At 44.9% G+C, this 72,089-nt stretch overlaps 1 protein-coding gene across 1 annotated transcript; it reads right to left on the reverse strand.

Moving 5' to 3' along the window:
• Positions 1–20,820: 20,820 nt before the first annotated feature.
• On the reverse strand, positions 20,821–25,971 carry RTL9 (retrotransposon Gag like 9). Its single transcript, XM_069464219.1, has 3 exons — positions 25,741–25,971; positions 21,448–25,452; positions 20,821–20,937 (listed from the first exon to the last, which is right to left on the reverse strand). The coding sequence occupies exons 1-3, from the start codon at positions 25,969–25,971 to the stop codon at positions 20,821–20,823; spliced, it is 4,353 nt and encodes a 1,450-aa protein (XP_069320320.1).
• Positions 25,972–72,089: the final 46,118 nt, after the last annotated feature.

Here is a 72,089-nt window from a genome sequence, read left to right on the forward strand (position 1 = left end):
TTTGAATTCCTAGGAATAGGTCAGAACTTTTCAATGCTCTCTATAGACATCTCATTCCCCAGTTTTTACTTCTGAGTTTTTTTGGTCAGCCTCTTGTTTACCTAAACTGTCATCCCTGCCTAATGTATCTGTAATGTTAAACTATCTCCACTGATTGTTTTTTAAAACTCCTCCTGGGAAAAGACTTCACAATGAATGAACTCTGAATCAGGTCAAATAAAGACCAGCCATATAAGTGGGAATTTCCAAGAAGCTGTCAGGCTGATAAAATTATGACAATAACAATTCTTTGGAAATAGGGCTTTATGTGAGAGCTCCAAACCCATTTTCCCTCTTCAGGTGGCTGCCAGGCTGCTGGTTCTCACAACTACCATAATTGTGAAGCAGTTGGTTTTCAAGGCCACCACTGAGCTATGAAGAAAGAGATGGAAATAGACCAAGTTTAAATGCCACAAAGCTCACTGTTCTTATCAAGATTCAGTCATTTTTCCTAAATAAACAGTTCTCAGATTGTTGCAAAATTTTGGTTTACTTCCAAAAATGTTTTTAAAAAGTTAATTTTGACAATTTTTCTTGTGTTCTTTTTTTTTTTTTTTTTTTTTTTTTTGTTGAGACAGAGTCTCACTTTGTTGTCCAGGCTAGAGTGAGTGCCGTGGCATCAGCTTAGCTCACAGCAACCTCAGACTCCTCGGCTTAAGCGATCCTACTGCCTCAGCCTCCCGAGTAGCTGGGACTACAGGCATGCGCCACCATGCCCGGCTAATTTTTTCTATATAGATTTTTAGTTGTCCATATAATGTCTTTCTATTTTTAGTAGAGACGGGGTCTCGCTCAGGCTGGTCTCGAACTCCTGACCTTGAGCAATCCACCCGCCTCGGCCTCCCAGAGTGCTAGGATTACAGGCGTGAGCCACCGGCGCCCGGCCTTTTCTTGTGTTCTTGTTGCTGTTATGGAGGAGTGGATTTTTGGAAGTTCTTACTTTGCAAATCCAAAAGTGCTCTCCTTCGGGCATCAGGCAGATGGGATGGGGGAGGAGGGGATGGGTATATACAAACATAATGGGTGCAATGCGCACCGTCTGGGGGATGGACATGCTTGAAGCTCTGACTCAGGGGGGCAGGGCAAGGGCAATATATGTAATCTAAACATTTGTACCCCCATAATATGCTGAAATAAAAAAAGTGCTCTCTTATAGCTGTGTTTTAATCCTAAAATGTTTATTCTTTCAAACAAGTTCCAAGTATCACCAAACCTATTACACATATGTATCACTCATACTCACACATATCAGATTAAGAACTAAATACACATACACACAGAGTTTTCACTCCATTCCATCAATAGCCAAGTAGATCGGTATAAAGGAGGGAGGTGCTTGAAAAGACAGTTTGTCTCCTGCCTTCACCCTGTGAATGCATGAAACATCCCATGCAGGTAGATAACTATCCAAACCATGGAAAACAGTACTGGCCCATGTGCCATATGACTTAAATAAATTATGATTGGCCTAATGAAAATAGTAAGTGGACTAAAGACAATTATGAGGAGCTGCTAGAAAAATACTTTTAATAGACTGAACTTCCTCTCTGTTTCTTTCATGTTTATTTTTCATGGCTTCTATGTTTGACATAACTTTATAGATCATAGCTTCAAGCAATGTAAATATGTAACTACTCTTCTCACTATAGTATAATTGCTTCCAATGCCTGCTTAATTTAATGTGAATTTTTTTTCTCCTGGCTTGAATACAATGCTTATTTTAATTCATTTTGGGAAACTCCTTGGGATAGCATTTGAGGCTTCAGAGCACTTGGCAAAAAAAAAATGTATAATTTAGCCTTTCTTCTAAGAGATGTAGAGTCAACTGGTCAGAGGAAAGACCCTCTTTAACAATTATAATCTGTAGTGGAGAAATAAGGATAGGGGGGCATTAGGACATTTGTACTCTGCCTATGTTCCCATCAGTTACTGCCATGGGAAGGAATGAAGCTAGGCAACTGGGAGGGAGATGGTATGAAGGGGGTAAGAAGCCTTGTTTGAGCTCTTACAAAATATTTCCCCTCACCCTGGTTTTGAAGCCTTAAGAATGCTAAGATCTCTTTAAATTCTTCTAAACCCATCAATTATTTTTTCAAAAAATCAGAAGTAACTTGGGTTTGGAAGACACCCTAGAGGTCATATAATCCAATCTAGTCTACTATCTAATACTTGAAATTCTTCTGCAATACACCTGCCTAGTGATTTTTCAACCTGTTTGCTCACTTCCAGTAATAGGGGAGCTCACTACCTTCTGAGACATTTTCCCCCTTTGAATGGCAATGAACATTAATAAATTATTTGTATATTGAATTGAATCCAGTTGCCATGGATTCCCCCCTGCTACACATATGCACAATGGTTCTGATTTACTCTTTAGAGAAATAAAAATGCTAACTGAGCCTTCTTCCCATAGACATCAGCTATGTTCACCCATCTTATCTTCTCCAATCAAAACATTCATTGTATAGGCCGGGCGCGGTGGCTCATGCCTGTAATGCTAGCACTCTGGGAGGCCGAGGTGGGTGGATCGCTCAAGGTCAGGAGTTCGAGACCAGCCCGAGCAAGAGTGAGACCCGTCTCTACTAAAAATAGAAAGAAATTATCTGGCCAACTAAAATATATATAGAAAAAATTAGCCGGGCATAGTGGTGCATGCCTGTAGTCCCAGCTACCCGGGAGGCTGAGGCGGTAGGATCGCTTGAGCCCAGGAGTTTGAGGTTGCTGTGAGCTAGACTGATGCCATGGCACTCACTCTAGCCTGGGCAACAAAGCAAGACTCTGTCTCAAAAAAAAAAAAATTCATTGTTATACCACACCTCTCAGATCCAGCCTATTTCACTGTATTTTAAGCTCCAGTGTAGTCTGTTAGTAAATGTTTAACAATCAGCTTTCTAGGGGAGGGAGGATGGGGATGCTGATTTGTAGTATTTGTCAATTTCTATAGTGTAAATATTTCCATCATGGCTAATTTTAAGCTACTAACATGATGTCACTAAATGCAAAGTTTGGAAGAGATACACATAATCAGTGCTAATGAACTGGTGCAAGTCAGCTCCAGCACTCCACAGGTCTTGGCCCCTTCTTCACTGCTCAGGCCTTTGGACTCAACTCTACAGAAAGCATTTTATCTGCCTTGGATCAAACTTTAACCCAGGGAACATGGGATACATGTTCCACCTCCATGGACAAAAAGCAGGCTTTCTATATTCTCCAACCTCTGCTCTCTATGAATGTATGAAAATCCATCAACCCCTTGCCATATCAGAAAACAGAGTCAATTTGGGATCTATGATGTCTTTCTCATTAGATTATCAACTCAATGTCATGTTCTTTAGCAACCAGAAAGAGTTAATGTGACTTTCTGCATCCATATTGCCTATATGTCATGACCAATCTGCCACAATAAACTTTGCTTGAATCAATAGAAGAAATTAGGTTCAGAATACAGTCAGCCCTCTGTATCCACAGGTTCCGCATCTGCAGATTCAACCAACCAAAGATCAAAAATATTTGAAAAAAATAAAAATAACATCACAACAATAAAAAATAATACAACACAACTATTTACATAGCATTTACATTGTATTAGGTATTATATGTAACTAGAGATGATTTAATGTATATGGGAAGATTGCATAGGTTATATGCAAATACTATGGCATTTTATATCAGGGCCTTGAACATCCTGGGATTTTTTAACTTCAGGGTCCTAGAATTAATGCTTTGAGGGGATGACTGTATAATTCATTCCTGTTAAAAGCACAGTTAATCTCAAATACAGCCTATTCTTTAGTCCACATTCTTCAGAAAACAACTCTTGGCTTTACTTTGTCTATATTCAGAACTCCAAACTCCTGCTGGCTGGTGCCAGTGACACAGACATGGCTCACACTGCTTCCTGGTGAGTAATGGGTTTATTTGGTTGGATGTTCAATTGACTTTACTCTCTTACATGGAGGTCTTGATAGATCACCTTTTAAGATTCACTTGGCAGCATCTGTCCATCTTCCAATGACTTTTACGTGCCTTACTGAAAATAAATCAAATGGCATTATTTATAGAAATACACACCCAGGCATTCAGAAGAGGCTGGAGCTGCCAAAACATAGGCTAGAGACACCAGCCTCTGCCCATGCTTTACCTTTCATTCCAGTTGTTTGTGAGGTTGTGTTAAGTTCTTCTCTACTAGCCTCATGGCACAGAGATTCTTGAGATTGCATCTCTTTTGACTTTTCCTTGTCCTGCTGAAAGACAAACTGGTAAAAATAGGTAAGAAAAAATTGTTCTCAGCCAAATAAGATTTTCACAGTTAAAATATAGTGCTACACAAAATTTATTTAAGCCAATGGTTCTCAATCTTGTTCTACATTGGAATTATCTGTGGAGCTTTAGAAAACCAGATGCCTGAGTCTCACTCCTCAGGTTTCTGATTGGTCTGGGAAGTAATCTTAGCATCAGGATTTTTAACAACTCTGCAGGTATTGTGCCATCAAGGTTGAGAACCACTGATTTAGAAAATTCTTTCATGTCTTTGTGTTACTATCGCTGCTATAACAAATTACCACCAACTTGGTGATTTAAAACAGCATAAATGTATTACCTAGAGTATTGTTCTGGAGGTCAGAAGTCTAAAATGGCTCTCAGTGGGCTAAAATCAAGGCACAAGCAGGACTGTATTCCTTCTGGAGCCCCGATGCAGTAATCTGCTTTGTCACCTTTTCCAGCTTCTATAGGTCACCTGTATTGCTTGGCTCATGGTCCCCATCCTCCATCTTCAAGGCCAGTAATATCAAGCCAAGTCCTCCTCATGCTAGATCACTCTGGTTCTCCCTCTTCTGCCTCCCTCTTCAGGACACTTGTGACTACATTGAGCCTACCCATATAATCCAAAATAACCTCCACATCTCAAAGTCAGCTGATCGGCAAGCTTAATTCCATCTATAACCTTAATTCCCTTCTGCCATATAACCTAGCATATTCACACTTTCCAGGGAGTAGGATATGGACATCTTTGGGGAGTCATTGATGTGCTTACCAACTACCATACTTGGCTCTCTCCCAATCATCCATAAAATAATTCTGCATAGAATGTGGAGGGATTAGATTGAGGAAGAATATATACCAAAGAGAAAATAGCCAAATCAATTTTGTTTACCTTCAGAGCACCGGAAGAGAGAGACAGTCACACACTCATGTTTAGATGCTCACTTAGCCATATATACAGTCAATAAACACAAGAGAGCCTAATATACATTAGTCACTCAATAAATGTCCAAGTAATGAATGAAAGAATGGCTAATTATATGTTTCTGAATGCAAATTTCCTCAAGTTTTCCACAGATCTTTGTCTTGAATCATCTGTGCCTCAGTTAAAAAAAAATCAGTGTCCTATCAAGGTCAAACGTTTGCTATAACACAGTTTGGGTAAAGAGAGAAATTTAGAAGCCAAGGTGCTCAGAAGAGGGCTACCCCTCAGTAGCAAGGCCAAGTGAAAGCAACAGCAGCAGCAGGAATAGTGGCTAATGCCTTCTGGGCCTCATCTGATGAGAACTGTATTTAGGAATGTGTGATCTCCTCCTCCTGGCGTCAGAAGTGAAGACAGTACTTGTGCCATCTTGAAGGTTTAGTAGATCAATAAGCCAAATGCTATACAACAAAATCCATGAAAATTAATAATATGAAGTGGTTATTTTTGTAGATTAAGCTATCCCCATTTGGCTCCATATACTCAAGAACTACAGGTCCAAATCCTTGCAATCCCATTTCTGTCTGGGCCATTTTTCATCCCATATGTGTCTTTCAAGTTCAAAGAATTCGGCTTTCCCACATGGTTCATATGTTCATGTGCTTTGAATCATGAAAATGTGGCCATTTTCATTGGAGTCTAGAAACCCTGATGCTAATTCAAAGGCCAGTGAACAACCTCTGCTCCTGTCAGGGTTCCTAATTGTGTGCTCATTTCAGGAGTCAGTGTTGGGAGAATGTCTGCAAAAGCCTCATAGAGGACTAAAGGGAAACATGGCAGACACCAGATGGTTTCTTTTTTTTTTTCTTTTTCTTTTCTTTTTTTTTTTTGAGTCAAGGTCTCACTATGTTGCCTGGGCTGGTCTCGAACTCCTTGGGCTGAAGTGATCCTCCCACTTCAGCCTTTTGAGTAGCTAGGATTAGAGGTGCATGCCACCGCCTCTGACATCAAATGGTTTCTGACTGTATTCCTTGGGTATATCTCTGAGGAATCCTCCAGAACACTCTGAAAAGTCTTTATAGCTGTAGAGACCAGAGTCAGCAAAATATGGGTTATTCTTTTGTGACACTGACAACTCACTTTGCCATTCTGAGATTCAACTCCTTTGCTTCCATGACAGGCTTTTCCTGGGTATCACTATATCTGCTGGCCACTGTCACCTCTGCCAGACACTGCTTCTGTTTCCATGGACTGCCACTTGGAGTCCTCAAGGCACCAAAGCTGCATGCAGTTCTATGGTGAAGTGGAAGGAATGAGTCTCTCATTTTATTTACACTCTGTCAAAGGGGTGCCGAGTTAGGGACACAGCCAAGTGACATACCACAGCGTCCTCCAAGTTGATCCTCCTCTCTCACTAAGGCTGTGTAATTGGAGCCTGCCAGCCTGGCTCCCTCTCCAGTCAGGATGAACTCCCTCCCAGAATGTTTCTTAGTCACTCATACAAGTAGATTTGCATGCAAGGATACATCTGAATCCCAGTCATGGGCACAGTTTAAACTCAGAATGGACTTCTTACTATATAAGGTTGAATTTTAGGTCCTTCCCAAGTATTGGCTAAGAGGTGAATAGTATTCTCTCCAGAGTGAAAATCAAAGCTTGAGACAAGGCTATGAGGGGAGCTGATATTTTGGCTTTGCTAATGCTCAGATTCCCACCCTAAATAAAGCCTAAACCTTTTTCTTCAACCATCACCAGGAGCTCCTGGATATGTGCACATGCACACGTGCAGTTGCACATACCACTGGATTTATTAATCTAAGACGTCATCAGGGAGAGCTGTGCCAGTAGAACGGCAGAAGCAGGAGGAGGACATAAAGGACTTCTGTTTCATAGCTAGGGCTAGTAGACAGGCAGGTGTTAGAACGATTTGATAGTGAAAGAAATGGGATGAGCTGCTTAGGGAAATGACTGGGTCAGCAGGCAGACTAGCAGTGGTTTCTACATCCAAATCTAAGCTCTAACACTTTACCAGCTGTGACCTTGAACAAATCACTTCACTTCTCTGTGTCTCTATTTTATCATTATTAGTATTATGATTATTAAATAGAAATAAAGACGTCCAGAAGACAGCACGTTCAACAGAAAGATCAAGCTCAGAGCCAAATGGTCTAAACACATCCAGCCTTTGAAACCCCAGTTAGCTTTGTCATCAGAACTAGGTCATCTGGCATCTCTGGGTCTCAGTTTCCACATCTCTAAATTGGGACTAGGGCACACTCTATCTACAGGGCTGTTGGCAATACTCAAGAGAAACAATTTTTGAAAGAGTTCTTTAAACCATAAAATGTTATTGTAGAGGTTGGACCACCCAGTAGTCAAACTGTTTTTAATGTACATACAAAAATGATACTTCAATGTCTCCACATGCAAATGAGTATGGAGCATGGGACATCCAAACAGTGCTGGAGAAAAATGTGATATCCACTTAGTCTATCAATGGGTGCTACTGCAGGAAACACTTCTGGAACCTCTCTTGGGAACAATAAAACCAGTATCGTTGCTTTACATTTGCACCTCTTTTTTTCTTTTTATTTCAGAATATTATGGGGGTACACACGTTTTGATTACATAATTTGCTTTTGTACAGTTTGAGCCAAAGTTATAAGTGTGCCCTTCACCCAGATAGTGTGCATTGTACCTGTTAGGTATGAATTTACCGATCCCCTCCTGCCCCCTCCCACCTCCTTGATTTCCTTTGAGTTTTACTTCTTTATGTGCATGTGAGTGTTGATTAATTAGCTCCAATTTACTATTGAGTACATGTGGTGTTTGTTTTTCCATTCTTGTGATACTTCACTTAGAAGAATGGTCTCCAGTTCCATCCAGGTTGTTATAAAAGATACTAGATCACCATTTATTTTTTTTTTTATGGCTGGCTTTTTTTTTTTTTTTTTTTGAGACAGAGTCTCACTCTGTCACCCCGGCTAGAGTGCAGTTGCATCATCATAGCTCACTGAAACCTCAAACTCCTGGGTTCAAGTGATCCTCCTGCCTCAGCCTACGGAGTAGCTGGGACTACAGGCATGCACCACCACACCTACCTAATTTTTCTTATCTTTTGTAGAGAAGAGTTCTCACTCTTTCTCAAACTGTCCTCAAACTCCTTGCCTCACGCAATCCTCCCACCTCAGCCTCCCAAGAGTGCTAGGATTACAGGTGTAAGCCACCACACCCAGCCTACACCTCTTTAAAAAAAAAACTTATTAGTAGTATTACCCAGCTTGAGCATACATCTCATTCACTAGACTTGACTCTCAATGATTTCTACCATTTCCAAAATCAAATCTACTTCAAAGAAAAAAGAGTCATTGCTGCTGAAGATATTTGATGAATGTGTCCCTGCAACTAAGGCAGTTCTACAAAAGATATTGCACAGCTGTTTTTTGTATCATAATCCAATCTCTAAAATAATACTTGGCATGTTAAAGGATTTTCACAATACTTTTCCCCTGAGTTTCATCAACAACCCTAGTAAGTAGGGTTCATACTATTCCTAAATTATAGAGATGTGCCCACTGAGTCCCAGAGAAGCTACATGACTTAGCCCTGGTCACACGCATAAGTGGTAGCACCTGGATATAATTCAGACCATTTTGCTTGGAAATAGGTGAATACCTTCCCAAGTGCCCATCTTGAAGGAAGAAACAGTCATTTTGTTGTATTATATATTATGCTTATTTAAAAGTCATTTGCCAGTGATTGCCTCAGCCTTAGCTAAGATGACAGTTACTGAACTAACAGAGTGATAGATGCATTAAGGATGGAGAAAAGTGGGTGGGGGTAAAAATCAATGAAATTTGCTATATTATTGACTGTGGGAGGTTGAGGGTTAGAAAAAGGCATTTAGGGGCCAGGAGCACTGGATCACACATGTAATCCCAACATTTTGGGCGCTCAAGGTGGGAGGATCACTTGAGCACAGGATTTTGAAACCAGTCTCTAGGCAATATAGCAAGACCCCATTTTTACAAAAAAAAAAAAATTAGCTGGGCATGGTGGTGAGCACCTGTAGTCTCAGTTACTCAGGAGGCTGAGGCAGGAGGATCACTTGAGCCCAGGGCTTTGAGGCTTCAGTGACCTATGATCATGCCACTGCCCTCCAGCCTGGGTGACACAGAGAGACCTCATCTCTGAAAATAGAAAAATTAAAAAGAATTGCTGGGCAGGGTGGCATACCTGTTGTTTCAGCTCCTCGGGAGGCTGTCAGGATGATCGCTTGAGCCCAGGAGTTCAAGGCTGCAGTGAACTATTATGACCACACCACTGCACTCCAGCCTGGGTGACAGAGTGAGACCCTGTCTCTGGAAAAAAAAAAAAGGATGATTTCAGATTGGAGGATACTTCCTGCTGTATCCACTCAGCAGCCTCCTCCATTCCTCTGGGAGTTGCCTCTCTGCCCACCCCAATTTTATGTCCCATAGGGAGCTGCCATGATCTCACATGACCCTCCCCCTTGGGCCACATAGGAATGATCTAGGAGGGTGGGCATTGGCTCAACTTCACCAATAAGGCCCCTTTCTCTCACTTTTTGTGCTTTGGTCCAAAAGAACTCAATCAATCACTCCCCAAGTAGCTATAAGTTGTAATGCCGAAGAGCAGTGCAGTCCAATAGAAATATAATATGAGCCAAGTGTGTAATTTTAAATTTTCTAATTGCCACATTCAAAAAGAAACATGTGAAATTATTTTTAATAATTTATTTTACTTAGCGCAATACATCCAATATGTTATCGTTTTAACATCCAATGAATGCTTTCTTAATTAATGAGACTTTTTTTTTTGTACTAAGTCTTCAAAATTCAGTGCATGTTTTCCACTTATAGCCAGCACATCTCAATTTGGACCAGTCACATTTCAAGTGCTCAATAGCCACATGTGACTGGTGGCTAACCATATTGGACAGCGCAGGTCTAGAGGGCCAGATTGCCCACCAGGTAGAGAAAGTCAGCATATAGAGAGAAAAGAAGTAAGTCAATGTGCAGAGAGATGCAGAGATGAGAAGCAGAAAGAAAAAACAAGAATACTGGTCCATTCAAGAACTTCTCTGAGTTCTTGAGGACCAGCTGCACCCCCCATCCCTAGGACCAGCCATTGCCTGGTTGTTCTATGAGGTATCCCAGTTTCCTTTCAATAATATCCTACTTTGCTTTTTAAAAAATATATTATTTCCTTTATTATAATTATCATTAATAATAAATTAAAACCACTGGCATAAATTTACCTTAAGGATGGAGATTTTTCTCAATTTGTGTACCCACACCCCTGTTCTTAGCAGACATCAGTAATTAATTGCTTACTTGCCCTCTTTCTTATGGATCCTAAATGTGACCTAAGGATCTTTTCAGCAATGCTGTACCACTACCCAGTAATTGGCGTACACATGTAAGTGAAAATGTATCTGCCACCCCTGCTTTCTAGTTACAATGTATACATTTTATTCTTTCCCTTGATGAATAATGAAAGATCTGTCTTTATGAGCTCATCACACCCTACTTCTCGTCAGAATGGTGTGTGTGCCTATTGAGGTTGGCAGGGAGCATGACTACACAGGTGACTAAAGAACCTGCAAAAGCCAAAGGAGACAGAGTTAGAAATAGACGGTTTGAACAGTCATCGTGGCCATACACTGTATATTTTTTGTCCCCAGGCTGGGGTGGCTTGGGATGCCACCTTGACATGAAGAAACTTAGCCACTGCGAAATGTGGCAGGTAATCGAAAGATTTAATGGGGAACTTCTGAATGATTCTTTATAATAAATCCATTTCCTAATGATTCCATTTTTTAGTTGTAATAAATATAAGCCAAGAAAAGAAGAGCCTGAAAATAATAAATGCCACCATAAGAAATTCTGTCACTGAATCTGTGCATCAAACTCTGGAATAGGTTTCATATGAATCTGAACGTTTCCCTGGTGGTGCTGGTGGAATTTCCAAAGAGGAAAAGATATTTGTGCAACTGTATCCAAAGGAGACCAAAAGCAAAGAGGTTTGATTAGAAATGAAAATGCAAAATCTTTCTTTTTCCAATTTAACCAAATCTTAAATTGGTTAATGGACAATGAAATTTGCAGGAAGACGAAGCACACTTCTCCCTCTGGTTTCTCTACAGTTTTTCAGAAACTGCCTGCCCTTTGTAAGAATGTCATTTATGGAAGAGGAAGAAACTACATTTCCAAGTCAAAGAAATCTGAGTGGGACCGCACCCCAGCCAGCATTATTAGAATAATTACTGATACAATGCTGCCCTCTAGCAATGGTTCAGACTGGGATTCTGCCCCAGCAGTCCTCCCCCTGGCCAGACATCTTCCTACACCCGGAGCACATCCAAAGGGGGAGAGAGTTATCACCTAGACTGGCTCCCGAGTGAGAATCTAACAATGGTAAAGATGAAGTAATTGAAGCCCAGAATGGTCAAGTGACTTCCCCAAAGTCACACAGGTTGTCACTAGCACAGCTGGAATTGGAACCCAGATTTTCGACTTGTTTTATTCTCCTCCCTCCCACCCTCTTCCTCTCTCCTTCCTCTTCCTCTTCCTCTTCCTCTTACTCTTTCTCCCCCTCTCTCAGGGTGGAGGTGGTTAACTTTTGATGATCGGGTTATGGAGGAACTCTGAGTAATGTCAGAATAAGAATTAAATTGGTACTAATTGATCAATACTTATGTGTACATATGGAGGTAACATTCATCAGGTGTCAGGCAGGTGGGAGCGGTGCCCACTGTCTGGGGGATGGGCACGCGTGTAGCTCTGACTCAGGCGTTGCAAAGGCAATATATGTAACCAAAGTGTTTGTACCCCCAAATATTCTGAAATTAAAATAAATGAATAAATAAATAAGAATAAGAAAGGGCCCTAGCCCAATGAATGATCACAGCAATTAATTCTTTGTTTAGGTTATTTTAGGTTTTAGTGGAAGGAGGAAGAATTTGTAAGAGAGAGGCCACGTTTCCCTGGGAATTCTTATTTGGGTAAGGTTTCTGGGCCTCTGGCAAACCCGACAATACAAGCCCACACTCACCTTTGTACAGAAGCAATCATCGTTGCAGAAGGCAGCAACTGGGTCTGAGCAGGGCCAGGAGAATTTGCCTTTATAAACCGCCCCCGCTCATCCTGAAAAGGTTTGGGGCAATAGCACAGTTGGAGATGGGCTGGAGAGCAAGGGGAACGGTGGCTTCTCTCAGCATATTCTCCAAAAGTGGGGTCTCCCAAAAATATGTTGCAGGATGGTTGAGTTTGTAATAAAAACATATTGGAGGGAAGCTCGACATTATTATCCACCAGGAAAATGCAATTCAAAACCACAATGAGATACCACTTCACACCCACTGGGATGGCTATAATTAAAAAGTCAGATAATAAGGCCGGTGAGGTGGCTCATGCCTGTAATCCTAGCACTCTGGGAGGTCGAGGCAGGATGATCGCTTGAAGTCAAGAGTTCGAGACCATCCTGAGCAAGAGCAAGACACCCGTCTCTGCTAAAAATAGAAAAAAAAATATTAGCCTCGCGTGTAGTGGCACATGCCTATAGTCCGAGCTACTCAGGAGGCTGAGGCAGGAGGATTGCTCAAGCCCAGGACTTTGAGGTTGCTGTGAACTAAGTTGAAGCCACTGCACTCTAGCCTGGGTGACAGAGCAAGACTCTGTCTCAAAAAAAAAAAAAAGTCAAATAATAACAAATGTTGACAAGGATGTGGAGAACTTAGAATATCACATACTGTTCATGGGAATGTAAAATGATGCAGCCACTTTGGAAAACAGTCTGGCGGTTCCTCAAAAGGTGAAATAGAGAGTTACCATATGCTCCAGAAATTCTACTCCTAGGTATCTACCCAACAGAAATGAAAACTTATGTTCACACAAAAGTCAATAGCAACATTCATAATAACCAGAATATAGAAACAGCCTAAATGTCCATCAACTAATGAATGTATGAACAACATATAGTATACACATATAAAAGCAAATTATTCAGCTAGAAAAAGGAATGAAGTACTGATGTGTGCTACAACATGGATGAACCTTGAAAGCATTATGCTAAGTGAAAGAAGCCAGCCACAAAAGGTCACATGACATATGATTCCATTTATATGAAATGTCCACAATAGGTAAATCTATAGAGACAGAAAGTAAATTAGGGATTTCCAGGGACTGGGGGAAGGGATGAATGGGGAGTCATTACTAAAAGGTACACAGTTTCTTTTTGGGGTGATGAGAATGTTTTAAAATTAGATTATGGTGGTCATTGCACAAATACGTGAATACATTAAAAACATTGAACTATACACTTTAAATGGGTGAATTACATGGTATGTGAATTATGGCTTACTAAAGCTGTTATCAAAAAAATAAAGTTTTTAAAAAGATATTAGAGGAAATTGTGGGAAAGCAACGGTCAGTCTGTTCAATACCCATTTACACATCAGTGCTTAGACCAGTGAAATTCTCAGCAAAGTTCATCAAAGGGTGGGGGGCTTCTTTTTCTTAAATCTCACCAGCTTCCCCAGGTCCAGCCTAACTCAAAGTATAACACCTTTTATAAGAGTGGTGAATTGTCTCAGTCTTTGTAAGAAAATGTTTTGGTTTCATACTAACTCTTGAGTGGTAGTTGAGCAGTGTATATACAATTAGAGGTTCACAATTTTGCTCCTCAAGTGCTGTGTAAATATTCCCTTGTCAGCTACCCTAGGGCTCTTGTCACTCCACCATGCCAGCCCTAGAGGCCTCGAGAGCTTCTTGGTCTGCCATTAAGGTCCCTCTTCATTTTTTCCCCCTGGGGATTTCTCTTTCTTTATATCAGGCTCAGCTCTGAGTTTATATAGCATTTCTTTGCGTTTATAATGGGAAAAGCCACTTTAGATTATTTATACCAAGTTGCTGAAACCAGTGTCTGGTACCTTCCCTCCCACCCCCAAAGTTAGAACTAGGATAATCTTCCCTAAGAGTGGGGTGGTGTTAGTCATTAAATATGGAGTATCTAATGACTAATCGTCCTTCCTTCCACAAGTCTCTTTCCTGAAGGAGAAGTGAAAAAGAGGGGAAAATGAGTGCTGAGAAAGATGTGCCAGCTCTGGTGTTACAGAAAACTATAACTGGTCTTCTATAACACTTTCAGAATCCTGCACCATTCCACAGGTGCCTGGGCCCAAGATGCATTTCTGCTCAAAAGGAAGATGCTCAAGGGAGAATCTTAGCCCCCTTCTTGGGCCAGAGCTCAGAACAGAGGCTGTGTCCACTGTGAGGCTGCAGCGAGATCCTCAATAGCATTCCACAATTATTGATTCTTTTCCTTGAATATCGAAGATTTTCCTCAAATACCCCCAGGAGGATTCACATCTGGATCTAAGACAGGGAAGGGGAAAGCAGGGCCATTATTGCTCAGGCCTCCAACTTTATGAGCTTCAAATGTTGGCTGCTGTTCGGTGGCAAATCTGTTCGGGGGAACAGGGTGAGTTCTCATAGGGGCCATCTGGCTCTGACTAATAAAGCTGTACATATAGTGGAGCAGCTGCGTGTGTGGGCTTTGAGGTCAGACTGAAATGTGTTCAAATCCCAGCTCTGGGGCTTCGTAGCCCTTGTGGCAGTTACTTAACCTCTCTGTGACTCAGATTCCTGGTCAGTAAGATAGGATTAATGAGACCACCCACTTCTCAGGGTTGTTGTGAAGATTACATGAGATAATCTAGATAATGCAATTAGTCCAGAGTTTAGGCCCAAATTAAGCACTCAATAGTTAAGTGCTTCATAGATGCTAATATTAAACTGGCTTTTGCCCATCTTTGGCCACTGGTTTACTTTTAAACTTGTCCCCACAGTTTAAATAGAACCCCTGAAAAGTTAACACCAATTGGGTATCAGACAGAGGTGGGGGGTGGGGGGAGGGGATGGGTGTATGCCTATATGATGAGTGTGATGCGCACTGTCTGGGGAATGGACACGCTTGAAGTTCTGACTCTGGGGGATGGGGAGTGGGGGGAGGGGATGGGTGTATACTTACATGATGAGTGCAATGCGCACTGTCCGGGGAATGGACATGCTTGAAGCTCAGACTCAGGGGGATGGGGTGGGGGGCATGGGCAATATATATAACCTGAACTTTTGTACCCCCATAATAAGCTGAAATAAAAAATAAAAAGAAAAGTTTGAATTCTGAATATGTCCCAACTAGTCCTATATCCCCCACCCACTTCCCAACTCTCTCATGGCCAAGCTTAGGTTTACAGTGTATGAAAGGAAAATTTTTTTTCCTCTATCCTTTTATGTTCTATAAGTGGGGCCTACAAATTAAACTGACAAAAGACAGATTAAAAGGAGGAAAAAGATACAAATTTTATTTGATGTTAATATTTTAATTTTTATATGCACAGAGACCTTCATAGAAAAGAAGTGAAGACACAAAGAAGTGGTTAGACCCAGGAGCTTATATACTGTTTTAACAATGAGTGATAATTTTTAGAGAAGTGATAAAGGAAAAGAGGTTTGGGCTTCTAGGGGCAGTAAATTGTGGGAAGGTAAATATATGGGGGAAACTAATGGAAGATAAGGATGTTTTAGCAAGGTCTAAATGGTTGTCTTTAGAAAGGGTTTGTGCAGAGCCATCTTGGTGCTGACTTTCTGTCCCCAGTGATAATAGTTGTTTTCCTCATGTATGGGAAAGGAGAGGAGGAACACTTTCACAAAGGGAAATTTATGTCCTGCTTTTAGGCAGATGCAGGGAGGGCAAAGAGCTCTTTCTGCATTCGTTATTTCTTAATTGCCTTCAGCTCAAAATACCAATTTGGCATATTTTGGGGTAGCATATTCTAGTCCCCTTCAATAGCTAATAATGAGATCTTACATTTGTATGTCTTGCATTTGATTTTTCCAAATACTTTCACAACCTTTATCCCACATTGCCATGAGGTTAGCAGGACAATAATTATTCCTATTTTAGAGAAGAGGAAACTGAGGCCCTGAGAAGTAAAATGGCCTGTTTAAAACTATCCAGCTTGTTAGAGGGAAAGACAGGATACTCAAAGTCAATTCTCCACATCCAGTGGTCGTTTCAACCTCGTACAATATCTAATCTCTTATGAATCTTCCATTCAGTCGTAAGGGATCTAGCAGTCTGCTTTCCCTGCCCCACAGCTTTACAAGCTGTACAGTCCTTTCAGGTCATGTGAGAAGGAAGGAAACACAATCCATGGGGGTGGGGAATCTCTCTATATCTCTGAGGAAGGACAAGTTATTTTATCTGTAATATTCTGGTTGGAGAATGAGGTTGAGAGTGCCTCAAGGTCTCAAGCAATGGTCCAGTGGAATAAATGGGGGGTGAGGGTCCTTCATTTCATCTGATCAAACTAGTCCAGTGTAGTGTGGGATCCTGGCTGAGCCCAAAGTGAGACTCAGAAATGTCTGAAAACTGCCTGAGGTATTCATCATTCAGCAGCAGCCTGAGCCTGTACTTGCATGGTAATGGTGGTCTTTAAGAGAAGGTTCTCAATACTGTTGGTCCCTGAGGAGCAGAGACAGAGACCAGGTGGTGGGTGGGAGGATGGCAGAAAGACGGAGGAATGGAACAGAGAGACATTTACTCTCTGGCTGTGCCCCAAGGACGGGGTGTGTAGAGAGGGTTCCTGGCATCTCTTCACATGGAGTAAAATTGTTTTGAAGAGATCTGTGGATTTATAGGACCTTGGGATTAGAGGGGTCAGATATAGAGACCAGGTAGAAGAATATGGAAATGAGTGCTAAAGGGTGGGTCTGGAGAGGGGACCTGTGGGCCTTTGTTCTCCTAGCACAGGAACCAAGTCTAAAAGTCTGAGCTGGGATGGGGAGATGTTGCTGCAGGGAGAAGCTGAAGCCATTTTTCTCAAGGGCCCTCATTGAAAGGCAGGGTAGAAGCAATGTTGTTTAAGTGTCTAGGTGACAAAATGTGGCACAGAATTGAAAGGGGCATTTGCACCTTTCTGGGTGGACCCATCAGTGCCTTCAGCGAAAGCTGCTGGGAAAGTCTGGGCATGGTGGCTCACGCCTGTAATCCTAGCACTCTGGGAGGCCAAGGCGGGAGGATTGCTTGAGCTCAGGAGTTCGAGACAAGCCTGAGCAAGAGTGAGACCCTGTCTCTATTAAAAAAATAAAAAATTTAAAAAAAGAAAAGATAAAAAAAAAAAAAAAGCTGCTGGGAGAGAGGCAGCACCATTTAGGCCCTTCTCAGATGTGCAGCTGTGAGCGCCCCAGAATGCATGCCACCCCCCAGCAGGGGCCTCTGTGTTCCCAAAGTCAGCGGCACCCACCAGCAGCTGGGGTCAGGAGAAGGAGCTGCCCTCAAGTGGCAATATGGGCAGCTGACTGCCATGGGGCAGGGTAGGAGTCAAGAACAACAGGAGAGGATTATCTCAGAGCAGGTGAAACTGCTGGGGTCTTCCATAGGTAACTGGAAGAAACTTTCAAGGGATTGAGGTCCTGTAACATAGATGGAGACAGAGGTCGGTGACATCTGAGTCTTTCTTACTTATGGGACCTTATTTTCCCCCATGGGCTAGCGAGGCCTGGAGAAACTTGAAAGACTATTTTATAGCAGATGAAATTATCTCAAGTACTTGGGCATGACAGCCCAGCTCCATGTAGATGCTGAGTGGCTCTTGAAACCCTTCTAAATATAACTTTAGGATGGGTAGAACAGAGACTGAGCTCTGGTTGGGTATGATTAGGCTCCATTTGTTCCATTTATCTCTAGTGATGTTAGCTTGAAAGAGAGGAGAGGCAAAAGCAAAAGGAAGAAGAATGGCTAGGGAGAAAAATAAAAGGATTGTGATTTTTCTCTATTATCATGGCTATAAGAAAATCAGCTTCATTTTTAAGACATTTTCCTTCCTATGTACATTTTCCAGGCATGAGTTGTGAATTCTATATTATCTTTGTGTTTTTTTTTTTTTTCAGTATAGAAAAAACTCGACAGTGCTTTTCCTAGCTAAGAGCAATCCTGGCTGAACACGGGCATCCGAACTCCTTGGGCCTGGACTAGGCCAGGTGTGAACAAACAGGCCCAAAGAAGGGTAAAACTGGGTCCCCAGGAGCCTGAGGTCTCCCTGCCTGGAATCTGTATTTCCCAACTTATTGCACCCTCTTTTTCCCAAGGCACCAGCACTGGTGATTTCTATGTACAGTATCATGGCGCTGCCAATTTGTCTGACAATCTTTGTTTTTCTGAGAATCATTTTCTACTTCCTGGAATCAGACCCAATGTTTAGGGTAATGGACCAGTGGACTTGAGTCCTCAGAGAGGATTTGGTCTCTGTCCCATCTTTCCATCTCTGCTGCCACCAATCTAGATTGAGTCATAGGGCCAGTCACCTGGACTATTGCAGTAGGAGGCTCAATTTCTCTCTGACCCCTTCCTCCATCCTGCCTCCAAACTATTGCCAAGTTAGCTTCTAAAATATATGTTTCTACATTCTATAATAAAGACATCTGCACTCAAATGTTTGTGGCAGCACAATTCACTATTGCAAGGATGTGGAAACAACCCAAGTGCCCGTCAATCCATGAGTGGATTAATAAAATATGGTACATGTATACAATGGAATACTACTCAATTATAAAAAAACAACTGTGATCTAGCACCTCTTATATTTTCCTGGATAGAGCTTGAGCCCATCCTCTGAAGTGAGGTATCACAAGAATGGAGGAATAAGCACCACACATACTCACCATCAAATTGGCACTGACTGATCAACACTAAGGTGCTCACACAGTAGTAATATTCTTTGGGGGTTGGGGAGTGGAGGTGGGTAAACTCACAACTAATGGATGCAGTGAGCATTGTATGAGGGAGGGACATGCCTCAAATCCTGGCTTGGGTGAGGCAAAGGCGTAACATGTAACCAAAATGTACCCCCATAATATCCTGAAATAAAATAAAATATGTTTCTAATCACATCACTCCTACTGTTTTTGAAGGACCTTTGAGTAATTCATTTATATGGACTATTATTGAATAAATAAATTGACCCTATTTGTATCAAATCCCCCATTATCCAGATTTCTTGTCTTTATAGCCTTCAGCACACTCCAATCTAACTTAAGTGTGTTCTTGCTTATTGTCTGTCTCCCCCATCCATTGGAGTGGAATTTTCATATGAGTAGGTCCTTATCTGTCTGTCCCCAAAACAGTGGCTGACACATTAGATAATAAATATTGGTTTGCTGGAGCCCATTCTCCAAAGTGAACTATCACAAGAATGGAAAAACAAGCACCACATGTACTCACCATCAAATTGGTATTAATTGATTAACACTGATGTGCGCATGTGGAGGTAACATTCATCAGGTGTAGGGCAGATGGGAGAGTGGAGGAGGGGATGGGTATATACACACCTTATGAGTGCAGTGCGCACCGTCTGGAGGATGGGCATATGTGTAGCTCTGACTCAGGTGGGGCAAAGGCAATATATGTAACCTAAATGTACCCCCATAATATTCTGAAATTTTAAAAAATTGGTTGATTTAAGGACTCAATAAATCAAATTCTAGTAGCCACAATGAATTCTTTTTTTCGTAAATGAATTTTATTTGCTTTTACGATTACAAATGTAATACATGCTTGCTGTAGAGAATCTGGAAAGAGCAGAGAAGTAGAAAGAAGAAAATAAGAAACACCCATAACCCCACCACCTGAAGGCCAACACTGCTCACATTATGTTCTAACTATCTGTGCCTGTTTAGAGACCAAGCCCCTCATCAAGAGTGCTGGCCATGAAGCACAAAAGCCAAGGGGAGTGAGGGAAATTAATAACTGAGGGGTTCACCCAGAGATCAGAGCTAGAGATTCCACACTGAGGGACCAGATAAGAGCCACGGATCAAGAGGTCAGAAGCTGACAACACAAGAGCAAGTTGGGTTACTGTAAGAATGTAGTGAGATGGTGCTTGTCAAGAGTGTAGCCCAGCGCCCGTCACATGGTACATTATCAATAACTGTTAGCCATTATTATCACTATTATTATTATTATGGGTCAAAATGAATGGCTCAGGATGGAGACTATAAACAGGGCAAGGGCCCTGGAGACCCATTTTAGGTGCTATGAGTTGGGGCATATAGGGGGAAGTCTACTGTATTAAAAGGGTGGTATAGGAGTGGGCATCACTCTCCTTATAGGCTCCCCTGCCAGGCGAAATGGAACCAGGGCTTCCTCCAGTTTGCCTGCTGACACATGGCAAAATACTCTAAGGTGTTTCTGAGGTAGGATATGATTTCTCCTGCCTAGACTTCTCCCTGGACCAAGAACTAGGACTGGCCTCAATGATGCTGGGAGTTCAGAACCTCATACACCATATGCTCTTCTAGTCCACACTCAGATTGTCAGGGCAGGTCACAGGCATGTGGGTGAAAGAGAAGGTCAAGTCAGCCAAGTGAGAGATAGGGTGGGATGTCCCTGGAGGGGGAGGCTGAAGGGTGAAGGCAACAAGGTTTATGATGTAGTTGAATGGAATGGGTCCAGGATCCAGTCCTCAAGTTAGCAGCTGAGTCAGATACCACAGGAGAAGAGTCCAAGGAGCATTACTTATTGGTAGGGGCCTTCTGATGGCCTGTGCTCTGTCCAAGGTGGTCGTGAAGACCCTCTTGGGGATCTCCATGCTCTTTCAGGTAGTAACAGCGTTTGGGAACATGCTGGTGCTAGAAGTGAGAAAAATAACAGAGGTGAGAGCCACATTTACTATGATAAGGGGTGTTCTGCCTGGTTAAGTTCAGTGACCTAGTAGATCAAGGAACCCGGCTAATTTATCTCACTTGTATAAAATGTGACCAAGGTCTAGATTAGCCAAATTCCCTAGTTGTCTGAGTCCACAACACATGTGGCTGTATATGGGTCCCAGCCCCCAAAAGAAGACCCCCTCCCTTAGAATTAGACTTGGAACAAGTAGAGAGTTAGGACTGAGCCCAACCAGTTCCCTCATACTCAGAAGACTTAGGACTTTAACCACCCCAGGCCCTCAGTAACTTGGGCAGGACACTGCTTCCCAAAGTGATTAATACTCCCAAAGTAACTGCAGAGCCACACTCGCCTTAGCTCAGTGCTTGCCCCTTGCCCCTTCCTGATTCTACTCAAAGGAGTAAGGTGTATTCCCTATCATTGCCTCCTCATTTTTCTTCTCAAAAACCTTGCGTGTATTTCCCCCTCATTACCTCCTCTGTCTGCTGCTGGGAGCTCAGTTCATTCTCCATGGCCTCCTCATTATTCCGCTTGCAGGCTGTCGGCAGAACCTGGCTTGAGTTGCCCGGGGAATCCTTCTCTTCAGCCAGCTGGCACTCGGTATAAAGAGACCTGTCTATTAGCTCCTTTAGGCTGCTGGCCACCTTCAGGAAGATCCGACCCATTTTGGTGGTAACAGCTTCCGAGAGTCCTTCCAGAAACCTGGTCCGTAGAATGGCATCGGACCAAGACAAATGTCGGGCCAGCAGTAGGAAGTCAGTGGCATATTGCCTGACTGACTTCTGGCCCTGCTTAGGATGGCAGAGAACAGCACTGAGGATGTCTATCTCAGATAGGGAGTCATATAAGCCCTGGGATCTGCTCAGGAAAGATTTATTTTCATCTGAGAGGGGGTTTCCTACCTCCATCTGCAAGATGGACCACCTCTCTTCTGCCCCCAGATGAAGAGACACCAGAAATGCCATTTTCTCTGAATCATCCAAAAAAACCTTCATTTGCTTCTCCTCATCAATCTCCATCTCTTCCTCCACAGAGCACGAGCCCCGGGCTGCTTCCTGCTCTTCTAAGAGGTAATAGAGTGCTGGGGTCAACATTCCAAAAGATGGCCCTTCCTTTGGTGGCGGGTTCCTAGTTTCAGGCGTTCTGGCAGTCCCGTGCGGTGTGGGCTTTGATCCAGAGGCTGTGATGTTGATATGAGAGGCAGATGCCTCTCCAGAGTCTGTGGTTTTGATTTCCAGAGTGGACATCATCCCAAAGGTTGTTTGCGGTGTGGATATTGCTCCGGTGTCTGGGGCCCTCTTTAGTGGCATGGACATTGCTCCAGAGGCTGTGGCTCTCATTTGTGGCGTGGACATCGCTCCAGAGGCTGAGGATCTCATAAGCGGTGTGGACAATGCTCCAGAAGCAGAGGCTCTCATTGGTGGTGTGGTCATCCTTCCAGAAGCTGTGTGTGTCGTCTGTGGCAAGGACATAGATCTAGAACTCATGACTCTGGTTTGCAAGGAAGACATGGCTCCAGAGGCTGTGGTTTTCGTTAGCGGCATAGACAACTCTCCAGAAGCCATTGCTGACTTGAAAGGCATGGGCATTGTTCCAGAGGCCGAGGATCTCCTTAATGGCTTGGACATCCCTCCAGAGGCCATGGCTGTCGTTTGTGCAATGGACATCTTTCCAGAGGCTGGAGCTCTCATTAATTCTGTGGGCACAGCTGCAGAGGCTGAGGGTTTCCTTAGTGGTGTAGACATAGTTCCAGAGGCTGGAGCTCTTACTAGTGGTGGAGACACCCCTCCAGAGGCTGGAGCTCGCATTGGTAGTGTGCACATGTCTCCAGAAGCTGTGAGCATCATTTGTGGTGTAGATGTCGCTCTGGAGGCCGAGGTTCTCATCAGCGGCATGGACATCCCTCCAGAGGCTGTGGACATCACCTGAGGCATGGTCAGAGCTCCAGAAGCTGTGGATCTCATTAGTGGTGTGGACATTGCTCCAGAGACTGGAGCCTTCCTTCGTGGCATGGACATCATTCCAGAGGCTGTGGCTGTCATTTGTGGAGTAGACATTGCTCCATAAGCTGGGGCTCTCAGAGGTGTAGCTATCTCTTGTGAAGCCAGGGGGGACATTAGTGGCAGGGACATCTCTCCAGAGTCTGAGGCTCTCATTAGTGGTGTGGTCATTGCTCCAGAAGCCTGGGCTCTCATTATTGGTGTGGACATCATGTCAGAGGCCGAGGCTCTCATCTGCATCCCTCCAGAGGTCATGGATCTCATGAGCGATGTGGACATCCCTCCAGAGTCTCGGGTGCTCATCTGACTGGGCATCTTTCCAGGCCCTGTGGCCCTCATTAGTGGCATGGGCATTGCTCCAGAGGCTGTGGCTCTCCTTCGCAGTGTAGACATCCCTCCAGAGGCTGTGTCTGTCATTTCTGGCATGGACAGAGCTCCGGAGGCTGTGTCTCTCATTAGCGGTGTGGACATCGCTCCAGAAGCTGTGGTTGTCATTTGCTCCATAAACATTGTTCCAGAGGCTTTGGATGTCATTAGTGGCTTGGACAATGCCCCAGTGGCTGGAGAGCTCATTGGTGGCATGGACATCCCTCCTGAGGCTGTGTCTCTCATTAACAGTGTGGATGTTGATCCAGAGAATTTTGCTGTCATTAGTGGGGTGGATATTGCTCCAGAGGCTGTGGCTCTTATTTGTGGTATAGATGTCAATCCTGAGGCTGTGGTTCTCATTTGTGACACGGACATTGCTCCTGAGACAGGGGTTCTCATTTGCAGCATGGACATTGACCCAGAGGCTGGAGCTGTCAATTGGGGCATGTACATTGACCCAGAGGCTGTGGCTGTAATTGGTTGTGTGGACATTGCTCCAGAGGCTGGGGCTCTCCTCAGTGGCGTGGACATCTTTGCACAGGCTGGGGCTCTTGTGCTCTGTGTAGACATTGATCTGTTGGCTGTAGCTTTGACAAAGCCTGTGGGCACTGCTCCAGAAGTTTTGGTCATTGTTAACTGTGTGGACATCACTTTAGAGGTTGTGGCTGGCATTTGCTCTGTGGGCATTGCTGCAGAGCTTGTGACTGTCATCAGTGGGGTGGCCATTGCTCCAGAGGCTGGGACTGTCTTTTGCAATGTAGACATATTTCCAGAGTCTGGGGCTCTCGTTAGTGGTGTAGGCATTGCTCCAGAGTCTGAAGCTCTCACTGATGGTGTGGACATCACCCTGGAGGCTGTTGCTGTCATTGGTGGAGTGGACATGATTTCAGAGTCTAGATTTTGTGTTACCCATGGAGACATCACACCAGAGCCTGGGGCTGACATTAGTTGGGTAGGCATCACTCCAGAGGCTAGGGCTGTCATTAGCAGTGGGGACACTGCTTCAGTGTCTGGGGCTGGCTTTGGTAATGTAGACATTTCTCCAGCATTTGGGACTGACAGTAGCAGTGTGGGCATTGCTTCAGAGTCCGGATCTGACATTAGCAGCGAAGACATTACTCCAGAGTCTGGTTCTGACATGAGTGGGGTGGACATTCCGCCAGAGTCTTGGGTGCTTGTTGGCTGGGTTGATGTATCTCCAGAAGCTAGGGCTGACATTATCAGTGAGGATAGCGCTTCAGAGTCTGTGCCTGACATTAGCAGCGAAGATATCTCTCCAGAGGCTAGGGCAGTCATTAGCACTTTGGACATCGCTTCAGTGTCTTCATCTGTAATTTGCAACGGGGACATTGCTTCAGAGCCTGGATCTGACATTGGCTGTGTGGACATCCCTCCACAGTTTATATCTGGCATGAGGAGTGGGGATATCTCTCCAGGATCTGGAGCTAGCATTAATGGTGTGGACATTGCCTCAGGGGACGAGGTGCTCATTATAGATGTAGACATTGCTCCAGAGGAAGGAGCTGGCATTTCCAATGGTGATAGCTCTGCAGAATCTGGAGCTGCCATTAATGCTGTGGACATGGCTCCAAAGTCAGCAATTGTCATCATCCCTGGAGACATTAACCCATAATCTGAAGTGGACAGCAATGGCGATAATGTTTCTGAATCTGAGGCTGGCGTTAGCAATGGGGACAGTGCCCCGGAATCTGAGGCTGGCATTAGCAATGGGGACAGTTCCCCAGGGTCTGAGGCTGGCGTTAGCAATGGGGACAGTGCCCCAGAGTCTGAATCTTGCATTAGCAGTGGGGACACTGCTCCAGAGTTTGGTGCTTCCATTAGAGATGTAGACATAGTGTCAAAGCCTGAGGGTGTCATCAACTGTGTGGAAGTCCCTCCAGGGTTTGAGGCTGAAGTTGAGACTATAGGCAACTGTGCATGAGGATGCAGGATTTGGACATCAGCTCTGGTCTCTGGCATTGGTCTAGAGAAGGTCATTCCCCTGTTTTGAGGGTCAATATTTTCCTCCCTCATCGTATCGTTGAATCGCAGTGAATGTAAGCGTATTGATATATCTGCCACGGCCACAGGACAGTGTGGAGAGAGCCCCTAAAGTGATGACATCAGGGGTCCTGCTGAAGCTCAAGTAGCAAGAAAATCTGCAAACAGGAAACAAGTTTAGAGTCAAAAGTCAATATCAAGGAGGTTGGGAGACAAATGGTTCATGGTGGAGACCTGTTTTTATATGTTGCCAGGTACATGGTATTGAAGATGGGCCTATCAGATTAAAGAAGCTGTGCAGCAATGAGCAACTTTGGAGCTAGAGAAAATATCCCTTCTGCCTCTATCCTTTTCAAATCAACTCACCTAGTTACACAGCACAGCCTCTCAGTTTACGAGTGCTGTAGATGCCAGCAACCTTAGCAGCGAACCCAGGCAATCCTGGATCAAATGAAGCGGCAGCACCACCTTCTGGCCATGTGTGAGAAGTGCCGGTTCCTGGGCTACGTTCTGTCCCACAGCCGCGCTTACAAGACCGCCAAGGTACTGGATGGGAAAGCCCTTTGGCCCAGGATAATCATTAGTTCCTCGACCTCGCTGAATTCTGGCCAGCGTTTTAGTCCCCATTTTACTACTCTGATGGCCTGAATGTCCTCCTCAGGAAAAGGAAAGCATTTATCTGATCAATGACTAGGAGCAACAGTCTATGAACTGAAAATCCTCCTTATTATTATTATTATTAATAATAATAACAACCACCACCACTACTACTACCATTTATTGCTCACTTATGTGCTAGGCACTGTACTTTATGCAACTGTACACAACTGCTTATAACGTGCATGGCTTTATAAGCATTATTCCATGTGGGTCTTACAACATCCTGTGCAATAGATAGTTATTATTCCCACTTCACCAGCTTTTTCAGATTAGCCAGAATTGGGGCTAAAATAAGATCACTGCGACAACAACAAAATGTATATCTTTGACTCTCACCCCCTCCCGGAGGTTGCCTAGTCTTTGGCATCCCTAAATTGTATTCAATTATTTCTCTGACATCCTAGACCATGGCTCACTTGAAGCCCAGTCTATAGTATGCACAGATTTCAAGTTCCTCTGATGACATAGGGGTGGACAATCCCAAAGTCCTACTTCTCCAGCCCTGCTGCCATAAGAAGCCCCAAAAGGGGCTCTTTAACACACAGCTTGGAAACTAATGCAAACATTACACAATGTTGACATGTCCCCATAGCCTACCCATGCTAAAACTGGAAGACTTGCTACTTTGGGGACAATGTAACAAAAGTCATCAGCCTAGTGGCCTTGTGCCTTCATAATAATAACAACAAGAAAACTAGCAACAGAAATACCAACAGCGAACATTTCTTGAGCATGCACTGACTGGCAAGCACTCTGCTAGGCACTTCACATGCATCATCTCATTTTATCCCCACAGCAACACTAAGAGATTTTGGTAGAATTCTTCCTTCATCTTATAGATGAGAACATTCAGGCCCAGAGAAGCTTAATAACTTGCCTGCAGTCACACAGATTCCCAGGTCTGTCCACCTCCAGAGCCCCCTACTCTTCACTATTGTACTCCAACGATCCATCTTTCCCCCTTACTCAGTCACATTACCAAGACCCCTTCCTCTATCTCCAACCCTGAGATGGGGTGTCATAAAGGAAATACTGGCCTCCTGCTGACACCTTGGTTATTGTAATAATTGGTGCAGTTGGAAAGATGAGTCAAAACAGTGGTCATAGACCTCCACCTCTCAGCTTCAGAAAAATCCCTGAACATGCCACAGTCCCCCACCAGGCAAAACCCAGAAAGATCTTACCTTGCCAGTGACAGAGGAAAGGAAGAGAGTATCCTTTGTGCCCCCAGCTCCTTTAGTCTGGACAATTGACTTATACCCCGTGCCCAACCAGTTCATTAAAGTAAGACCCAATACCAGCAGCTGTTCTCTGCAATCTCCCTTAGCTATCCCCTGCCACGCCCCCCTGCCCGCCAGCCAGCCTGCCCGCCCACCCGCTCTACTGCTCCTGACTTGCTACTGCTTGCTCTGTCTCTCTGGTCCCAGATTCCTGCCTCTATATAGGCTCTGACATTTGCCTCTGGCCGCCTTGCACTTCACAGCCCTCCAGAAACTCCGCTTTAACACTTGGCCTATGCAACTCCACCCCACTCCCTCTCACCCCCAAGAGTCCCACCAGCCTACACCACACCCCACTGTGCCTTCCTCTGGAGGGTCCTAAAGAGAAGAGGAGATTGACACAATTAAGGAGATGGCACTGAAAGGGTCCTGACTCAGGAAATAAGACATATGCCCTCTGCAGCTGGGCAGACACAGAAGTCCTGGAGGCCGGGCACTGCAATTGGTATGCCATGGAAGCACAGACAGGGGCTTCGAGGGAGGGGAACGAGGGCTGGAGATCAAGTGCAGCAGTGTCAGAAACATTCAAAGAGATTCGAGTACAGGGAAAGCAGAGCTTGTGAGGATGGGCAGTGAGGGCTGGGGAGCAAACACCATAACAGAGCCCTGCAATTGTGATAATAACCAAGCCAATTTGCTCCAGGGTCAGAGACACAGAGGGAAATCCGGCAATCGGTGTCCTTGCCACAGGGCTAGGATTCAACAGCAAGGCTCCATGGATTTCAGACAGCTGGCAAGAAAACCATGCCAGTTTTGAACATACCAGGTGAGGGCTTGTTCATAGAAACAGAGCCACAGCCTGCTTTCTAGAACTGGGGCACAAGGTCAGAATAGAACTAGCAGAAAGGTTTACTGGGGTCCTCCAGTCTTCTTGAATCAATACCATTTAAACCCTCAGTCTAAGGGCAGAACTGGTCCCTGAGCCCTGGATAGGGCAAAGCCTCCCGGTGAAGTTCAAGTAGCCCAGGCACAGGGAAGCAGAGTTTGGCGAGGGAGGCATTCAGGTTGTTATAAACCTTATAATTAGCAACTAACAGTAACTGAGCAATCGAGCTAAGCACCACACATGTATTATATCTTTCTGGCCTCCCCGCAACACCTGTAAGGTAGGCACTGGCATCACTGCCATTTTATACATGGGGAAATGGGCTTAGAGAAGTCTGCGTGACCAAGGTCACAGAGCTAGTAAATGTCAAAGCCCAGATTTGGGCCCCGGTCGGGCTGGTTCCAAAATCATTGTCTCTCTTTGTAATCAGACAAGTGATTAAAAACTCAAGGTACTCTACTCACTGCCATTTCTCCCCATCCCCTATCAGCAAGCAAGGAAATTTTCTTACAACAAATGGCTGAATCATTGCAGTAGTAACAATAATAATAATACCAACTAACCTTGCTTGAACTCTTCTCATATGCTAAGAACGGTGCTAAGGGCTTTCACCAGAATTATCTCATTTGGTCTTTACAAGTACCCTGTGAACTAGGTCCTTTTAATTCCCAGTTTATAGGTAAGGAAACTGAGCTTCAGTGAAGTGAACTGACATGATGAAAAGCACACAGCCCTATCTTACTCCAGAGCTCACTATAGTATACTACTCAAAAGGAAAAATTCCAGCCCCTCTCCCTTCTCCTCTAAACCAAAAAACAGTCACAGAAAACACACTCTATTAACAACAGCATCCTAACAATTATTATTATTAATATACCTAACAATGAAAAGCTACCATTTACTGTGCCAGGCACTGGACTAAGTGCTTACCTACATGATCTCACTTGATACTCCCAACATCCCTGTGAGGTAGGGACTACTATCACCTTCGTTTTCCAGATGGGAAACCAGAGGCACAGAGAGGTTAACTAGCTTTCCCAATGTCACACAGCTACAGAGCACTTTATGTTGTTTGTGTCCTAACATAACAATTTTGGAAATAACCTAAATGCCTAATGTTAGAACATAATTCATTTAATGATTAAATGAATCATGGTGCAGCTGTAGCAGCCACTAATGTAGCCATTGAAAATTATATTCTAGCATGCACATAATGATCTGATTTTTATAAAATAGATGTGTAGATTTTTGCATAGAAAAAGTAAAGCTTGGAAAGATATATACCAAAATGTTAACAGTGACTATACTTGAATGGTGGGATTAGAGGGGATTTTTATTTTCATTTTCCTTATCTGTATTTTCTCATTTGTCTATAATGGACCCATAATGCTTGTATGAAAAAAAAATACAAGTTAATTTTCTTTGATCTAGGGTTCTATCTCTAGCCCTTCCCACTCCCCTCCCTGCACTCTTACTCTAGGGATACCCAACATCCCCTACCCACAAAACCTTTCTCCCCTAAAACACTTAGTGGTTGCACCAGTAAGATCTTTGGTCAGCAATGACCTCTGAAAAGTGTCTCCAAAGACTGGCTTTTATTTTATATTTTTTGGTTTGTTTTTACAAAAAGATTTCTTGTTTCTCTAACTTTTATTTATGTTTAACAATTACATAAGTAATCTAGGAATATATTCTCAGGATAAAAACTTGAAATCCTCCATACAGATAAAGCTAAAGTCCTCAGACTACCCCACCCCCCAACCCTGCAAGTCCCATTCCTCTGCCTGTTCACAGTTGGGTGTGTCTCCTTCCAAACTTTTTCTAGCTGCAATGGCATTCAGAGTTCATATCATGCAATTGCTTGCAAAACCCAGTGTGTGCAAAGAGCTACAGTTAGAAAACCATTCTGGCACTGGTCACTCCAGGGTTCCAAGTTCTGGCCCATTGAGACTGTTTTCATTAGCCTGCTTCTAAGGAGGCTACTAAGAGAGGGCTCTTGCATGCTCAGCTCATTTGAGGCATAGACTTCCGTTCTATTAAAGCCAGAGTCTCTAGGAACGCAGAGAAGGGAGGCCTTCTAAGGAAAGAAAAGCCCAGAAATTGCTGCTTAGCATCTCTCAGGTCCCTCACATCCCACCTAGTCTGCACTGATCAGTACAGCTAGGAGGTGGCATGCTCCTGCCGCCTCACAAAAGGTAATCAAGTTTGGGGGATTGCATGGCTAGCTGCACAGGGAAATGAGAATAAACAAGAGACAGTTCAATATGTCAACAAATAGCTTTCCAGCTGTTGAAAATAAGCCTTTCCCTAGGTCCTCTCCCCCAGCCCTAGCAAACAGGCACCCAGATAACTGAAAACAGACAACCTAAGGATAAAGAAATACCTGGTCTACTTTAGGTTTCTCTGCCTTCCCTGATCATTCGGGAAGGAAAAATGCTCCCTACTTCCTTGCTCACCAACAGCCCTGACACTTAAAATGCCCACCCGGCTGTTTATAAATAAAGGAGGGGGGGGGAATAGCTAGCATTTACTGAGTGCTTACTATCCCAGGCACCATGTTAAACACTTTACATACATTATAGTATTCATTGCACAGTAAACCAATGAAGTGGGTTTTGTATCCTCATTTGATAAATCAGCTAAAGAACTGAAGTAGAGAGAAATTAAAATGAAGTGACTTACCTTGGCTCTCACAGCTGAGAGGGAGTGAAGCTGGGCTTGTCACTCGGGTCTGTCTGACTCAGCTAGTGCTCTTAACTCACGGGAGAGTCACACACTGTCTTCAAGTCTCTGAAGGGCTGTCATATGGAAGAGAGGGTAGGTGTGTTCTGGGTAGCTCCAAAGAAAAGGATTTGACTGTTAGTTGGGAATTACGCTTTCATTGGATGTGCTGCAAACTCCCCAAACAACATGTATATGCATGTCCAACTCTATAGGGAAAAGAACATTATAAGAAGAGCAAACGGAACTGCCTTGCATTAGGTGCCGTCCTGAAGGATCTGTGGAGTCAGAGAGAACAGGAGGGATACCGGAGGACTGCAAATGGGCAGTGTCCCAATTTTCTTAAATAAGGAAACTACAGACCGGTATACTGTAAACTCCAGAGCTGTAAGCTTGATGTCAATCCTCAGAGAGATTCTGCTGCAGATTATGAAACAGGTAATTTATAAGCACTTAGAACATGAGTGGCAATAGGAGGTACCTAGAGGAACTAGCAGAACTCTCAAAATTAGATCAGGTTCCTCGACTCGCAGCTATTGCAAACCAAAAAAAACTGGGGGACTGAAATCAGGTTGACAGATTTTTATTTTTCCAAGTAAAGGCATTAATAAATAAAACAAAACAACCCCATATTATCATTTCCTAAAAAGAAAGGGCTTTCTTTAAACACCAAAAGAGAAAGAAAAAAATCTCAGAATAAAGGACAGTAAATGAAATAGATTTCTCTTCTCTTTAAAAAACATATACTACCTAGTCCTCGGGCTTTCTCATTACACCCTGGACTGCTGCAGTTTTCTTGGAGGATGGGCACTTGTCCAAGGACCTGCTTTGGGGAATCACTCAGAATTAAAATACCAACACAGATAAGATCAGAGACCTGTAAGACAGGAAGTCTTTCTGGCTAGAAGAGAGAAGAACAGAGTTTGACCTTAGCCTAAGTGAGGGCATTAACATAGATAAAGAAAGTATCCACAGGAATGGACTGAGAGAAGTAAAAGTTGCCAAGTGTGGATTCAAGCCCTGCTGAGGCGGGACTTGGCCAACACATTTGACCCGTGCCACCCCTTGGATCACACACCTCTCTTGTAGGAATAGTGTCTGATGCCATTAAGTATTTGGAACACAAAACAGTTTCTGACTTGAGGCTCTCCAAGCACCCTTCAGACTATTACTTGTCTTCCCAGTGAGAGTTTCTAAAGGCAGAATTCAAAACCACTGCCAGAGCGGGAGTTCTACAGCAACCTAGAAGGAGGACTCTAGCCTTGATGCTCTCCTGTTCAGCATTTTTATCAATGGTGTAAATAAGGGCATGGATGGGATTCTTACACAGATTGTCTAGGGCTGAGAAGAACCTCCATGATCAGCCTAGCAAGTTGGTTTACATTTTAACTTTCATAGTTTACAATATGTCTGTCTGCATTTGGTAATTTTCTCTATGTTCTTTGTTGCCAGTGCCCTGAGTTCCTGCAGTTTGTGCTCTTCGTAGAAGAGGCTTAGTGAAAATATATGCTAGCTAGGAGCTCTTCACCCACCCTGAAGAGGCAATAGAATTGTCTGTACTGCTGAGCACTCACCTCAATCCCATCATCTTCCCTCAAATAACTGTTGTCAGTGTAGACTTCCTTGATGAGAAAAGAGAACGGACGTCCTCTTCTTTGTAGAATTGGCCCCATTTCCAAAACACTTTAAATTGGAGTTTGACCACATCTGTTGACACTGACCCTGTTTCTGAAGGTGAAGGCAACACAGTACACAGTATTTGCCGTACTCTCTACAACTGCATTTCTCAAAATAAAAGCATAGTGGGGCAACGCTTGCATCAGCTACACCCTGGGAGGACTGAGAAAATGCAGATTTGGAGGTGGCACTTTCAAAGAGTCAGACTCTGATAGGTCTGGGGTGAGGTCAAAGAACCTGCATTTTAACCCAAGTGATTCTGAAACATTCTAGAGTTTAAGAACCACTGGCATTGGGGTTCATACACCCTGATTTTAACTTCCAACAGGCCTGGGCTTGAACCGAAGAACTTCAGGTTACTTCACTTCAGTTTCCTCATCTGTAAAACAGGGATAATAATAGTGCCCACGTCACACACTCTTTGACTGCTTTAAACAAAACATGTGTAAAGAATCTGGCATATAGTTGAAGCTCAGTAATCTCTCCTGGTTCTGCTTATTCATGGGCCCTGCTGCCTGCCTCCTCTGTGTTCAGCTTCTGCCCCTGTTGCCAACTGCTCACTCTTTCTAGGTCTGGTATCCAAACCCCCCAAGAGAGAGACTCTCATTGGTCCAAATTTAGTCACCACTGTACTTCTTGGGCAGGTTCCTTTATAGGCTGCTTGCCAGCCTATAGAGTGACTGCTTGTGGATCAGATGCCCTCTCCTGGCTCAATCAGCTATTGCCAGGGGAAAGTAGGATCACGTGGTCCCAAACATAGCCACCTATTCATAAGAAACTGCTACTTCCCTCAGCTAGGGTCTGTGGATGGAAACTCCTTAGAAGGGGCCCGTGGGTGTGGCAGGAATTCTGAGGCTTAGCCCATCCAGTACACCTAGGCTTCTCATTTATCCAGCCTGCCAAAGGAATGAAGCCTTCAAGTTCACTGAAGTCTCTATTTAATTCTGACTTTTCATCTTCACCAGGCTAAGAACACCAGTTTTCAAAAAACTAGACCACAGTCAAGGGGAAAAAAAAAACACTTAACCCTAAAATGAGACTTTCTGTTTCTACAACAAGTTTGTAAGTTTCCAAAGCACTTTCACATCTATTTCCTCATTGCAGAGCTTACAAACTGGCCACTGCAGGCTAGTTCCAGACTGCAGACAGATTTTATTTGACCCATACAGTGTTTTTAACATTTTTAAATTAGTTGCCAACATTTAAAAATCAGGAGATTTCATATAAAAAGCTAGATTTCTGCCTTCTCTGGGAAAAAAAAACCCAAAAAGACTTGGATCCTCACTCCAACATGGCAACAGTCAGCTGGAGCTGAGTAATCTGCTCCTTGCAGAATGGGCACGTGCTCACCAGTGTGCCTTGGTACCCACCCGGCCACCTTTACTTTCACAGTGACCTGCTTGGCCCCTGTAAGCATTTGAAGCCTCATTTTAACCCCGTGGATTAGGTAGAGAAAGTGGTTAAATAGCACAAATTTTCAAGCTGAACTGTCTGGATGGAATCCCAGCTCTGCTCCTAACTGGCTTTGCAACCCTGGGCAAGTGATTTAACCTCTCTCAGGAGTCTATTTCCTTATCTGTAAAATGTGGATGATAATAATAATACTGCCTACCTCATAGGCTTATTGGGCCAACTAAATGAGTTAATGTATACTCAGAACAATGCCTGGCACATTGCAAGCACTAAATAAGTATTAACTTCTTTCATTGTCCATAATTTCCTATATGCCTCTTTGATATACCAAAGTTTCTAAAAACTAAAATTTTGTGGCAAGGTCACTTGGTGGCAAAATTGGGCATGAACTGATGTAAAGCTATTCATTTATTTCATTTAGAAATAGTAATATGTTTGATCACAGGGTACTGCCCAAGATCCCATTAAGGAGTGCTATATAATATATACGTACCATATTGCTTTTCTAAAATCCAAAAATTCTGAACTCTAAAATATGCCTAGCTTCAACGGTTTCAGATAAGAGAGTGTGAACCTGTATTATTTGTAGTAGTATACCCACTTGACAGATTGGAAGACTGAGCTACTGAGCATTAGGCAACTTGCCAAAAGTCTCACAACTTGAAAGCAGAAACAATTTCAACCCTGAGACATGAAACGCATACTGCCTAGCCTTATGGGATACATTGGGCTCGCTATAGGCATGTGGATGCAGGTAATGACTACCAGTAAAGGTCCCCTGAAAAACTGAAGGACATCACCATTTACTCACAGTGACAAGCCATTCCGTAAGTGGCATTCTTTCAACTCTCTGCATTACTCTTTGCACTATACACCATTGGGCTAGAATTAGGACAGGGATTACTGTCTTCAGTTTACAGAAGAGGAAACTGAGGCCCAGAGAAGAGAAGCAACTTGCCCAAATTCACACAGCAAAAGACAGGCAGAGCTGAAACTAGAAACCGAATTCTGCGCTTTTTCTTCTTAAACCCCAGGGCCAGTCTAAAAACGACATATGCTGACCTTTCCCCATATTGATCCTCACTCTCTGCAGACAGTCCTAACGTTTTCAACATACCTGATGGAAGGAGAGTGTCCCAAGATCTCAGCAAATATAAAAATGAGACAGCATGTCTGGGTGGACCTCATCCTTCCCAGTACCATAGGCAGCAATGTACAGACACCATCCAGTCAGAAGTCAGGGAGGGGAGATTTCTCAAATCCCAAGAAAAATCACAGAGACCCTACTGTTTGCTCTTCTCTGTTGATTTTTTAAAAGCTGACATTTACTTGTGCCAAAGGCCAAAAGAAATGAAAAATCTACTGGAAAGGGAATTTCATCAGTCATGAAGCAATAGCTTAAAGAAACCTTTGCATAGTATCAGTTCCCTTGTTTGAAATGCAGAAAATAAAGCAATGCTATCGCATATTGTTAGCACATCAGAAACCTGGAGGGGAAAACAGCATCCCTAGGACCTTTTTCCAGCCCCCTGCCTCAGCATAGGGGAGCTTTCTGACACTGCCACCAACTTAAACAAGTTGGAAACAAGAAGGTGAGCCATGACCCAAGTGACCTCATGTCGCTCCTAAGCTCATGGCTTTGAGTTCCTCCTACCAACAAATCTGCACTTTGATCACACACCCACAGCGACCCAGATCTTTGAATTCAGCAATTCTTTCTCAGGTTTCAGCGAGGCATTGGCAGACTGAGCTATTTTGGGACACTTTCTCTGCTGTGGATGCCACTTTCGGAATACGCCAGGAACATGCTAAGGACCTGGAGCTCGCTATCCTGGACCCATTTTTGGGTTTGTGTGCTCTCTATCTTTCTCTGGGCTGATCATTTGGAGGACAGTCGCTCTTGCCAACCTAATCCCAGGAGCCTGACTACCTTGCCAGGCCACAAGCTCAAAGAGGCAGTGTGGCTGCCAGCACCCTCACGGTAAGGGGCACGGAGGCACCAGGCAACCTGGCAGGATGGGAGATGTCCTAGGGGATGGTCTGAGTTTGGATGCGGGCTGAGAAGACAAAGTGGGGGCGGGGGAACAAGATTTTCCAAACATCTTATTTTTACGATCATCACTTCCTAATCTGATGCAACTGACTCGGCTGGCATTCAGGAGCCTGTGAGCTCCATTTTCCTCTTCTAAATTCTTCTGCACCTGTAAGTACCAGGCTCACTGATGCTCGCACTATCTTTTGGGGAGGGGGAGAGGAAGGAAGGACCTGGGGAAGGTCATCATTATCTGACTCAGGTGTGGTCAGGTCCATGGCGTGAGAGGAATTTCTGACATTCCCACCCACTGCAACTGCTTCTTAGTTTGGAAAATCAAAATGCTTTTTTGTTCTTTCCCCAAAACTACAGCATACCAGAAGCTCCACCTGTCTTTTGGGGTCTTCTGTTCATCAATGCCGTGCACACCTGATTTCTTACGTTGCACTTACTGGGAGAAGTGCACCCTTGGCATTTGAATGTCTTAAATGCAACCACAGCTACTATTGTGGGCACAGCCCCTGCTGGCTTCTCCATCTTTTATGCAGCAATTTGCTGAAACAGTGAAAGATGTTGCAAGTGGGAGTGTATAAATGAGAATCTAGAAAGTCTTCCATGGTAAAAAGGAAAAGCAATGTGGCTGATTCTCAACGCAGTCAGAAATGCTGCCACAATGGGGAGGCTCCATGCTATGCGGTGAGATGGTCCCTTTCAGTGCCTTCCTATTTTAATGGAAAGAGTGGCCAAAATAGCTACAGGCTTCCCAGAAAAGGAGCATTTCTAATGCTTTTACTGCTTTACTGAGAGACTGGACATTGTCTATGGCTGGCTCGTCAGTCCCTGAAGCAGCTCCAATGGCTTCTCTGAAAGGGAGAATCAGCCTTTCTTTTCCTTCTTTTGGGGACTACTGAAGTCCCCTCAAAATAGCCTAGGATGCCAGAGGTAGGCCTTTCTACCTATCCTCTTCCCCCAACACTGAGAAAAATATCATTCTTAGGGTACAGAATTTGTTTGGGGGTGAGGGGGAGGGATATCTTGGCTAGGAAGCCATTTGGAAAAACTGCCATGACCCATACTAAAAACAGTGTCCTTCTGAGCTTTCGTAATGACTTCCTTAGCCATGAATAAGAACAGAACAACGCAAGCATATCTTGCCTTTTTATTTCTGCACAGCACCGTGGAAGGAACATTGTCCTTACCAAAGAAAAAAGTGTAAGATATTCATTAGACCAAGGCTGGCTACCTTCAGTTTCCCTAGCAAAATAAGCAGCTTTTTATTTGTATTCTACCAAGAGTGTTGGGTCTGAAGAGGAGTTGAGGAGAACAATGTTATTATCAGTGCTAGAGAAATCAAGAAAGGAAATTCACCTTGTGTCTGGTGGAGACTAAATTAGTTCTCAGGCTATAGAACAAAACTAGTCTTGGGAGGAACTTATTTTGGCCTTGACTACTGCCTGTTTGTGTGGTCTTTGGTAACTCATGAAGTTTCTTAGCCCTCCTCCTTCTGAGGAGCTCTGAGAAAACCATGCTTGGATCATAAAGGTTCATTGTCTGGAAAGCTTTTGGTCAAAGCCTTGAGTGTTGGGTAGGGGGAGGGAGATTAGACATTCTGATTGTAACCAAAATAATCCAGGTCCTGGCTTGGCAGTAGCCTGAATTTTATGTCTACCTTGTGGCATTCCAGGAGCATTAAGAATGTTCCCTTGGCCTTCCAAATCTCCCCTATCTACTCCCAAGGGCTTGAAAATTTTTAAGTACATAATTCCTTTGACTCAGGGCTTTGGCGTCAGTTAAAATGCCAGCCTCTTGGGAGGGTCAACCTGTTAAGTCTCATCTGGAGGCATCCCATACTGAAAGCAGACTCTGATAGAGGGAAGAAGAGAAAGGGAAGAACATGAGATCATTGTACAAACAAGAGCCTCAGAGCAGGAGTCTGGAAGCAGGACCCGGGTCAGGGCCAAAAGTACTAAGAAGCTCTGTTGGCAGAAAGGGAAGGTTCCATTCTTGCTAAAATGGGGTAGAAGGCAACTTATTGAGGCAGAAACTCAGGATTTGGGGAATGAGAAAAAGACTCACTTAATAAAACTGGGGTACAGGAAAGAGGAAGACTCTCACATATTGGAGTGGGATAGGAGATGAGATAATTCCCTGCAAGGGTACCCTCGGGCTGAGTTACCTGAGTCACTAAACTAGGGCTCCAAAAATGTTAACAGGCCTCAGTATAAGGAATCAAACAAATCTAATCCTCCGCTGCCCCTCAACCCTGGCATTTTCTTCAGCTCAGTGGGGGTGGGGTGTGGATCAAAGGAAGGGAACACACAGGGACTTAGACTTTAAGACCCTCCTCCCACCCTTCCTTCCTCTGGGACTAACATTGAACTCATTCCCAAGGCGATTCACGGCAGATACAGTTATCCACCTTGTTTACCAAGAGCTGTAAGGTGTGAACAGGGGTTGGCCATGTAGAGCCACAGGCCAAGAGTGAGGCACCCTCACATCTCTTTGTGGGCTCCTTCCTAAGGCCTACTGGACAAGGTTTTGGAGTAAGACCACCTTGGTTCAAATCCTGGCTCTGACACTTACTAACTGTGTGGCCTTGGGCAAGTCACATAACCTGTCTGAACCTCATCTGTAAAATGGGCACAGTAATAACAGAATCTATCATACAGCATTGTGAAGATTGAATGAGATGATGCATGTAAAGCCTGCACCATGCCTGGTACAAAGGCAACACTTAACAAAAACCAGCAATGATGGAGATTCCCGGCTCTGCTGTATGCTTCATCGACTGAGAATGGGTTATAGCAGCAGAGGTCCTGCTCAGTGCAGGCCTCACAACATCAGGGTTGGGGGCTCACTATCTCCTTCATTTAAAGTGGCCCTCTTCACCTTTTCCTCCCAGTCCCAAGCCTTTCCTCTCACTAGTTCTGCATCCACTCCACCCCCCAGCTAACTAAATAGATGGATTCACTGCTGAAGCTTCATGAAATCTTTTCCCTGGCTTTCCTCAACCACAGCCTGGGCTTTGCTACCCATTCCCTAGGGGTGAAATGAAATCACTTCTGGGAGGGCGGGTTCCAGAATGGTGCAGCTCCCGAAGCACTCACAAAAGAAAAGGAGTCCCACGTAAAACTTTGGGTCTCTAGTTCCTGTACAGCTCACTGCAGCTATGGCATCACTCCACAGCCACGGCCACTCCCACTGTGGCTCCCTGCCCCTGAGGCTGCTGGCCTACGGCGCCTCTCCTTCTCCAATAGTCCCGCTCTCTCCCTCCCTCAGGGGACTCCCTTTTCTGGGCCCCAGGGTGCTAGGGCTTCCAGAGGCTTTCCGTAGCTTCCTCTCTCTGCCCCTCCCCGCCCTCTCCTGGGGATACAGAGTTCACTCTTTCGTGGGGTGTGGTGGCAGAAGGGAGCTCCTCTTTCTGTGCAGGCATGCCTTCAGTGTGCTAAGTTCTAGCCCTCCCCGATTCTCTGCTCAGCAGGTGGGGTGCAGGGAGGTGGAAGCACCCCTAGACAGGCCTACATCCTCTCAAAGACTGAGAGAGTGGTTCTCGAACTAATTCAGTCTGGGAGTTTGCTAAAATGCATATTCCAGCATCTTTCTCCATAGAGATATAGAGTTTCTGGGTTTGGGCCTCAGCCCTGGAATCTGCGTGGTTTACAAAGCTCTCCTTGAGCCACGCCCTAAGAAACACTGCACTCCATCTTGTAGAATGGGGTTCACGGGTGGGGTGGGAAATGACACGCTTCTGATTCCTATAACGAGCCCAGCCTACATCCTGACTCCCTGTGGAAATGGCTTCTGAGTCCTGACCCTGTCTTGTCCAAGCAGCAGCTCTGAGGCTGCTTCACAAAGACCTGAGCAGTTTCAAATATCTGGACTGCAGACTGAAATCGGTGATGCTACCAATCGGAGGTGCAAAATGGACAGAGGGTCCTCATCTAGAGCCATTTTGAGCTAGTTGGGACTATAGAAGACCTTTGTGGTTAATAGCACTCTGGAGCCATACTGGGAGGGTTTGACACTCAGCCTAGGCCTCTTACAGGCTGTGTGACTTTGAACAAGTTACTTAATCTCTCTGTAATTTGTTCTTCACCTGTAAAATGGGAATAGTAATAGTACTTCATAGTGTTGTTCATGTGGAATTATGAGTTATTCCATGTAATGTGTTTAGTACTGTGCCTGGCCTATAGTAAGCACTTAGCAAAATTTATCAGTTTTTCTTGTTACTGTAGATACTATTTTTATATCATATTATCCAAATAAGGTCTATAATATTTATAAGGAATAAATGAGCTGATGTGTGTAAAGTGTTCAGAACTATTATTGGTGTGGTCCCAGGGATTTCACAGAGAAATCAGTAGAAGTCCTTAGGGTCTCAGGGGAGGCCAATGCCACCCTGGATAAATATTTCTGGTGGAGGAATTGGTCAAGGGTCCTTCAGAGGCTCAGAAAGATGGCAGTTAGGGGTCTCTTACATTTAGAGTGTGACTAAAACTCTCATTCCTGACTTGTTGCATTAGATTTATGGGATTATGGGCTTTAGTCCTGGGACCTGCTAGGTCTAATTAAAGTTTTAGGGCTCCTAGGAGACCGGCTGTGGCTCACACGGACTGGATCTTGGACAATGCCGTCGTGAATGTGCTCCCAGCTCCGTAGCACTGAAGACGCAGTTGTTTGCACTAAATGCTCCAGTGGTCGTTGCAGAGTTCTGGCATTTGTCCTTTCTCTCCCAAATGCCTAGTCATTAATTTACTGTCAGAAGACACTCCCCTGCTAAAGAACTCGAGCTGAAGCTACTGTCCTGCCCTTGCCTTGTGCCCTGTGTGGACGTGAGTTCTGCACACGGAGCTCCTCCCTCCCTTCCCGCCCTCCTTCCTTCCTTCCTTCCTCCCTCCCTTCCCGCCCTCCTTCCTTCCTTCCTTCCTCCCTCCCTTCCCGCCCTCCTTCCTTCCTTCCTCCCTCCCTTCCCGCCCTCCTTCTTTCTTCCTTCACTGGCCGGAGGGCAGCCCTGGAAAGAGGACTCTGATCCTGAGGGGAAGGGAGGGGATGACGTTTTGGGGAAGGACCAGAAGAAATGTGTCTTCTTATTCCGGGCCAGTGTCCCCCAGCACCTCACCCCTTAAATGCTGGGGCTCAACAGGCCCTGTCCCCCAGCCCTTGCCCTGGAGGAATAAAACAGGAGAAGAGAAACCCCGTCCAGTCCCAGGGGGTCAACCAATACCACTTGGACCCTGGTGGCCTCCCAGTCCCCATGTCCCACCTGGGCTCTAAGCCAAGGTCCCCAGTTTCCTGCCGGACACGTCCACTTGGAAGTCCCTCTGTCACCCCAAATCTAAGCACAAACTGACCTTGTCACCTGTCTCCCCTCACTCTCTCTCCCTACTAAGTCTAGAATTCCCTGCCTCAGTTAAGAGTATCACCACCACCATGGACCCAAGCTGGAACCTCAGGGTCATTGTCACCTTTCCCCTCTGCTCGACCCGCATGATGGCCAGCCCTGAGTTTTCTAGCCATTGCCATGTGCCAGGAGCCAGGAGCCATCCCCTCCTCTCTGGCCTCACTGCCACTGTCCTGGTTCAGAGCACTTTCCACTTCTCTCCTGGCCCCTGGAGACGGCCTCCCAATTGGTCCACCTGCATCTAGCCTCCCTGCCCTCCAGTCCTTCCCCACCCTGGTGCTGTAAGCATTGCCCTCCTGGTCTGTCACTCCTCTGCCTTAATAACCTCCAGTGGCTCCCTATTGCTCACAGAACCAAACTCTCAGCTTGGCCTGCAGAGCCCTGAATAGCTGACGCCAACCACTGCCCCACTCCCCTCCTGCTGTTGCCAGTTCAGCAGCCCAGCCACGATTGTCCCACCCCCTGGGACGTGCCCCAGGCACTTTCTCCTGCCTGGACCATCCTTCCCCGCCCTCCACTGCTCCTCCTGGAGAAACCCTCCATCCCTGGAGATCCTGCTCAAATCTCCTTCATCCAAGAAACCTTCACCAACTTCCCCAGGCGAGTTCCTCTACTACAGCACCCACTGGACCATGAGGGCTTAGGTGTGCTCGGTCCCTCCCGCTAGATGGGGAGGTCTCCAAAGGCTGCCTGGGGCCACATTTGGGTTCTCCTTTGCATTCTTAGTACCTCCAGGCTTGAATACAATAAGGTATTAGTTTCCTTATTTGTAAACTGGGGATGAAAACAATAGTTACTACCTCCTGGAGCTAGAAGGAATAAATAAGATACTGTATGTAATATTCATAATGATAATGAAGATGATGATGATAAGAAGGAAGAATAGTTACATCCATCCAGTGCTTACTAAGTGCCAGACACTGTCCTAAGCACTTTACCTGAATGAGAGTGAGCTAAATAGATGAGTTAGTCCATGATGGAAAGTGATTATGCATGTGTTTATGTGTATAATATACATACATATTATAAACATAATACAAATGGCATGTGTATAACATAAATTCCACACTGTACCTGGTGTTCAGTAGAAACTCTAGTTTTTCCTTTCTTCCCCCCATCTTCCTGTCCTTCATCCTTACCTCTCTCTGGCCATCCTCCCATCCCCTCCCTCCAGGGCTGAGTAAGAGAGAGACAAACGCAGAAGGGGTCTCTGCGTCACTGTTGCTAATAAGCGACTGCATTGTGGAAGAGAGAAGCCCTCAGAGTTGCATTTGGACTTGGTGTCTGAGGATTGTGTCCCCATTCTAGTTATCATTCTTCAAGAACAGGGGCTACACAGTACCCCATTTGTGTCCCCCTTAAGCACCAGCACGGTGGCGGGCACATGGCAGGCACTAAATAAACTCTTTTTGGCTGGGCTTGGCTTCGGGTCCTGGTTATGAGTTCAGCTTCGGGGTCCTGGTTATCGGCACCATCAGCCTTTTCAGCGACTGCTGAGGCAGGTCTTGGAGCCACAGCTGACAAGTTCTCATGAGCACACAGACAGTAGCAGCTGGAGCCACCCGGGAGCGGCCCTTTTGGCAGCACTGTCCTGGGGACCGGCCACCAGGCTGCGAGGCCAAGGACTCGCCTTTCAGGGGCAGCTCTGCCACCAACCGTCTGGGTGACCCTGTGCAAATCTCTCCACTTCCCTGCGCCTCAGGCTCCTCACCTATAAAATGCTGCCCTGCAGGGCTGTCTGAGGATGCATGGCATGGCAGCTGTGAAAGCTCTTTGCAAAAGGCTGTGTAGAAATGAGGTGTTCCTAATTTCAAGTGCTGGAGCTTCGCTCACTAGGAAACATTCAGGAAGTGGGGGTGGGAGAGAGAGCAGGGGCTTGTGTATCCAGGACATATGGGGGCCTATATTTGTTGTCCTCCTGCTTAGCAGCATTAGTGATTCAAGCTGGTCCTGCCTGTGGAACACTCTGTCTTTCGGGATCCTCAGGGACAGGAGGGGTTGCAGAGCAGCGAGGCTGCAGCCAGCATACAATACAGTGAAAAATAGAGTGATAGCAATGAGGCGCCACGCACACAGGTTCATACACATGCATTCACACTCCTGACGGCCCCCAATGCTGCCTCACAACAGCAGCTGGAGTTAATTACAAACAGACAGACAGCGCCTCCTCCAGCTCTTCTCTCCAAGCTGTCAACCCTCCCCACCACCACCACCACCCGCCCTTGGGGATTGCCTGAGATCTCAGAAGGGGTGTTGCTGGCGCCACAGCTAAGTGCCTAGAAAGAACACTGGAGGGGGGGCACAGGGGAGTAGGAAGCCACCATGTGGCTCCCCGTCTTGTGGGGATGGGCAGAGAGGAGAGGACGAAAGGGGAGAGAGCTGGCTGGGATACAGATGCAGCTTTGTGTTAACAGATGTGCTCTCCTGGCAAGAGGGAGCCTAGGCACTTAGCCCCTCCCTTCTCCTTCATCTGGATCCACCCAGGGATCCCCTCTTAACTTTTCTCCCTTTTAAATCCCCAACTTCCTCTTCAACTCAGTATCTGGCAGAAGGTTCAAGACATGTTGAATAAATGGATGGGTGAATGAACACATGAACCTTCCTCAAACGTTAACTACTCCCAAGTCCTGTTCCCACCTTGCAGCCATATTAACTCCATAAGCCCTTTCCTCTGCTTTTCTTTCTATAGACCAACTCCCTTTGGGCAGTTTCAACTCTCACCTATATGCTCTGAACTCCCAAATCTCTCTTTGCAGCCCAGACCTCGCCAGCTGCCTGAATGTTCTCCATGCTCCTCAAACCCAACATGCCTCACATTAGAGTCCTCAGCAATGACTTCCCCAGGGGTTTTCTAGCAGTGAGTCTTGGTCTGTCGAGGGGGTGCAGGAGAGAAAGGCCTGCTGTATGCCCCCTAGCAGTACAAGGGCAATGAACACACTGGCGCAGTCATCAGGGAGAATTCCTGATCCTAGGGCCTGTGTTCACACCAGGATACCAAAGTTCTTCCCTTCCCCCTCCCTTAACCATCACCCCTCCCTCCCACCCATACTGGACTAACTGCCAAGTTGAGGCTGACTGCCCAATCTGGGCTTCTAAGAGTAGAACTGGGGAAGTTGTATTGCTTCTGTCACCACTGCTGCTCTCTTCTCCAATATAGGGTAGTAATTAGATGTGTCTCTAGAATGCCTGGTTCATATCTGACTTCTGCCATTTACTAGCTGTGTAACCTTGGCCAAGTTACTCAGCTTATCTGAGTCTGGTGCCTCCTCTATAAACTGAAGACAATAATAGTACCTATCTCACAGAGTTATAGTGAGAATTAATGAGTTAATATACACAATGCACTGAGAATGTTACCTGGCACATATAAGTGCTCAATGAACATTAGTAATTATTATTTTCCTGATGCACCTACCATCCTTTGTTAACACTAGAGGTTACAATTCTTATTGGTCCTCCAAGAGAAGCTGGTAGAGTGCCTTATTCATTCAGCCATTCAATCAACAAATACATGTTGAGCCATATGCAAGTCCCTGAGCTAAGCCGTGGGGTGATAGACAAAGACATGGTTCTTGCCTTTGGGACTACACAATTCACTGAAAGCAATCCTGGATTAATAGTGCCCTGAAGCACCTGGAAGAAGCAAACACAAATCCTCACTGGAGGAACACACCCTCAACCCAGTTTTCATAGGATTACCAAGGATAAAGTCTGGCTGAACATGAACTCAGAATCCAAAATTACAAAGCACACAATGAAGCCAGAAACAATGAAAACAGAATTAGGTCCTCAAAGACCTCAGGTATTGCAATTATGTGATGTAAAATAATCATATAAAATAAGTTTTATGTGTATTAAAAACCAAAAGAAGATTTTGAAAACATTAGCAAGAACAAGATACTAGCAGAAAATAACTTTTTTTAAGTATCATCTCTTTATAGATGGCAAAGCTAGGGCTCAGAGAAGTGAAGTGACTCCTTCAATGTTACACAGCTAATAACGAGGGACTCAAATCAAGTTTTCAGTGACAAGTGTTCTTTTGGCAGACTCAGTGACTAGGGCTGTGGCATTCCTTCTCTGAGTCATTCAACAAGTGAGATGAGTACAAAGCACTGTGCTAGGTCTGTAAGAAACACAAAGATGAACTAAACAGAGTCCTGGCCCAAAAGTAGTTTAAAATTTAGTAGAGAGACAAGACTACACACATATAAAAATAATTACTAATATTAGGCTGTGTGGTAGAAACTGCCATAGTCTGGAATGGTAGAAGGTGAGACTTGAGCAGATCCCTGAAGAACAGGGTGGATCTACAGGGAAGAGAAGCTCTGGATTGGTAGGGTAGAAGAGACTGGGAACAGCCTGACCAAAGCCATGGAGAAAGTGAACGTACAGAGCAGTTGAGGGAAAAGAGAGTACATTTGGCAGTGCACCATATGCATGGAGGGTCAGGCCTGTGCCATTGCATAGGACCCTGCACTCAGAAGGGCCCCATGCTTGGTTTAATGCTCTACTCTTTTGCTGTCTTGAAATCCTTAATCATTTTTTCAGCATGGGGCTTCACATTTACATTTTGCACCAAGGCCCACAAATGATGTGGCTGGTCCTCCATTGGGAGGATGCAGGGAGGTATGGTTGGAAAGGCAGAGCATTCTTGGGAAGGAAGGATCTTGAATGCCATTTTGATATTTGCTCTGCAGACAAGGAGGAATCACTGAAAGTGTTTGAGCAGGGGAAGCATATGGTGCCTGTGGTTTTAGAAAGCCACATCTTGGCTGGGGATGGGGCGGTGTTCAGACAGATTGGAGAAAGCAGAGATGAAAATTAGTGAGGAGGCTATTGCAATGAAGCAATGGGGGCCTGGACAGACATAGTGGCAGAAGATATGGAGAAGAGGACAAAGGTCTTCATTTATTTAGTTTTTCATTCTACAGGTGGTTACTGAGCACCTGTAATGTACCAGACACTGTGCTAGGAGCTGGGACAGAAGAATGCAGAAGACTCTACCCCTTACCTCAAGTTTCTCACAGTTCAGTGAGGGAGGCAGATAAGTAAACAGACTATGGTAGCCCCATGTGCTCACAGTTAGGATCAGATTACATTTAGGATGTTGTGGGAGTCTAGAGAAAGGGTACTTAACCCAGACAAGGGACTCAGACATTTCCAAGAAGTGATACTGAGCTGCATCTTGAAAGCCATGGACAAGGCACAGAAGAGCACTCCAGAGAGAAGAAATGGGGTGAGCAGAATCATAGAACATATACTGTGTGCCAGGCTGAGAATCCTGCTCTCACGATGGTATGGGAAGCAGACAACTAACCAAAGAATAACAAGCTCATGTGTCAAGTGCTATGATATGGACACCATGGGAGTATGGAGGAGAGGCATCTGACCCAGACTGGGGGGGGGGGGGTCAGAGGAGTCTCTTCCTCAGAGGTGTCTTCTGAGCTATGTGTTGTAGATGACAAGGTGTTAGCTGGGCGAACGGAGGGAGAAAGGGAAGGGCACAGCAGTAGCAGTGATGTGTGCAAACGCACAGAGGTAAGAGACTGTGTGTGGCTCTAAGAGAATTGTAAGTGACTCCCTATGATTCAATTCTAGAATGAACGAGTGGGAGCATGGGGAGAGATGACCAAGGAGATAGACTTTAAATGCCAAGATAAGGAGTTTGGACTTCATCCTATGGAGCAGTAGTTCCCTGCCTTGACTCTATATTAGAATCACCTGGACCAGCCTGAGCAAGAGCGAGACCCCGTCTCTACTAAAAATAGAAAGAAATTATCTGGCCAACTAAAAATATATATAGAAAAAATTAGCCGGGCGTGGTGGCGCATGCCTGTAGTCCCAGCTACTCGGGGGGCTGAGGCAGGAGGATTGCTTGAGCCCAGGCGTTTGAGGTTGCTGTGAGCTAGGCTGACGCCACCACACTCACTCTAGCCCGGGCAACAGAGCGAGACTCTGTCTCAAAAAAAAAAAAAAAAAAAAAGAGAATCACCTGGGGAACCTGAACAGCTACTGATGACTGGATCTCATCCCCAGGGACTCTGATTTAGTTAGTCTGAAGGGGAGGCATTGGAATTTTTAAAAGTTCCCCTGTTTATTCTAATGTGCATCCAGGATTGAGAACCATGGCTCCAGGAGGCAAGTTTGCAAATTTGAGTGCTCATCAGAATCACCTGGAGGGCTTGTTAAACACAGGGTAGAGGTGGGTACTCCCAGAGTTTCTGATCCAGGAGGTACTCTAATGAGTACCTATTCTAGGTCTAACAAGTTGGCAGAGAGGCTGGTACTTCTGGCCCCAGGACCACACTTTGAGGCCTCTAGCCTCAGGTGTTGTGAGGCATTTACAAGTGTGAAGTGGAGGGGGGTAGGAGTGTGAAATGATCTGATTTGCAGGTTGGAAAGATCACTCGGGCCACTTTGGAGAGAATGGTCACAGAGGGGGAAGAGAGAGAAGGTGAGAAAACAAGAAGCTATTGTAGGAATCAAGGGAAGAGATGACTGGAGGTGGGAGGAGTCCTGAACTAAAGCAGTGGCAGAAGGAATGGATAAAATGGGTCACATTCAAGGAATGCTTAGGAAGTAGACTTGGCAGGGCTTAGGGACTGGCTGAATGTAGAGGTGAGAAACAAAGATGAGTGAACTACAGCTCTTGGGTTTTTGCCCTGGGCAACTGGTGACTTCAATTGTACTGGGCATGTTGGTTACTGTAATCAAAAGTTAAATGTGGGGCCAGGCGAGGTGGCTTATGCCTGTAATCCTAGCACTCTGTGAGGCCGAGGTGGCAAGATTGCTTGAGCTCAGGAGTTCGAGACCAGCCTGAGCAAGAGTGAGAACCCCCCCACCATCTCTAAAAAAAATTTTTTTTAAATTATATTAAAAATAAAATTAAATGTGTTACCAGCCATGGGGTGGTGGACGGGAGGAGGAGGGCACTTCTGCCCCCAAATCTCATAGTAATAGTCCCAGGGAATTCAACAAGCATCTCTCACTCTCCACTCAACTCCTATTTCTAGCACCATGAGTCCTCACCTCGACCCTAATCAACTTGGGATTCTCTTCAAAATACTCAGAAAGGAAAAGGAAGATGGTGATCACTGAAGGAATGACCTAGGTATGAGGCCTGCTCCTCTGGAATTACCCTAGGTATGTTTATTTCATTCATTCATCATTTTAACAAATATGTATAGGGCTTCTGCCTCAAGTGATTTTGGAATATTCACAGAGGCCACGTTTCACATGCAGGTAAAGAATTCATAACCTGCTCTTATATAACCAACAAAGCAAATGGAGCTTAAAGGGCAGCCTGCAAAGAAATTTATTCTGCGTGAATCTAAAATGTATAAAAATGAGCAGTTTTCCAGTGCATCATCATCGTGACTATTTGTAAGTCTCCTCCGTGGGCAAGTAGACTGCCAGGAATGAGCAAGACCAGCAAGAATGATGGATGGGATAATTGTCCATTAGAGCACAGATAACTTTTGTACCGTGGGAGGGTTCGACAGGATAGGGACATGATAGATGGAAGAAGAGTTAGCTAATGTGTTAGGAGTTGCAGCTCCATTTCTGGTAGTAACTATTCTCTGGCTAAATCAATGAGTAATCAAAGACACATTCTCATTTGAAACTCTTTGCTCACCGGTGCACAGCCCCCGCTTTGGGTTAAATTTAATAGCATCATTAGCAACTGCTGTTCAAGAAACTCAAATTACTTCTCTCCAGAAGAAATCATGCCACAGTAGAGAGTGCTTTTGTGAGCTCCTGGAGGGCAAGGGCCATGTAAGGGGTGTGTGTGCACGTGTGTGTGTGTGTGTGTGTGTGTGTGTGTCTTAAATCCCCAATGCATAGCACAAGGGCTGACACATCCAGAGCACTCAGTAAATGTTTGTTAAAGTAAAGTGAAATGAAGTAATTCATTTGTCCATTCATTCATTTGTTCCTTCAACAGATATTCATTAAATACAGGAATTAAGAGCTCTGGCCCTGGAACTAGATGCTTCAGGCTTTGAATTCCAGCTTCAGCCAGCTATATGAACTTGGGCAAATGACTTGGCTTCTCTGAGCCTGATGCCTGCTCTGTAAAATGGGGGAAATTATAGTATTAATACTTGCTGTTGTAGGGCTGTGTGAGGATTCAATGAGTTAGTAAGTGTTTAGCATGGGCCCTGGCCCATAGTAAGTACTCACTAAAGGGCAATTGTTGTTATTGTTGTTGTTGTCTATGCTAGGCTGGGCCTTTTTCAAGTAACTAGGTCATTATAAGAGTCACAGAACCTCTTAAGAAATGACAAGGCTTTGGGCCAAAGCTGGTTTTCATTAAAGTGGTTATTTATGGTTCCCAACCCAGAGCCCCACTGCCCTAGGCCTGCCATTCCTGGCCTGGTGCCCTCCTGTGGCAGCATGGATTGCCTCTATGTGGTTTGTGCTCTCTAGAGAAGCCTGAGAAATTGCGGAGCAGGAAGGTGAACGAGGAAGGTAAGAGCTGGCTAGGATTCAAGTAACCATCAACATGCAACCCCCACCGCACCCCCATCATTAACTCCCTTGGGTGCCTTTCTATGCTTTTGTATAGCTCTTCCTGGCAACATTTCTACCTACTAATTGCTATTTCTAATGTTTATCCTCTTGGCTCAGTTGAACAAGATTGTCCTTGATTTTAATTTTAATTTTAAGGCAACAGTAGAGAATACTTGGGAGTTAAGTCAAGAGATAAGGGAGGCGATACAACTTAATGGTTATAAGAGGATTCTGGAGATAGAGACAACTGGCCACTGAAGATCTGTGTGACCAAGGGTACTACCTAATGTCTCTGAGCCTCAGCTATAAAAAAGGGAAAGTGAAAATATTAGTTTTCAAGACTAAATGGAAACCACTCATCACAGTACCTTGTGCACAGTAAAGCGTTCAATAAATGATGACTATGACCATTATTCCAAGGTCCCCAATGTGGAAACAAAAGCCCAGAAAGATTAAGGAGACAATACTTATATAGCTATTTTGTGGCAGAGTTTTCTTGCTCCTTGTTTTTGCTACTAAACCAGGCATGCCTCTTTCAAGCCCTTTACAAATTCCCATTCACCCATACTCTGATACACTAATTACAGGTCATGCTTGCTTTTTTATATCAGGTAAATTTAATAAATTTAAATTGATGCTTCCCGTATCTGTCTGCCTGGGAGGTCTTATAAAGCAACTTAAGGGCAGGAGCCATAGCGTGCTCATCTAATATGTGCTCAATAAATGTTTGGTGAATGTTGATCTTGCAGTCAATAACCTACCCAAGTTGTGCATGTCCCACATCTCCGGTGTTTCATTATAAGCAGTACAGAAAAGTGGAATGAGTGCACTGGACTCATGCAGGCCTGGGTGTGAAGTCTACAATTGCTAGTTAGTATAAAGCATCTACCAGAGCTGGAAAAAATGCAGTGCTGAATATTAATAAATAGTAAGAGGAGGAGGAGCAGTAGTAGTAATGGCAGCAGCAGCAGCAGCAGCAGGAACAGCAGCAGTAGTAACTATTAGCAAAAAGTGAAGTAGGAAAATTTCCCTAAGAATGAATTTTGTTCTCAGGGGCTGTGAAGGGTCTAAAATATGCTATGTGGAGGAAGTCTAGTGTAACTGAGTCAGATAAACTTGGGTTTGAATCCCAGCTCGCCACTTATTGATTGTGTGGTCTTGCATTATTATGCTCCCTGAGCCTTAGTCTCCTCATTGTAAGATTAAGATAATGACACTACTTACCTCACTGCTTGGTGATGAGGATGAAATAAGATATGGTATATAAACCATACCACAGCACAGCACCTCACTCATAATAAGGACTCAAAAAAGGCTATTTGATGAATTAATGAATGTGTATTTTTAGTGAGATGTCTTGAAGGAAACTTCAGACATCCTTTAGCATCTGCATGAGATCTGGAGAAAGATAATTTCCGGTAAGAACTGGCTCAGCACTTAACCACCTGTCTCTTGCCATGAAATACCTAATGTTGAAAACACTGGAAAATTAAGGTTATCAGAACAAACCATTCCCAGTGAATGCACAGAATGAAGGCACTTTTCACATCACGGCCACACAGTTGCTGGACCTGAGAGAGTCCCTCAGAATGCGATTAACTGTTGGAAAGGATGAGCACAGAGCCTGACACCTATGGAGTAATCGATCATGTTAGCTCCTTTCCTACCCTCCTCTCAAATGGGTAGAAACTAATGTGCTAATCACTCATAAGCCCACAGCAGAAAAACTGAGTTACAGTGGTTGAGAACCGATCATGGTGGTGACCTCACTGGACTGATCGATCCTTCACTCTCGGCCCTGGAGAGCCTCTTAGACTGAGCAATCGACCCTGGCAGGGAAATCTGCTCTCACAATGCCACCATATGTCCTCTCTCCCTTTATGAGTTAGTGTGTGTGTGTGTGTGTGTGTGTGTGTATGTGGGAGGGGGTTGCAAGGCACAATGGGGTGGGATCAGCTCGTACCCTAGGTTGCAAAAACTGTCTTTTCTCCTCTCTGTTCTTCCCCCCCACAACCCCATTCTTGTTTGGACATGCACTGAGAATAGTATTCAGGATTCCTGCATTCTCTGTCTCTTTTTTAATGTTTGGACTGGCTATGTGCCAAGGCAACTGAATAGCATTTTCAAAGATCAGGTGAGTTTGGGGAAGATCTCTTATCTTCTCCAATACAGTAACTCACTGCAAATTAAAGCAGTCAGAGACCCCCTTGGAAAGAGTATGTAAGTACTCCATGGCTACCAAATTAAAGTCCCAGAAGATACTCAACAAGGTTTTCATTTTCAAAGGAAAAATACCCAGGTTTGGTAGCTGCTTTTAGGAAATTTGAGAACTGACCTGCAGGTTACATTTCTGACATGAAAACCACTCTATGTTCCTTGTAAGCAACTGTTTGATGTGTGGCATTGCAGTCATGGGTGTGAAACATCTGGTTTTAACCAGAATCTGGGTGATTTACTTACAATTGGGGAGGGCAGGTAAATATGGCTTTGCCTCCTGGTCTTGTATCTGGCCCAGACATGCAAATTCCTGTCTGTAAACTTATTCTTCTCTGCCAGAATTCAATAGGTTAATGTCGGCAGCTGGCAGCAGCTTGCCTGTAGTTACAGTGAGTGCCACATGGCGACAGGTAAGGACAACAGAAGGCTGCCAGAGAAGGGAGCCTAGGTTGTCTGAGTGCCAAGTGACCTTACTTGCCAGTCAGGGGAGGGAACAGTCCAGGTCCAGGACCAGTATTGGAGGTACAGAGAACAGAACCAGAAGAAACCTGGACAAGGAAAAACAGACAACAGCTACCATTTGTTGAGCACTTATTCTAGGCCAGGCACTATACCAGGTCTGGGTATGTTTTCTCATTTGATCCCAGCAAGAGCCCTATTTTCCAGAAAGGGAACTGCAGCTATAAGGAAAAGGCAGATCAAAACCAGGAACTGGGAACAACACAAATACCAAACCATTCAGAAGGCAAAGCAGTTAAAGTCAGTTGCCAAGAAAAATCCAGGAACCGGAGTTCTTTATTAGCCATGGCAATTGGGATTTGGAGATTTGCATCTAAGCCACTCCAGCCCTTCAGCTGACTCCCTTATTGGGTCAGCTCTGCCTGTCACACTGCAAGGTAGCTGGCAAGGGCACAGAGCTGGTTTGGCAAGGACTAGGACCAGAAGAGGGATGTACAGGTGTCTGCAGTAAATTCCTTTGAAGAGTACCTTAGTGGCCACATGCCATATAACTTTAGCATGCCAGTGGGAGAAGAGGATCAATGAGTTACAATAGACAAATTGGCACATGAATTTGAGCTCTGTTTACATTTCGGCAATCAATGCTATCATTTCCTTGTTTGGAACTAAGATGTTCTACCACTGTTAACACACCTATCGATAAATGCAAATATGCTTGAATTTCATTAGCAGAGAAATCTGCTTAAACGTACTGACAACTGCAATGAAAGCACAGGTCCTACTGAAACTAGCACACAACAGAAGTCACAACAGAACTCTGACACTATGACTTGTCTACATAGTCTTCCCCCACAGACAACATTAGCTCTTGTTTGTTCTGGAGCCAAAGCTGTCCTTGGCTCTGATCAGCAGTTAGTGAACAAATGACACTGTATTACAGCATCCTGCCAGTAGGGTGTACAACTCCCACATGCATGAAAAGCAAGCGTCTCTCACCTTCAGACTGCTGTGCCTACAAGCAGAAAAGGCCAAGTGCATGAAAAGAGTTAGATCCCATTTGGTCCTTTGAAGGGCTACAAAGCATTTTAAAGGTGACATATATCAAAGCGATCCATTTACACTGGCTGCACTGTGAAACCAAGTCCAAGGGACTGGATGAGAACCTTAAACAATGACAACACAGTTGCATTCCCAGCTGTGTTAAATGACCAGCATATCATGATTGCCTTTTCACGCAAATATCAATGACATAATCCTAACAGGCCTGCAGCTCCCTCACTGGTGTAATAAAACAATGACCCAATTATTTCCAAGGGCTGAAGCAGCAGATGTGATGACTGGGTATGTTGTGCAGGGCGCTGCGTGTGATGGACGGGGCACAGTAGGGCAGCAAACTGCCTCCTGAGCCAAAACTCCTGCCATTCATCTGGTCGGAAAAAAAATAAAGCCATTCAGTATGAAAGTTCCCACTTGTTCTCATGACGGAGGCCAGTTGGGAAAATGTGGCACAGCGCTGATTGAAGCAAATTCTGTTTAAAAAACCAGCCGGTTGTGGGTATTTGTTTATTTATAACTCCCCCTTCTCTGCCTCCCCACACCCTGCCTCGTTCTGCAAAGGATTTGAGACGGCATTGGAGGAACACTGAAAGTTTGTTTAAGTCCTAAACAGGTCCAGCTACTTTTTAGATTGAAGACAAAATGAAACCCTTTGGACTAAGCGCCTTGCTCTATAGAACCCTGCTTCGGTTTTTCACAGTTAGCCTTCTGGTGAGCAGAACGCCCTTGTCCCCAGTGCTCCACTTTATCAGGGAACTACACATGAGCCCATAAGCCTGAAGCCTGAAAAAATAGAGGAACATGGATTCGCTCACTCCCTCATTAGTTCATTCAACAAATATTGACAGGTACCTATTCTGGAACGAGCTCTATTCCAGGCACAGGGGAAGCAAAAATGAAGAAGGCCCAGTGCCTACACGTGAGAAGCTCCCATTCCAGTGGGCAAGACAGACAAGTAAACAAACCCCTGCTCTGCATGGTGACCAGTGCTGTAGCAGAAGCATGCCTCGGGGTGGCATGGGGGCTGCAGAGTCGTGTGAGGTGGGTGCTGTGGGTGGCATAGTTGATTTAGTTCACAGACTCCAATTCAGACTGCCTTGAGTTCAACTTTTGGTTCTGCCTCTCCCTAGCAGTGTGACCTTTGGCACTTTGCTTAACGTCTAAGAACCTCAATTCCCTCATCCATTAAATGGGGCTGATAACAGAACCGACGTCACTGGGTTATTATGAGGATTAAATGAGATAATCTGTGTAGAACATTTAGAACAGTTCCTGGCACACAGTAAGCAGCCAATAAAATGTTAGCTTTTTATGCTTTTATTCCTTTTGTTTAATTTCATAAGACTGCGTCTGCTGATGAGACTTCAAGGTCTGCTTTCTAAAACAGAACTGTTTTCAACAAACTCCTCCCTTTTTGCCTGAATTTTGTTTTTCATATGGAATGACACAATTTTGCCATGATTTTTCCCTCAGTAACCATATGTCTGGCAAAAACCTCAGGGAGACAATATTTCCCAGATGGTTTTGTTTATGTTAGCCTACTATGTGCCAAGCACTACTCTAGAGGAGAGGGACACCCTGCTGAGTAACACAGACAAGGTCCCTGTCTGCTTGGAGCTTACATTCCAGTGGGAGAAATATACCATAAACAGACAAATATAAATAGACAAAGTTACCCAGAGAGGTAAGTGGGATTAAGGAAGCATTGCTGATAAAAGGGATATTAGGGAAGTGCAGGACAGAACTAACTGCAGGTGGTCAGAACAGGCTCATCTCAAGAGGTAGCATTTAAACTGTGACTGAAAGGTTAAGAAGCCTCCTATGCAAAAAGCAAGAGCGAAGGCAGTCCAGGCAGAAGCAGCAGCATGTGCAAAGGCCCTGGGGAAGGAAAAGATTTTGGGAGTGTTCCAGAAATGGAAAGACCAGTGTGGTTGAGAATATGGCCCTGGTAGAAAGGCAAAGCAGGCAGGATTACTACATGCATTTTGAAACTGAGGAAATGGAAAGCCCAGAGAGATGAATGGACTTACCCACAATGCCTTGCACATAGTAGGTGCTCCATCTGTTGTAGAATGCTCAGCCAGGAGGGCAGGGCTGAAGCCTTTTGCCTTCCAAATCAGACTGAGATTTCTCACCACAACTAGGAATCAGCTACCCAGGGAGACTGAAACACGCAGTCGTTTTTGTCGGTGAGTCATAGGCAATGCGCATTAGAGTGTGGGGTCGAGTGGCCCCAGCTGCTGCCTGTGTGTAAGGGATGGGGGTGGGCTCAGGCCGTGGCTGAAGCTTTTTAGCATGTTTATGATGAGCTGAAAGCACTCACTGCTTAATTTAAAATACCGCTCACACATACACATACAATTCAGCAGCTGGGGGAGCTGCCAGGAATCGAGGCTAAGTGTAGAAAATTGGAGGAATAGGAATATCAGGCACCCAGCTCTGTTTCCCAGCTCCCATAGTCTGTCATCCCTACAGAGAGTCCCATCTTCCCTAACCAACTCCCAGGGTTCAAGACATGGATGGCAACAGTGGCAGTTTGGGGAAGGGAGGCCTCTCCAGAGCCGTTCGAGCCAGCAACACTGGTTGCCCCACCTGGCCTTAAGCGTGCCTGCCTTCTTCTCCATCCATGCCTCAAAGCCCAAACCCACCCTCTTGGTGAAGCCTCCTCTTGCAGCCCCTCCCAACCCACCCCCATCTTCATGCTCCTTGAACTCTGACAGATGGGAAAACTCATTTGGCCCTGACCACAAATGCTGTGCTGGCTGCTTGTTTTTCTCGATATGTGTATCTTGTCTCCCCAGCCACATGGGGGCTCTCAGCACACACTTGAGGAATTGAGTTGTTTTCTTTTGTATTCACCATGGCTCTCAGCACAGTAGTATGTACACAGTGAGAGTCTCATTTGTGTTTGCTCATGGGTTGCATGACAGTATCCTTTGAAAAGGCTTTTGGGTGGAGTACCTGCTCTTAATTAAAAAATGTGAACTTCAACTTGACAAAAAATGTGGTAGACCCTCAGGGGTATCTCCAGTTTCCTTCCCTTTGCTCCGCTCCTCTACACCCAGGGTGCCCTGCCTGCACGCAGGATGAACCTCAATCAAAATGCTCTATAAGCCATCTCTTTGGGTCCTTTGCTCAGAATATCCCTTCTGATGGAGAGGCCCTCTCTCCCAACTCTACCTATCAAAACCCCATCTCATCCTTCAAGGCTGGTGAGCTGGTATAAACCAGTTGGGTTTCAAATCCCAACTCCATCACTCCCCAAGGCAACCTCAGTTTTCTCTTCTGCAAAAGGGGATAACATCACCAGCCTCACAGGCATGTTAAAAATTGCCAATTAAATAATATCTGCACCCCACTTAGCACAAGACTTGGCTTCCAGAGCTCAGTGTTACTTGTCATCATCATCTTCATAGTCTCTGGGAAGCAGGGGAATGTAATGGTTAAGAGTGGGGACTTGGGAACCAGACACATCTAGGTTCTGGGACTGGTTTGGTCACTTCTTAACTATGTGACCTTGGGCCAGTCACTTCCTCTCTGAGAGGCCCGGTTTCCTCATGTGTAAAATGAAGTGATAACAGTTTACCTACCCCCATCAGAACCTGTTGGGAAGGTGCAAAAACACAATATGTGCAAGGTAAACCATTCAGCAGGGGGCTCGTCGCATAAAAATGGCCCATTCGGATCTACACACCCCTACAACCTAGAAAACATGGTAAGGGCACAGACAATATTTTACTTATCTTTGCATCTTTCACTGCCTAGCTAGCCCAGAACCTCTGCAGCTGGCAGGCCCACAATAAATCATTGTTGAATTGAATTGAAAACCCAAACCAGATGTGCCTCCTCCCCTGTCAAATGAAGCTTTCAAGCTGGTGGGTTGGGCCTGCTGCCTCTTCACTCCCCCTCTCTCTGAGCTGAGCAGCCACCATTGTCTAGGCCTGGCTCCGGGGAGTGAGGCAGGGTAACAGGGAGGGATAAGAGGTAGGGAAGGACAGATGGGACTAGGTGGCACGAATGGGGTAGGGAAGAGCACTCTGTTTGCTCCTGGTGACCCCAAGCAGACTGCCTTTGAAGGGTGCTATCCTGAAGTCTCTGTTGAATGAAAAGAGGTGACACTCTAAAAATCCTTTGCCACCCAGTGCCTAGCTCTGGAGGAAACCTGGCTCTTCCCAAAACACTGAAAATTGGTGTGAATGAAGGTATTGGGAGAAAGCTCCCTTCTCCCTTAGCAGAGATGGTGATACTGAGTTTCAGAGAGGTTTAGCTCTGAAATCAAGAGACCAGGATTCAAAGCTGAGTTCAACTAGTACCACAGGCGTGCTGCAACCACTTGGCAACCTTGCTTCTAGGCCAGTCTTGCTATACAAGAACAGAGCTTTGTATTTACCCTTTCCCCCACCCCGTAAGACCCCTGGGAGCAGAACACAGGGCTTTACTGGGGAAAAATACTTCAAAAAGTACAAATCTTCTATAAAACTACAAAAAGAGGCCCATGTCTTGAGTGTTTCTGAGCCAGAGCTGTGTAGACAGGGCACCCGGGGCGGGGGGGATAGTATGCTATCCAGCAGAGTGTCAAGGTTACAAGCCAGACCCCAGAACACAGCCATCTGGATTATAACTCTGGCTCCGTCACATGATAGGCTGCCTGATCCCAGGCCAGTGACTTAACTTCCCTGTCCCTCCATTTTCTCCTCAGTTACATGGTATTAATAATAGTACCTTCTCACAGGGTTGCCTATAAGGATTAAATGATCTAATGTTTGTAAAACGCTTACCATGTCCCTAGCACACTGTAAACACTAAACAATTGTTTTTTAAATACATACCTCTGTCCCTCTAGAGCCAGACTAGCCTAGAGGCAGTGTTGCCAAATGGTTAGATTGTACTCGTGCAGCCAACTGAACTAGGCTTCAAATCCTGGTAAATAACAGCCCCTTCCCCGAAAGCTGTTGCAAGTTTTAAATGAGATATCTCCAAAGTCCTGAACACAGTGCCTTGACACGGCGGAGTAAGTAAAGACCCAATAAAGACAGAGGATTCATCATCTGAATCTTCTGAGTTAACACACAATGAGTAGTTTTGGAAATCTTGCCCAGTAAAGGAACAATTTCATCGTTTTGCCAATGAAATTCCTAAACATTTTATTCAAGAGCCAGAAATGGGAAACATTTTTGGTCATTTCTAAATCAACCAAGCATGGGCAGTCAGTTTCCCTACTCAGTAAACCTGCCCCCCAAAACTGTAGAAGTCACTTTGCAAGAAAAATGAGAAGGAATGAGTATTTTACTGCAAACAAAAGTCATCTTTGTTTGCTGCCCAGCTTTGGGAGGAAAAAAAATACCTCAACCCAGGAGCTTGGAAAATTCTTGAAAGTTCTCATTTTATTCCAGCAAATCCAACCTAATTGGCAAGACTCCTGGCCATGCAAACCTGATTCAGAATGAGTCGCCTCTACCCACCCCTCTCCCCACAGCACCCAGAACCCAGCAGGGTACACTGGGCATCAGTACATATTGGTTGTCGGTTCCTCCATGGAAGCCTCAGATTCCATTTCTACAATTCTGCTACATTGCCAAAACACTCGAAAAGCAGTACTAAAGAACATTTTGAAAACAGGGGAAAAAAAGCATCCATCAACTCACCACTCTAACACAACTCTTAATTTTGTGTGGAAAGTTCTCTTCCAGTCTTTATCCACGTGCAGACATATTTTTACAGCACTGTAGTCATAGGGAAAAACTGCAGCAGCTTCGGCCAAGAACCAGATACCATACAGCTCATGTCACTAAACTTTCCAAGTGAGGGCTTTTTCTTCCCTCATTCACTCCATTCATCCAGTCAGTAAGTCATTCAACAAACATGGATTTAACCAGGCTCCGGTGCCATGCCCTGTGAAGTACAGAGATGACTAAGGCACAGTCCCAGCCCTCAAGCAGCTCCCAGTTTAGTGGGGAAAACAGACAAGTCAGCAGGAAATTATAGCGCACTGGGATGAATGCATAAATGCTGTGAGAGCGCAGAAGAGGAGTATTTAAAGTAGGCGGGAAAAGGGTGCAGAGGAGGGAGGAGACTAGGCAGAACATAGACAAAGGCATGGAGTCAGAGGAAAAGCAAGGTGTCATCAGGTAGCCAAGAGTGGTTCCGTGTGGCTGGATCATAGGCAGGTGGCAGTGGATGCTGTGAGGAAGGAAGGAGGGGGCCAGATCATTAAGATCAAAGGTTTCGGTTTTATTCTGAAGACTATAGGGAAGCTTTGGAAGGACTTTGAGCAGGGCAGTAGCACAGCTGGATGTACATTTTAGGAAAATTTCCCCAGCAAGAGAATGGGAGATAGACTAGAGGGCATGAGCTAGGTAACAGGGGGACCGTTTAGCAGCCTGTCACAGTAATCCTCCAAGATAAGGAGGATCCAAATGAGTGAGATGGCTTCTCCACTTACACATTGTGTCACCTCTCTGTGCCTCAGCCTCCTCCTCTGTAAAGCAAGAATAACAAGAGCATCTCCCTTGAGGAGCTGCTGGGAGGATTAAATGAGATACTGCATGCAAAACACCTGGCACAGTGGCTGGTACCTAAAGACACTCAATACATGTTATTTCCCCTCCCCCTCATCCCTTTCCTCCACCTCACCCTTCCTTAAAGGCTGGCACGGTATGGAGCATGGAAGTGGCCGAGGCAGGACTCTAACCCAGACAGTCTGACTCCAGAGGGCAGTGGAGAAAGTTTGAAAGTGCTGTTGTCAGGACAGTTACTTAGAAGGATTGTTTAGCTGAGTTGTGGGCCCCACTGAGGTTGGAAACTATGACTTTCTAGTGAGACTAATCAACAAAGTGATGGGATTTTCTCCAGCAGTCTTCTTCTATCTGGGTGTAAGCACAGAGGAGGAAACTGTCAGTTAAGTTTATCCAGACTCGGGATTTCGCCTCGTGGATGTGGCAGAAATAGGGCAAGAGAGTTGGGATATAGGCAGGATCCCGAAGGCTGTGTTCCACAACTTAGGTGGACGGACCTGACTTCAGATCTCATCTCTGCCCTGAACTAGCTGTGGGACTTTGGGTAAGTCACTCGACCTCTCTGAGCTTCAGTTGTCTCATTAAGAAAAAGTACAATAATAGTACCTTCCTCATCAAGTTATTGTGAGGATAACATGAGATTATTGAAAGATGTGTAGTATGTGCCTGACACATACATATTCACTGTTATTCTTATCATCATCATTTTCAAGGATGGAGAGAGAAGGAAGTAAGGTGGGAGGGGCTGACAAAGTCAGAGAATGGATGGAGGGGGCTCAAAAGCCTGGAGGTCCTCCTGAGGTAAAAGAAGCATTAAGGTGTGCCAGCCAGATGCAGATGACAGGGGCTTCTGACTGATGACAAAGCATGGTAAGGCTGGGATGGGGGTGTGTCCTGCACATGGATGACGAATGTCAAACTCACCCAGAATGATGTCAGGACTTGGGGTGAAGAAGAAGACAGTGAGCCAGATGTCGAACTCTTCGTTGAATGTAGGTGGGGGGGGCAGGGTTGACCAGGAGGGGATGGTTTAAAAGGAAGCGTCAACAAGGAGAGGAGAGGAGAGATGTAGCCAGATGGCATGAGGAGGAGTTCTTGCCTGAGGACGGAGGACTAACGGTCTGGAAGCAAACAGGGGAAGCTAGAGCACAGACCCCACCTCCCAAACCTAGGGTGCCTGTGGTGTGGGAGTGCGGACAGTGGCCACTAGAGGGCGCTGCCGCCAAAGCCGTGAGCTCCTGTGTTGCGACTCAGGTTTCAGCACTTCCAGGCCTGGAGGTAGACAGCAGTGTTCTGTGAAGTTTATGCGGCTGTAGGGGGAATTGTTTACCGCAAGGACGGGCCTCCAGCGGGTACTGAGAAGAGTGGGAGAGCGCAGCAGTGGGGAGATGGATAAGGCAGGGGTGATTGGGATGGGCTCACAGACCAGTATGGGGATGGTATGGGAAAGGACAGATGACGGGCAGGGAGGCTTAGCGTTTGGGCCGTGGCCAAGGACTGGGGGATGTGAAGCCTGGTGGGATTAACTGTCCTCGGAATTCCAAATGGAGCTTTTTCCCCTTTTCATCTTTTGTTTATTATAAGAGTAACACATGCTTGTTTCAAACAACTCTAATCATTGCTCAAGTGAAAATCTCCCATCCTATTCCCCAGAGATAACCACTGTTGACTATCTAACCCTCCAGACTTTTCTCCTATGTATAACATATGCTACCCTTAACCCTTAAATCCTATTATACTTACTCTTCTGCAACTTGCTTTTATCACAATATTATATCGGAGGTATCATTGCATATAAAGATCTAGCTTGTCCTTATTTGTGGCTACATCATCATTGTCATCATTATGGTAGTAGCAGGAATAGTCATGAGTAGCAGTTATTGAATACTCTGTGCCAGGCATTTCATATGGATTATCTCATTTGTTCTTCACAACTTCATGAAGAAGGTATTATTTCTCCCATTTTACGGATGAGAAAATCAAGGCACAGAGGGGTTGAGAAACTTGGTCAAGGTCACATAGCTCATAAGAGCTAGAGGAAGAAGTCAAACCTAGGCAGTCTGACCACAGAGCCCAAATGCTTAATCATTAGCATAGTGAAGTTTAGGATGGCATTATTTGGATGTACTATAAATGATTTAGCCAGTCCTTCCCTGAATTCATTTAGGTTATTTCCAATTTGTAGCTATTTACAAATAATGTTTAAATGAACACCCTTACACAGGGAACATTGCAAAAGGATAAACTCCAAAGACGGCATTTGCCGAGTCAAATGACATTTCCAGTTGCTCTCCAGTTGTGCTCATTTAGATATGCATCAAGAGTGACTGTGTGTGCCTGTTTCACTACATCCTCACAAACCCTGGGTTTTAATGACCTTTTTAATTTTTGCCAATCTGAGAGGTGAAAAATGACATCTCAATCATCTCAATGCTGTTTTAATTTGCATTTCTTAATTATTACTGATTTGGGCACCTTTAAATATGGCATAGGCCCTTTCTGTTTCCTCTGTGAATTGTCTGTTCATTATTCTTTGAGCATTTTGCTCCTGGATTGTTCATCATCAGCTTCTCACTGATCTATTGATGCTCACTCATTCATTCCTTCAACAAGCATTTATTGAGTACCTACTGTATTCCAGGCACCATTCTAGCACTAGGAATGCAGTGGTGTGTAAGCAAAGCCTTGGCTTTCATGAAGCTGATATGTAAGTAGAGGAAATAGATAATAAACAAGCAAATAGCTAAATAATGTAATTGTAGATCATGGTAATTGCTATAAAGAAAGTAATATACTTATTATTATGGAGCTTTGGGAATACTATGAATAATAAACCTGAGTCCATCTTCTATGTTGTGAATTTTTCCTGGTTTATCCTTTATCTTTCAACTTTGCATGAGATATCTTTTGCCATACCGAAGTTGTTGAATTTTTGCATAGTCAAATCTATCATTCTTTTTCTTTTTAGCTCTTAGAGTTTTTTCTTGCTTTGCAAAGACTCCCTAACTCAGTATTTTAGAAATATTCTCCTATGCTTTCTTCTAGTATTTTAATGGTTTCTCTTTTTAACATCTAAATCTTTGACATCTCGGAGATATATTTTGGAATAAGGAGTGAGATAGAGATTTAGCTTTATTTTTCGGATGACAGGTCAGTTGTCACAGCAAATGGTACCATGCATTAAATGGTGCATCCTTTTCCCCAGAAATAGTGAAGTTGAGGCCTAGAGAAGGGAAGGTCCTTGCCTAGGGTCACATAGCAAATTGCTGGTGACAGAACTGTTCCTAGACCTTGGGGTTGCTGACTCCTATGGCAGAGATACACAACTGAACTCATCACAGCTTCCTGGTGCACTTGAACTGCCCTCCCTGACCCATGCCAAGATTCACTGTCTATGGCCAAAGCATCTTCCCTTTCCAATAAGCCCCCTGACCTCTCTTGCTCAGAGATGAGAGTACAGTGACCCATGGCAGCTCTGCTACTTATAAATAGGCAGACACCTGCCGATCTCTGCTGAAATATCTCACATTTTAAGGCAGCTTTGGCTGCAGAAGGGTGGGCGGTGGGGGGCGGGGGGGGGAGGGCAGAGGGCAGATAGATTTGCCATTTAAGAACCAGAATAGGAAGTGTCTATTTTAAATGAAGAAATTTGGCATTGTTTTCATTCAGTTGCTGATGGAGCAGCTGCCATTCCAGGAACCTTCCAAGGGGGCTGCCTTGAATTATGCCAAAGTAATAAGCTGGTGGCTTGGAGCCTGCCAGTACTTGTCCCAAAGCCCCAGCTAGAGCAGGCCTAGGATCCGAAAGGTTATCTTGAAAGGACAGGTGCTTACACCATCTCCAGTGCAGCTTGGCCTGACATTCCATTTCATTCAGTGTTTCTTATGCAGGGTTTCCCCTCTGCCCCCACATTCCCAGAGGCCGTGGACATTTTAATGCTCCCAGGAGACAGGTACCCGGAAGAGTGTCTCCAGGGAAAAAGAAAAGTGAAGTGAGACTTGAAATCATTTAGACTTTTTGAGACAATATTTTTTTGAAGTTCATATTTTACCGCAGTTACCAGGAGCTTTTCGGTAAAAGGGTTCAAACAAAATAGGTGGCTAATTGCCTCCATTATTCCACTTGGCTTTCTATGGATAGAGCCAAAGATATTGTCAAGTTCTTCTTGTCCTACTGACCTTGATGGGTATTTTGTTGCTTCTTTTCTGAACCCTGAAGTATATTTACTGCTTTTAATAAGGTAAAACAACTTTTGAGCATCCTCTCTGTCCCACACCTACAGGCAGAGTGGGCATCAGCTTCTGCAGTGAAATTTAAGGTCCTTCTTCCTACGCTAATGATATCAGATAGTCCCACGACAAATACAGTGGAAAGAATTTTGAGTCCCAGTTCCAACTCCGCCAAGACTTGCTATGTGACCTGGGCAAGTCACCACCCCTCTCTGGGACTCAGCTGGCTACCAGTAAAATGACAAAATTGGTCTGAGTGGCCTCCCCAACTAGGCTCCTTGTGAAAATCACCAGTGGTACTTCTTATTAATATGCAGATTCCAGGGTCCATCTCAGACGTACTGAATCAGATTCCAAGGAGTAGGTGCCACTGTATCTGTATTTCAACAAAACTCCTGGTGATTCCATTGTGTAGCCAGATTGGGGATCTAGTGAACCAGATGACCTCAGGGTCCCCTCTGCCCCTGACTCAGGTAAGTCAATAACTCCCTTGGCATTTATGTAATATTGCCAAGAGAGGTGTTTCCACCTGCACACCACCCCCCCCCCCGCCCCAGCAAGCTAAGGGGAAGATCATTTTGTCATCAAGAACCCTGAAGGCTTTGCCACTCATTTGTCAGATACTTAGCAATCACCTTTACGAAGAGGACCCAGAAGGAAGAGGTACACACATTATTGATGGGGAAGGGGAGTGAAAAACAGTATCAGTGACAACAGAAAAGTGGGGACCTAGATCTGTCTGACAGCCAAGGCAGCCTGAGATCCTACTGGAGGCATGGAGAGCAGTGACAAATTGTAGGGACAGTACCTGAGGCTCATTTTCCCTAGTGTCCTCTCTGTCTTGGCCCAGACAAAACAACACAAAGAGGTACAGCCAAGCTGGAAAAACAGCCCCCTTTTTAGTTAGTGAGGTCTTAGGACTTCTGGGATTGATTCCAGTAAGGGATGATGTGAACGTATCTCTTCCCAGCACTTGGACCATCTGACCTCAGTCCCTTGGTTCCAGCATGTCTTGAGATAAGAGGACTGTAAGAAGCTCTGGGCCTTGAGATTAAGACACTCTATCTTTGGGGGAAGCTCTGAACTAGGGCCTCTCTTCTGATAACTGGGATCCTACCCTCATTTGGCAATCAAAAGCCCCTATCTCCTGCCAGTTTTATATACCCCCACTACACTGACCTAGATCCCTGACTCTGGCTCTGTGCTTGAGTCCACATTGATTATTCATTATTCATTTGCCCACTATTTACTAAGCACCTCTTCTGGCCTGGCACTTGGTTAATTAGGCCAAATGGAAGCAAAATAGACATGGTCCTGGCCCTCAGGAAGCCATCAGGCTAGCACAGTGGTGTTCAACTTTATCAGACTCAACATCCCTTTTTATAATAAATATGTTTCTGCTTCACTCCTTTACTATCCTGAAATTAAATTCCTAGGTACTATAACCTACCTACACACATGAGTTCAAAAAGATAAATGCCCTGCCACATAAAGGAGAAATGAAAGCAATCCATAATAAAAGACTATATTTAACTACGTAAATGCTCACACAGGACTACACTGAAAAACTAAATGAAGTAGGCAGAGGCTTGTGCCTTTATATAGAACCCCCAGGAATGCGACAGTTGCAGACACAAACTGATAACAGCAGTGCTGTATTGGTTACTCTGATTCCAAAAGCAACATCACAATTGTTGACACGTTTTTCTGAAATGACAAATGATTCTGTGTGAACCTCTGCGGGGGGGAAGTTCAGTCTTCCATCTTTTTACACAATGTTTGCATTAAAACTGTGGGGGGGGGGTGGAACAAAACGCTTTGTGCTTATATGTAAAGCAGAACATTCAAAAAATCATGCGGGATGCTGGACTATTCTTCATTTTCCAAGACTGTCCTGAGCACTGCAGGACATTGAGCTTCCCCTTTTCCAGTCCACTGAATGCCCTCATACATTTTCCAAACGTCCCCTAGGGGGCAGTATTGTCTCAGTTAAGAGCCACTGGTCTACTCATTCAGCTCCTGCCGGACTGGGGCTTTCCCTGGTTCTTGCCAGGCTCCCGGTCCCCTTCACCTCTGCCTTCAAGGATGGGGTCTCACCCTTGCTACCAATGTCTAATGAGAACCCTAAGCCTCGTCCCCTCCAGACCAGTTCAGCTACACTGGGCAGGACTTCTGCTTCCACCAAAGCCAAGTGCTTCTCTGGATTGTAACTTGTCGTTGCCACTCTTTTTGGGTGCCCCACTGAATTCAGCTCCTGCAGTTGAGTCTCCTGCCCCATCCCAAGGGGGTTCATCTCCTGACAGATGTCAGCCCTTCCACTCTACACTGCAGCCCCCAGCCCCTGCCCCCCCGCACCACTACCCCCCCCCCCCCAGGCTGTTGATAATCAGTAGAACAGGTCCAACAATAGCAAGGTTTGAACTTGTGCCTCACCAGATCCCTGTGGCCTTTTGCCTGCAGCTAGATTCCCTTTGGAAATTGAAACAGGAAAGAATTCTCTTCTGCAGATTTTTGAAGACAAAGAGAGTCAGCCACTCTTTTGGGGGGGCTTTCTTCTACCAGTCTTTAAATAGTTTTCTTGTCAGCATCACACCACATAGCCTCAAGCCATTTGAGAAGCCTGCCCAGCTCCCTGCAGAGCACTATAGCCAAGAGTATGTGCTCTGGAATCAGGCAAACCTGAGTTCAAGTCCAGGGTCTATCTCATACTGCCTGGGGACTTTAGGAAGTTCACTTAGACCCTCTGAGCTGCAGTTTACTCACCTGAAAACGGTGATAATAATGGATGCCTATAAGATGCTTTGCACGGTGTCTGGCACATAGTAATCTCCCAGTAAATGATTGTTATTGTTATTATTCTGGCAATCACATGGTATGTGGTAAAAACTGGCCTCTGCTGACCTTATTTGTCCCATCTTGTATATTTCCACTTTAATCTAGACTAAGGCAGAGGTGTCTCTGAGGCTGACCAGAATGGGTCAGCTTTCTGGGTTGAAGTTCCATCCAATGAGAAATACCCAGCTGGTAAAATCTTAAGGACTTTTCACCCAGTCATCAAGAATGCATTTTGATATTTTTAATCCTTTCTCATTCCACAAGAAAATCTGAGATGTAGCCATTGAGCATACCAGGATTGTGGAGCAGAATTAACTAGGAGCTATAGTTAAATAGGGCCCCTACTTTCCTATAAAATTTAAGAATTGTCTACAAAGGTGACTAGCAAAGTTGGCTGCATTGTTAACCACCTAAAGCAATGTCTGCACAATGCCGGAGCTTTCTGAGGAAAAGGGAAAAACACAATCAATCATCCAGGTGCCAAAGAAGGCATTCAGCTCCTGTGCAGAGACGATATTAAAAAGTCATCTCAGTGCAAGCAGCTAGAGTAAGGCAACAGACATCTTGAGGGTTGTAACCTGTTTGCCTAGCATTAAGAAAGAGTCTTGAACAACCCAGAAACTATTGAATGAAACATCCACACATTCATCAATCAGCCAATATTTATTGAGCATGCACTATGTGCCTTGCACTATGAGGGCTATAGAAAGCAGAGTATAAGACTGTCCAGAACCTTGCCTTGAAGAACTTGCTATCCAATTGCTGGGGGGGTGGAAGGTGGGGTGGGGGAGAGCACATCCCCACACAAAGCAATAGAAAGCCTTTCAGCTAGGGTTTTCAGAGTAGGCTAACATCCTCTTAGTTGCCGTAATTACAGTCTCATAAAATCAAGCAGACCAGATGTTCTGCTATTTAGTAAAAGAAAAAATACAGTCATGCTTATTAAGGTGGTTGTTTGACTTTACAAGGACTCATGCAGAGTGACTCAGAACGAGGTTTTGGTGTCAGGTGGATCTGGGTTTAAGTTCTGGCACTGCCACTTACTAGCTGGGTGACCTTGCCCAGGTTACCTAACCTCTCTGAGCCAGTTTTCCCTGTGGAAATTGAGGATAACAACAATACCCTCACACATACACGCAGGCTTGAAGGACTGTCATGAAGATTATAAGAGATACCTTACGTAAAACATTTAGCATAGAGCCTACCACACAGTTCATGGTCCCTTAAATGGTGCTTACTACAATCATTAAAAGTGAGAAAATGATCCTCACTAGCATCAGCCAAAGACATCTAGAAACTCTGAAACAAAATTCCAGTCTCTCCTATTAGCAATGGGGGCATATTTCCCTCCCCTCTTGGAGCACTAACATTCCTGGAGAAGAGCCAGCTGGGCCTGATAATATGGTGAGGTAAAGAAAGTGCTTGTATAACAGTTCCAAACATTCTCCCCACAGGTAAATTTGGCTTTTATGCTGCCTACTTGCCCAGAAGGGGCTCTCTTTGGCCATTGAGGCCCCCCTCTAGGAGCTCTTGGTCATCCAATTTCAATATTTCTTTCTTTACAAGCTCCATTTGCAATTTGGCATCCTACATATTCTCCCCTGAGGGATAACAACACAAGAAAGGATAGAAAAATTGTAATGTGACCTTTTAAAACAGAATGACCTGTGTGCAAAAACCTCAACCGCGCCTCTTAGAAAATACACGTACACAAAACCCCACAAAAGGCTCTGACTCACAGTTGGGAGAAGCAACAAACACTCCTGAATAGATTTTTCTAATTTAACTGGCAAAAACTTATCTCTAAATCTCCATGATAGTATGTATAGTTTCCACCTCACACTTTGGGTTATTATGAGAAATGATAATGGCAGTTCCAACAGAACGTGGATGACAGAATCTGCTTCCGAAAATGCTACCATGTGTATTATGTTGTTTCCTGGTTATTAATACAATACATTTTGCCTCTGAGTCAAATGTTTTTACTTATGCCAAGAAAAATCGTGAATTACAGGAAGTCTAACAGGCTTAATTAGTGAGGAGTTTAACTTAATCCGGTGGTTTTCTAACAACCCTGACAGAGTCAGACTCGTTCCCTGCATTTAATGGGAAGTAAATGGTCAGAAATGGCCTTTAGCAACCTTATTAGAGAAAAGGCACACACAATGCACACAAACAAGGCTGGTTCTCCAGAAGTAAAAAATAATAGACTGAGGTCCTGTAATTACCAACAGTGGTTTTTTGCATGCAGGTTCCTATTGCGTGTGTTACCTGTTGCTTTCAACTTTCTGTAATTACTGTTTCTTATGATCAGACAATGCTGTTTTGCCTTCCTATTATGATCCAGCATGCTCAGGAGAAAGTCATTGATGGCCCCTCGAGTTTGCCCTGTAAGTGTATTTTTAAAGGCAAAGCTTCTTAGCCCAGCCAAATGAAACTGATTGGAAAAGCACCATAGAAACCAGAGGCCTATTATATGTAATAGCCCCGCTCTTTGCAGCCCTATCCTAAGCACTACGCTGCAATTTCAGAAGGAAAGAACTTGTAAAGGCTTCAGAAGACAGCAATGAAGATGATTAAGGGATTGGAAAAGAGGATCTAGGGGAAAAGGTTAAAGGTATTAGGATTATAAGGACGATTTAGCCTCAAGAGGGAAAAAAAAAAAAAATGAAGGAGGCTGACCAGCTGTTCTTCCTCACTATTGATGGCACAGAATAAATGAATGGCAGTGTGCAACACTTTAGGTTAGTTATAAGAAAAACTTTGATGACAAGTCTCTTGAATCACTAAAGGCCGTTCATTCTTCATTCCCAAAACATTGGTTTAGCCCCAACCCCATGTTGGACTGTATACTGGGCACTGGAGAAGGAGTTCGCAGGCTAATGAGGGAGACATGCCAAACAGACTGTTATAAGACAGTGAGATGCATACTATAATAGAAAAAATGCAGAATGCTTGTGCAGTACATATTATATATCACTTCCAGTGGGGTCTGAAGCAGCACCTAGTAATCAGGTACCTCAATATTTCTGAAGCAAAAACATATGAATATTCACACAGGGTGTGATAAAGACAATAAATATAACCTCCTGCCAGTTGAAGTTTTGCTGCCAAATGAGTTTGCCATAAACTTACAAAGGCTCTTAGTTTTAAGAGCTTTTAGGGTTTTGGAATGATAGCTGTGACACGGTGGGCCTGGGTAAGGGGAGTCTGGCCCAGCACCAGGACCTAGGAGTGACAGGCAGCTTCAGGCTGTGGGTAGAGCATGTGTCTCTAATGCGCCCCAACTCTGCTATAGCATGGACATGTTTGGAGAAGGATTGCTGTGTGTGTGTGTGTGTGTGTGTGTGTGTGTATGCAAAGGAGGGGGAAGCTCCTCATTGCTCCTCATGTCAAGTCCACTTTTAGGATCTGTATATCAAGTGCCCGTTGGCAACATGCCTCAAGGAATGAGGCCTTTACTAACCAAATGGTCAATAAATGGGTTTTGTTATTACAATGATTTCAAATATTTGGCTCCATAGTCCCTGTAAGCATGCCCACAAATTTGCAGAATAAGCATCTTATGTGGAGTTTGAAAAGTGTGGTACAATCACTGGGCAGGAAGTAAGCCGGGGGGGGGGGGGGGGGGTGGTGTCACATCTCTGGCCTTCCTTTCTAAGCTATGTGGGTTTTTTTTTTTTTTTTTTTTGAGACAGAGTCTTGCTCTGTTGCCATGGCGTCAGCCTAGCTCATAGCAACCTCAAACTCCTGGGCTCAAGCGATCCTCTTGCCTCAGCCTCCCGAGTAGCTGGGACTACAGACATGTGCCACCAGGACCAGCTAATTTTTTCCATTTTTAGTAGAGACAGGGTGGGGGGGGGTCTCACTCTTGCTCAGGCTGGTCTTGAACTCCTGAGCTCAAGCGATTCTCCTGCCTCGGCCTCCCAGACTGCTAGGATTACAGTCTAAGCTGTGTTCTGTGAAGAGTGGGTGCAGGGAGAGCCTGGCCACATGGTTTCCTCTCCCATACCTATTCCCAAGGATGGCAGGGCCTGGCAAGTGATAAAGAAAGCTGAAAAGCCTACAGGGAGGGACACCAGAGTTTCTGGTTATCTGGTTTGGGGCACGCCCAATTACCGTCTAAGGGCAAGCAGCTTCACTTAGGGGCTAACTTCCCTGGAGGGGGAACACCCAATGAACTCTGCCATACCCTCTAAAGTTGTTTGCTTCCTGAAGAAAAGGGAGCAGTCCTTGAGCTCCTTTTTCTGTTCCCAATTTGAAAAAGGAGACCCCTTTCAGGAGCCATTTTATTTTTCTACCACCTACCCCCGACCAACACCTACACCTAAGCTCAAAGAAAACAAGGCCCTCTTTTAGTCTTTAGACCACCTCCCCACCAAAACCATGTCCTCCTTTCTGGCCTGGTCCCCCTCTCTACCCTCCCAGAATCCAAGCCCATGTCATTTCAGAGTGAGCTCAGCCTCCAGCCACTCCCTCGGAGGCTGAGCTTCCCAACCTTGGTGATTCCAAAAGCACTCATCTGTTGCAACACACAGGGCCCACCCTAGGCGAAATTGAGCTGAGGACACAGCCTTCAGTCTGCTGAGTTCCCACACCCCCATGCCCCACCCTGCTTGCACAGCCTTCCTCTTCCTTGGGGAGTTGGCTCCCTGGAACCCTTCGTTCTCCTCTCCCTGACAGGAAAGGTTCTCATCAAGGAATTTGCACTCGGATATAAAGAATAACCCTGCCTTACTGTGGCAACCCTGCCAGACTACCCCTTGAAATTGGACTCAAAGGAATCATACACTGACAGTGGCAGTTCTGGCATCACTCACAAGCAAAAAGGAGGTATTTGTGGGCAAGGTGAGCCTTCTCAGTGCCCATCAGATTATGATGTGGGGCCACCAAGTCAGCTCTTGCCTTCT

The sequence above is a fragment of the Eulemur rufifrons genome, chromosome 30 (genome assembly GCF_041146395.1).
Source record: "Eulemur rufifrons isolate Redbay chromosome 30, OSU_ERuf_1, whole genome shotgun sequence".
Taxonomy (NCBI): domain Eukaryota; kingdom Metazoa; phylum Chordata; class Mammalia; order Primates; family Lemuridae; genus Eulemur; species Eulemur rufifrons.

Bases quoted from the DNA above. Each gene is read 5' to 3' on its own strand.
- RTL9 (XM_069464219.1), bottom strand. From the start codon at position 25,971: ATGGGGACTAAAACGCTGGCCAGAATTCAGCGAGGTCGAGGAACTAAT. The intron at 25,453-25,740 runs GTAAACTGAGAG...TCATCACTTTAG, and splicing joins TGCTGGCATCTACAGCACTC to GGGCTCTCTCCACACTGTCC. The intron at 20,938-21,447 runs GTAATGAGGGGG...TCTCACTTCTAG, and splicing joins CCCAGCAGCAGACAGAGGAG to CACCAGCATGTTCCCAAACG.